We start from the raw sequence: 72,089 nt of genomic DNA, 5'->3' as shown, positions 1-72,089 counted from the left end.
AGATAACCAAAAGTAATAACAGATTACAGGAATCATGGGATCATACGTATTCTAACAGATCTCGTAGTTATCTTCAGGATATCTTCCTAGTGTCTTGCAGGAGGTGCCGAGCAGCATCATGCCCCGCAAGCTTCGTCTTATGGGCTGAGCCACCTTAGGGGGCATAGCTCATGTGGTTCTGCCAGTAGGTATCTAGGGTCGTATCCCCCACAGCTAGTCCCCGAGCACCTTGTATTCTGTTGTGCAACGTCGTCTTGAACTTGTCTAAGTAGGTGTGAATAAAGCCTGAGCAGCCAAACTTATGGTCCGACCACCGTGATGAGTTGTCGAGCAGTTGTGAGCCATCGCCGAGCAGCGTAAACCATCACCGAGTAGCATGAACCTGTTGCCAAGCAGTGTGAGCCATCACCGAGCGGTGTGAATCGTCGTTGAGCAGTGTGAACCATCGTCGAGCAGTGTGACCCAAGTTCGGCTTGCCATAAGGATGTAAGGAGCTCAAGTTCAAAATCTGAAAATTATTCGACTTAGGAGAAGTGTAGCCACTTAGACTCCGTCAATAAGGAGGGTAAATCAAGAAATAAGCACTACATTCATCACTAGGTGAAGTGTAGCCACTTAGTCCCTGAGCCTGTTGGAAGATGAAGATGAATCTTGTAGCAGGGTCAAAGAAAAGAAGTCTGAAAGCTTATCGACGTCATCTGACATGCGCGTCTCAAGACCCTCAGACATGTTGCCCAAGATCAGCACCCTAATTCGAACAGCATGGAGCAACTTGATAGCACACCGATGAGACAGTAGCAAGATCCAACCACCAAGGGAGTCTTCGGCATAGAGGGCGATGTCCGAGCACTGAGGAGTCCCTCGGCGTAGCTGGCGATGTCTGAGTCAGCAAGGAGTCCTCGGCATAGCTGGCGATGTCCGAACACCGAGGAGCCCCCAGTGTAGCTGGCGATGTCCGAGCACCGAGGAGTCCCCGGTGTAGCAGGTGATGTCCGAGCACCGATGAGTCCTTAGCGTAGCTAGCGATGATGAAGCACGAGCGACGAACAATCCGGTCAACTAGTCGACGATGAAGTGAGCATTGAGTAGAAGCGACTGATGAACAGTCCGATCAACTGGTCGATGACGAAGTCCATGAACCTAGCGATTCGACTAGTTGATCGATGGAGAAGTCCAAGCACCAGGTGGTCCGATCACCTGGACGATGATCCTGTAATACAAATATGTAGAACGGGTAGTACATGATGTAAGAATATATGAACTCTAGAGAAGAATCAGCAATGGTGATGAAATAGCGAATGCAACTCGGCGATTAGTTAGTGTGAACACTTAGTGTTATTATGAAGATGTATTTATATTTAATACAAACCGCCCGACCAGTTAGTGTGTAGATGAGTCTCCAGCCCTAGCTAGCTTGTTAACCATAACGCGGAGCCCGTGTACGTGTAGGAAGAACAAAGCGTCGTTAAGGAACCGCTAGTCGACCACCCATAACATAGAGGGTAGACGCCCGTGCACGTGTAGGGAGGAGCCAGAGATAGGGCCATCTCTGGGGACATCCAAGCATCAACATGACTATTCGGGGGTTCATAAAATCATTTGGAGAGCAAACATGGAGAAAACAGCTCGGAGAAACATTATGACAATATACGAAGATTAGAGAATATTTAGAAAAATATTAAAGCGTGACTTAGCTTTAGACAGAATGTCTGGTCAGCATGGCAGTAGGTGGTGAGTTGTTGGTGAAGACGACCTCGGAGGCGGTTCCAAGATCGGATCTGTAGTCATAGGTGTTGGGGTGATCGGCGTAGTATGGATCTACACTAGCTCGATGAGCTCTCCGACTTTGTTAGCGTTGATGATCCACGAGATCGATCCGACCATAAAGATATGGCCGAGCTATGGGAGGGACGAAGAGCCTGCAGAACATACCATCTTGTTCGATATAGAAACAACACGCACACTCTTACCTAGCGCGTCAACTATTGACAGAATATCATCGGTAGTCCTCCGAGGGGTATCCAACGAAGGTAGATTGATCGGTGGAGGTGCGTGTAATCAGGAACCGGATGGTGACACAAGGCGCAGAGACAACGATTTAGACAGGTTCAGGCCGTCTGATCGATGTAATACCCTACGTCCAGTGTCTTTGGTGTATTGTATGATATGTATATAGATCTGACGACTAGGGGACCCCTACCTCTCCTTATATACTCTGGAGGGGTAGGGTTACAAGGAAAACATCCTATTTGGTACTATACAATATCTTACGATACACGTCGACCACTGCCGTGCATGCCTTGATCTTGTGGGTTGGGCCACCTTTGATGGTGCGGCCCATATCTTGTCTTGTGGATACCGGGGGCCATACCCCCATAGCTAGTCCCCGAGCCTGATAGTAGGTGACGTAGTCACATGGTACTAGGGGTCAGAAAGTAGAAGAAAGGCAGAAGATCGGTCGAGCAGGCAACTAGTCCACAAGCGGAGTCCTAAATTGAAAAACACACATTCACCACAAGGTAAAGTGTGCCCACTTAGTCCCTGAGCCTGCTGGAAGATGAAGAATGAATCTTGTAGCAGGGTCAAAGAAAAAGAAGTCTAAAAGCTTGCCGACAGTCGTTTGACATGTGCGTATCAAGACCCTAGACATGTTGCCCAAGATCAGCACCCTGATCTGAACAGCATGGGGCAGCTTGATAGCACACCGATGAGGCATAGCAAGATTCAACCATCAAGGGAGTCCCCAGTGTAGCTAGCGACGTCCAAGCACCGAGGAGTCCCCGACAGTTGCTGGCGATGTCCGAGCACCAAGGAGTCCCCAGCGTAGCTGGCGACGTCTGAGCACCGAGGAGTCCTCGGCGTAGCTGGCGACGTCCGAGCACCGAGGAGTCCCCGGTGTAGCTATCGATGTCTGAGCACCAAGGAGTCACCGGCATAGCTGGCGATGTCCGAGCACCGAGGAGTCCCCAACGTAGCTAGCAATGTCTAAGCACCGAGGAGTCCCCGATATAGCTGGCGATGTCCGTAAGGTGAAGTGGGGTGAAGTGTGCCCACTTAGTCCTCGAGCATGAAGAATCCAAGCACCGAGGAGTAACCGACATAGCTAGTGATATCCGAGCACCGAGGAATCCCCGATGTATCTAGCGATGTCCGAGCACCAAAGTAGTCCTTGGCGTAGCTGGCGATGAAGTACGAGCGACGAACAGTCTGGTCAACTAGTCAGGCGACGAAGTGAGCATTGAGTAGAAGTGATCACGAACAGTCTGATCAACTGGTCAGGCGACGAAGTCCTTGAACCTAGTGGTCTAACTAGTTTATCGGTGGAGAAGTCCGAGCACCAGGTGGTCCGATCACCTAGACGATGATCATGCAATACAAATATGTAGAACAGGTAGTACATGATGTAAGAATATATGAACTCTAGAGAAAAATTAGCAATGACGATGAAATAGCGTATGCAACTCGGCGATCAGTTGGTGTAAAGATGTATTTATATTTAATATAAACCGCTCGACTAGTTAGTGTGTAGCTGAATCTCCAGCTCTAGCTAGCCCATTAACCATAATGCGGAGCGCGGAGCCTGTGTGCGTGTAGGAAGAACAAAGCGTCGCTAAGGAGCCACTGCCAACCACCCATAACGTGGAGGGTAGATGCTCATGCACGTGTATGGAGGAGCCAAAGATAGGGTCATCTCTGGGGACATCTGTGCATCAACATGACTGTTTAGGGGGTTCAGAAAATTATTTAGAGAGCAAACATAGAGAAAACAACTCAGAGAAACATTATGGCGATATACGAAGATTGGAGAATATTTAGAAGAATATTAAAGTGTGACTTCGCTTGTTCGGCAATTCGTTGTGGTAGTTGAACATGGCTAATGGTCCAGGAGTATGTCGACAGAATGGTTCTCTCGCCGGAGCTAGAGGACGTCGTGTAGACATGGCTGTGCCTATTCCTGTGCATCAACTGTTGCTTCTCAAGGTTGCCTGGTGTTGTAGTCAATAGTCAGCAGCAGCCGAAGCCAAGCTTGTGGGAGAAGATTCCCGTGCCGGCCCTGTGTTCGGGGCAGTCGTCGAGACCAAGAAACCAGCCCCTATCGAGCCGAACGGAGCGGATCCAATCTAGTTTATTTAGCTTGCATGGTGCTATTGGAGACCAAGGCATTGTGTACGCGGCCATACGTCAGTGCATGTCGATCTCTTTTTCCTCGCGTGTTCCTCCTTGGTCGATTAGATCATGTGGGGAAGGGTATCGGTCACCGTGGTGCTGTTGGTCATTACATGGATGTAGTGTCGTGTCGTGTTGGGATCACGTCGTGGTAGCATAGTTGGATGCACCGACGCTCGTAGATGATTGAAGAACGATGCCGCGATCTGCCAGGCTCTGATGTCCATTTATGTGAAGAAAATTCTCGTGCAAAAACTAAAGATGAAGGTTGATTTCGCTGAGAACGTTGTGTCGAGGTTGAGATCCATCCAGTTCGCTATGGGATCGGCACGCACAGGCCCCTACCTGGTGCACCAACTGTCGACAAAAGATGCTCGATAGTCCTCCAAGGGGTATCCCATGAAGGTAGATTGATCGGTGGAGGTGCGCGTAATCAGGAATCGGATGGTGACACAAGGTGCAGAGACAACGATTTAGACAGGTTTGGGGCGTCTAATCGACGTAATACCCTATGTCATATGTCTTTGGTGTATTGTATGATATGTATATAGATCTAACGACTAGGGGACTCCTTCCTCTCCTTATATACTCTAGAGGGGTAGGGTTACAAGGAAAGTATCCTATTTGATACTATATAATATCTTGCAGATACACGTCGACCAGTGCCGTGCACTGCCTTGATCTTAGTGGGCTAGGCCACCTCTGATGGTGCGGCTCATGTCTTGTCTTGTAGATACCTAGGGGGCCATACCCCCACAAAGGGGAAGGAGATGGGGTGAGTCATAAGTGGTCCTCATCATTGAGGATGTGATAGAAGTTGTAAAAGTCACTGATATGTGGATATTCCTAGAGTCACGGGTACCATGACCTTGTGAAGAAAAGAGGGTGTCACGTGGAACTGTGATTGTGCGGAGTTGAGAGGAGTGGAACAAAATTGGATAACATTAGAAGCAGAGTAGTTCGACATGAAGTAATGCTAAAAAATAGAATGTGAACTAATTATGGTCCATAAAAAGTTGACCCAAACAACACCTTAGTTGTAGTTGAAAGAGGTTGGATCATTTTTTTTGCATGTGCATACCACAAAGTCATTGTCACTTGCTACCATGACAATTGAGATCTTGTTTGCCCTATTGATGGAAACAACTTAAACTCTTAATGCGAGTATGGATTCGTTAACCCAACTGAGTGAAATGATTATTCAAATTCATTATTACTGAACCACAGTACAAATTGAACAAATAGCCACAATATACAAGTGAAAGCATTTGACTAACTAAATATATTTCATATGTAGAAACCCTACTAGCACTTGACTAGTCCAATAAACAAATTAGAACAAGAATTCCCATAACCCAATGCCATGTGCCCTCATGTACGTGTCAAAGAACATTAGTATCCTAAACCGCAGGAACAAGGTGAACACAGTGAGTGAGTTAGGACTAACATCATCATGGATAATGTGGTCCCAAGGTTGGCTAGAGTCTGACAAGTTAAGCTTGAAATGATACAACTACCTCCAATTGTGTGTATGTGAAAGCATCTAGGCCCCTAGTTGGGTTTCGGTGATTAATGACAATACATGATTACTGTGACTAACGTTTATTTTGTAGAGGCAATTAAGTTAGGTCATGGTAATGGAGATCGATTGGGCTATCATGGTGGTCATGGCCCTACGATGGAAATCGTTTCGGTTTTCAAAGGATGAACGACAAGGTTAAGGATGGACTAGTTCTAAGTGTCGATTAGAGTTGAAGAGACACTTAGAGTAGTTTAGGACTTTGTTTTTCCTTTGGCCATACTATTAAGGGGGGTATGGACGAGGTAGCTTGACCTAGGTGAGTCTAGTGGGTTAGGTGTGGTGCACACTTGCTAATCCTAGCACTAGGTAGCTCCTAAAAAGCCCTTAGATCCATTGGAGCAAACTTCATTCATGTACGTTTGAAAGTTGGAAGTGAATGGAGGGTCAAATACTGACCGGATGCTGGTTCCGGTGTGATTCGAACTGCTGGCTTAGGGTCCGGTCAGTTCATTTGACCAAGGTGTTTTCATCTGGTGCGACCGGACGCAGAGAGGTCAAGTGACCGGATGCTGAGGGTCAGCGTCCGGTCGACTCCAGTAAGGTTCTAGAGAGGGAAAATCTCGACCAGACGCATTCGATCAGTGCCGATCGGACGCTGGCCTACATCCGGTCACACTATAAACACTAGAGTTCAGGGTAAACTGACCGGCGCATCCTGGTCACCCCGCAGAGGCACATAATGGTTCATTTTTCGGCCCATATTATAAATACTTCCTCCATTCGTGTGTGGGGGATACTTTTGCTCATTCCAACAGCTAAGAAACACCTTTGAGAGTGCCAAGAAGAGCAAGGTCCTAGTGAGGTGATTGAGATTTGAGAATCCCAAAGAGAGCCCTCATTAGTGAGATTAAGAGTAGCAAAGTGTGCATCCACCCTTCTCATTAGGCTTGTCATGGTCAAGTGAGAGTCTGTGCTTGTTACTCTTGGTGATCGCCATCACCTAGACGGCTTGGTGATGATTGGGAGCTTGGTGATCATCCAGAGAGCTTGTGGATGACCCAACTCAAGTTGTGAGCGGTTGTGGGTGATTCACCATGATAGGAGTGTCGAAGAATCAACCCGTAGAGAGCACTTGATCCTTGCATGGATCAAGGGGGAGCTACACCCTTGTGCGGGTGCTCCTAACAAGGACTAGTGGGGAGTGGCGACTCTCTGATACCTTCAGCAAAACATTGTCGTGTTCCTCCTTCTCTCTTTAATTTGAGCATTTACTTTGAGCAATTCAATTCTTGTTCATTTACATTCCTAGTATTGCCTATGCTAGAGTAGGATTAGAACTTAGGGTGCTAAACTTTTGTGCGTTAGATCAATAGAAACACTTTCTAGGCACAAGGGGTTAATTGGGCTAACCGTAGAGTTTAATTATTGCAAAGAAATTTAGAATTAACCCAATGCACCCCCTCTTAGGCATCTTGATCATTTCAATTGGTATCGGAGCCTCATGCTCATGTATTTAGGCTTAATCGCCTAGAGAAAGATGTCTCATGGGGATGGACCTCCTCCTATCTTTGAGGGGAATGATTTTCCATATTGGAAAATTCACATGGAAGCGTACTTAGAAGCTCTAGATGTTGGAATACTTAGAGCCACCTCACAAGGCTTCCCAAAACCTCAGGATGCTACTAACCTACAAGGCGATGAGGTGAATTATGAGAAATGAAATGCAAAGGCTCGAAACACCATCTTTAGAGGTATTTGCAAAGATATGTTCAACCGGGTGAGGAACCACAAAGACACCCATGTACTATGGTCGGACGTTTGTGCGCTCCATGAGGGAAACAAAGAGTGAGTGTGAGGAATGCTATCATCTTATCATGAAAAACTTAACTTTTTTGAAATGCTTCCTAAAGAATGTGCTAATGAAATGTATTCATATTTGAATGTTCTTGTAGAGGAAGTCAATGGGCTTAGACTAACTCAAATACAACCATCCGATGTTGTAAGAAAGATCTTGAGTATCCTCCCCATTGACAAATATGGGCGTATTGTGATCGTGCTTCATCAAGGTGATCTTTCCACCGCTACACCAACACAAATCTTGGGAAAGATCAATGCTCATGAGATGTACATGCACATCACACCTCAAGATGGCTCATCCTCTAACAAGAAGAAAGAAAAGGACTTAGCATTCAAAGCTAGTCAAGAGAAGGGCAAAGCAAAACTTGAGTATGAGAGCTCAAGTGGTGATGAAGTTGATGATGCAAGCCTTGCTCTCATGGTGAAAAAACCCGCCAAGATGCTAAAGAAGCTCAATAAGAGTGGCATCAAGTTTGATGGCAAGAAGAAGAAGTTCTTCACTAGCTCTAGAAGGAAGCCAATCTCCAAGATGGATTGCTACAATTGTGGAGAACTTGGTCATCTAGCTCACCAATGTACAAAGCCCAAGAAAGACTAGTTCAAGAACAAGAACAAGGGCAAGAAAGATGACTCAAGTGATGAAGATGAGAAGAAGAAAGACAAGCCATACAAGAAGAGAGATGGCAAGAAAAAGGACTTCCACAAGAAGAAGAAGAGTGGGAAGACATACATCATCGGTGATTGACTCACGGACATTGATTTATCTAGTGGCTCATCCGATGATGATAGTGACAATGAGAAGGTGGCCACCATTGTTATTGACTCTTCATCATCTTCACCGCCACCATCGCCATCATCCTCTACACACCTATGCCTTATGGCCAAGGGTGAATGCAAGGTATCAAATGATGATGAGAGTAGTGGTGATAACATGCTAGTAATGATGATAGCGATAGTGATGATGGTGAATATGAATCACCTTCTTATGATGATCTTGTTAAATTGCTAAATAAATAATCCAAGATCATTATAAAGACTAGAGCTAAGAATGACTAGCTAGAAGCTAAAAATGATTCTCTTTTAGCTAAATGTGATATAGTCGAAAAGGCTAGTGTTGAGCTTAGAGAAGCAAATGAAGCTATGTCATCTAAACTCAAGGAGCTCAAATCTTCTAAGAAAGAGCTTAAAGATAAACATGATAAACTTGAGAGGATGCATAAAGAGCTCATCACTAGCCATAATATGCTAAAAGATGAATATACTACTCTTAAGATTAATCATGATAATCTTATTATTTCTTAAGAATTCTTATCCAATGAGCCACATGATGCTACTAACGATGTTGTTAAGATTGATATAGCTACATCATGTGATGATTTGATTATTGAGAGCATTGAGCAAAATTCTAGTAGCAAGGGCAAGCAAGTGGTTGAAGCCGACGATTATGATGAGTTTGTCAAGCTTAAGAATGACAATGAAAAGCTCAAGAAAGATCTTGAAGAACTCAAAACCACCAAGTCTATAGTGCTAGAAACTCTTGTTCATGATGATGGTTTGATCCTTGAGAATGAAAAGCTCAAAGAAGAGAACAAGAAGCTCAAGGAAGAGAAAAACAATGATGCCCTCAAGGAAGAAAACAAGAAGATTAAATTGGAGAAAGAGCATCTCAAGATTGGATTGAGCAAGTTCACTAGAGGCAAGTATCTTCAAAGTGAGCTACTAATGAACATCGTCATGAAGATGAATAGAAGTGGCATTAGGTACATGGCAAACAAAGAGAAGAAGGCTCAAGCTCAACAATAACAAAAGCCAAAGCCAAAGAAGTGTTTTGAGTGTGGACAAGAAGAGCACTTTGCTCATGAGTGCCAAACTCCACCACCACAACTCTTGCCCAAGCATGCTAGACCTTTTGCCTTCAATGCTCACTACATGCTTAGAAAGGATTCTAGTGGAAAGATGAAAGTTATGTTCTTAGGACCTCCCAATAAGAATAGGTCTAAGAAAATTTGGGTTGCTAAGTCACTTGTTGAGAAGGTGAAGGGCCCTCAACAAGTTTGGGTTCCTGAAGCTTGATCTCTTGTGTGTAGGTGAACTACAAGACCGATGGAAGTTATTGGGTTATTGATAGTGGTTGCACACAACATATGACCGGTGATCCTCATATGTTCACCTCACTAGATGAAGAAGTAGATGGACAAGAAAGAATCACATTTGGAGATAATTCAAAGGGCAAGGTTAAATGATTGGGCAAAGTGGCAATATCAAATGATCATTCTATCTCAAATGTGCTATATGTTGCTTCTTTGAGCTTCAACTTGCTATCCATTGGATAATTGTGTGATCTTGGCTTTCAATTCTTGTTCACCAAGAAGGAAGTTGTTGTATCTAAGAAGGATGATGATCAAGTGATATTCAAAGGATTTAGATACAACAACCTATATCTAGTGGATTTCACCTCCGAAGATGCAAATTTGAAGACTTGCCTATTCACCAAAACAATACTTGGGTGGCTATGGCATAGAAGACTTGCTCATGTAGGGATGAGCTCACTCAAGAAGCTAATGAAGAATGACTTTGTGAGAGGGTTGAAGGATGTGAAGTTTGAAAAGGACAAGCTTTGTAGTGCATGTCAAGCCGGTAAGCAAGTTGCAAATACTCATCCAACCAAAGCTTTCATGTTAACCACAAGAGTGCTAGAACTCCTTCACATAGACTTATTTTGGCCAACAACATACAAGAGTTTGGGAGGAAATCTTTATTGTCTTGTGATCGTTGATGACTATTTAAGATATACATGGGTATTCTTCCTTCATGACAAATCCAAAGTTGCATCATGCTTCAAGAAGTTTGCCAAGAGAGCACAAAATGAATTTGAAGTGAAGCTCAAGAATATAAGAAGTGACAATGGGAAGGAATTTGACAACACAAACATTGAAGCCTATTATGACGAAGTTGGAATCAAACATAAGGTCTCCGCAACATATACTCCTCAACAAAATGGTGTAGTTGAGAGAAAGAACCGGACATTGATCACTCTTGCAAGAATAATGCTTGATGAGTACAACACCCTCGAAGCTCTATGGGCAGAAGCTATCAATACCGTATGCTATGCATCCAATCGTCTATTCCTTCAAAAGTTCCTTAGGCAAGACACCTTATGAGTTGCTCAATGGGAAGAAGCTGGACGTCTCCTTCTTTAGGGTGTTTGGTTGCAAATGTTATATCTACAAGAAGCGACAACACCTAGGGAAGTTTCAAAGACGTTATGATATTGGTTTTCTTATTGGTTACTCATCAAAGTCTAAAGCATATAGAGTATTTAATCATGCCATCGGCTTGGTTGAAGAAAAATATGATGTGGAATTTGATGAATCTAACGGCTCCCAAGGAGCACATGAGAATCTTGATGATGTAGGAGATGAACCTTTGAGGGAGGTTATGAAGAATATTCCGGTTGGAGACATCAAGCCTAAGATGATGAAGATGATGTACAAGTAATTGATCCATCCTTCTTCATCAAGTGTGCCACAAGATGATGATAAAGATGGGAGAGTAGAAAATGAAGACACCCATGTCTCCCATGATCAAATGGTGGTACAAGCACAAGATGTTGATGCTCCACAACCTCCTCCTCAAGTGGACAATAGAAGAAATACACCTCTACTAGAAGATCATCCATAAGATCTCATCATAGAGAGTCCATCAAAGGGTGTAATGATTCACTCACAAAAACTTGCTTCATTTATTGCTCATCACTCTTTTGTCTCTTGCTATGAGCCTACCAAGGTAGAAGAAGCTCTTCAAGATCCAGATTGGATAAATATCATGCATGAAGAGTTGAACAACTTCACCCGTAATGAAGTTTGGACTCTTGAAGAGCGGTCAAAAGGAGCAAGAGTCATTGGAACAAAGTGGGTGTTCCGCAACAAGCAAGATGATCAAGGAGTAGTTATGAGGAACAAGGCAAGACTAGTTGCAAAGGGGTTCTCTCAAGTTGAAGGATTGGATTTTGGGGAGACCTTTGCACCGGTTGCAAGACTAGAAGCCATTCGTATCCTCCTTGCATATACATCACATCATGAAATGAAACTATATCAAATGGATGTGAAAAGTGCATTTTAAATGGCTTTATTAATGAACCAGTCTATGTTTATCAACCTCCTGGGTTTGAAGACCCTAGATATCCTAATCATGTTTATAGGTTGTCCAAGGTATTATATGGGCTTACACAAGCCCCAAGAGCTTGGTATGAGCGCCTTCAGGACTTCCTCATTGAGAAAGGCTTCACCATCGGGAAGGTCGACACCACACTATTCACCAAGAAGCTTGATGGACACATCTTCATTTGTCAAGTGTATGTTGATGATATCATCTTTGGATCATCAAATGAAGATTCTTGTAAAGAGTTTGGTGAATTGATGTCAAAGGAGTTCGAGATGTCAATGATTGGAGAGCTTACATTTTTCTTGGTTTTCAAATCAAACAAATGAGAGAAGGGATTTTCATCTCTTAAGAGAAATATACAAATGATCTTCTCAAGAGATTCAAGATGGATGAATGTAAGCCAATCAAGACACCAATACCAACTAATGGACATCTCGACCTAGATGAGAGAGGTAACACGGTTGATCAAACTATCTACCACTCTATGATTGGTAGCTTATTATATTTAACCGCATCTAGGCCCGACATCATGTTTAGTGTGTGTATGTGTAGAAGATTTCAAGCTAATCCTAAGGAAACTCATTTAATTGCCATAAAAAGAATCCTTAGGTATCTTAAGCACACACCAAGCATTGGCCTTTCGTATCCCAAAGGAGCTATATTTGAGTTAGTTGGTTATTCCAATTCGAATTATGTCGGTTGCAAAGTTGATAGAAAAAGCATATCTGGAGGGTGCCATTTGCTTGGTAGATCACTTGTGTCTTGGTGTCGACAAAATATGCTCGGTAGTCCACCAAGGGGTATCCCATGATGGTAGATTTGTCGGTGGGGGTACACGTAATCAGGAACCAGATGGTGACACAAGGCGCAGAGACAGCGATTTAGATAGGTTCGGGCCGTCTGATCAACGTAATACCCTACGTCCTGTGTCTTTGGTGTATTGTATTGATCTGGACGACCAAGTAGCCTTGATGTAGCCTATCCGCTAGGGGATCCCCTGCCTCTCCTTATATAGTCTGGAGAGACAGGGTTAAAAGTAAAGTATTCTATTTGGTACTATACAATATCTTACGGTGCACGCCGAGCAGCGCCGTGCATGCCTTGATCTTGTGGGCTAGACCACCTCCGATGGTGCTGGCCCATGTCTTGGGGGCCATACCCCCATAGCTAGTCCCCGAGCCTAACTAGTAGGTGACTGCAGTCACGTGGTGCTAGGGTCATAAAGTAGAAGACCAGCCGAGCAGGCAGCCAGTCCCCGGGCGTAGCCTCAAGATGAGAACAAGCACATTCACCGCAAGGTAAAGTGTGCCCACTTAGTCCCCGAGCCTGCTGTAAGATGAAGAATGAATCTTGTAGCAGGGTCAAAGAAGTCTGAAAGCTTGCTGACGTCATCTGACATGCGCGTATCAAGACCCAGACATGTTGCCCAAGATCAGCACCCTGATCCGAACAACATGGAGCAGCTTGATAGCACACTGACGAGACGTAGCAAGATCCAAGCAGCAAGGGAGCACCGAGGAGTCCCCAACGTCGCTGGCGATGACCTGAGCACTAAGGAGCGAGAAGTCCCTGGCATCGCTGGCGATGATCGAGCACCAAGGAGCGAGGAGTCCTCGGCGTCGCTGGTGATGTCCAAGCACCGAGGAACAAGGAGTCCCCGGCATCACTGGTGATGATCGAGCACCAAGGAGCGAGGAGTCCCTAGTGTCGCTGGCAATGACCAAGCACCGAGGAGCGAGGAGTCCCCAGCGTCGCTGGCGATGACCAAGCACCGAGGAGCAAGGAGTCCCCAACGTCGCTGACGATGACCGAGCACCAAGGAGCAGGGGAGTCCCCAGTGTTCGCTGGCGATGATCGAGCACCGAGGAGCGAGGAGTCCCCGGCATCGCTAGCGATGTTCAAGCACCGAGGAGCGAGTCCCCGGCGTCACTAGCGATGACCGAGCACCGAGGAGCAAGGAGTCCCTGATGTCGCTGGCGATGGCCAAGCACCGAGGAGCGAGGAGTCCCCAGTGTCGCTAGCGATGACCGAGCATCGAGGAGCGAGGAGTCCCTGACGTCACTAGCGATGACCGAGCATTAAGGAGCGAGGAGTCCTTGGCATCGCTGGTGATGACTGAGCATCGAGGAGAGAGGAGTCCCTGGTGTCACTGGCGATGTCCGAGCACCGAGGAGCGAGGAGTCCTCGGCGTCGCCGGTGATGACCGAGCACCGAGGAGCGAGGAGTCCCCGGCGTCGCTAGCAATGACCGAGCACTGAGGAGCGAGGAGTCCTCAGTGTCGCTGGCGATGTCCAAGCACCGAGGAGCGAGGAGTCCCCGGCGTCACTGGCGATGACCGAGCACCGAGGAGCGAGGAGTTCCTGGCATCGTTGGCGATGTCCGAGCACCGAGGAGTGAGGAGTTCCCGGCATCGCTGGCGAAGTCCAAGCACCGAGGAGCGAGGAGTCCCCGGCGTCGTTGGCGATGACCGAGCACCGAGGAGCATGGAGTCCTCGGTGTCGCTGGCGAATGTTCCGAGCACTGAGGAGCATGGAGTCCCCTAGCGTTGCTGGCGATATACAGAGATTGGAGAATATTTAGAAGAATATTAAAGCGTGACTTAGCTTTGGACGGAGAGTCTGGTCGGTGACATATGGCGTTATCTGGTCGGTGTTGACTGGCGAGCACCTAGCAGGTGGTGAGTTGTTGGTGAAGACGACCTCGGAGGTGGTTCCAAGATTGGATCTACTGTCGCAGGGGCTGGTGTAGTAGCAATGAATCGTGGTCTTGGACCGGTATGGATCTTCACAAGATTGACGATGAGAACGCATTGTTGATTTGAGGTCCATCTGGCTCAGCCATGGATCAAGCGCACACCCCTACCTGGCGCGCCAACTGTCGACAGAATATGCTCGGCAGTCCATCGAGGGGTATCCCGCGATGGTAGATTTGTCGGTGGGGGTACGCGTAATCAGGAACCGAATGGTGACACAAGGCGCAAAGATAGCGATTTAGATAGGTTCGGGCCGTCTGATCGATGTAATACCCTATGTCCTGTGTCTTTGGTGTATTGTATTAAGATGTAGTAGATTGATCTACATATATCTTGTCCTCTAGAGGACCCCTGCCTCTCCTTATATAGTCTGGAGAAGCAGGGTTACAAGGTAAGTATCCTATTTGGTACTATATAATGTCTTGCGGTGCACAGTCGAGCAGAGCCGTGCACACCTTGATCTTGTGGGCTAGGCCACCTCCGATGGTGCGGCCCATGTCTTGGGGGCCATACCCCCACACTTGGTCCTCCAAGAAGCAAAATAGTGTGGCTTTGTCCACCACCGAAGCGGAATACATTGCCACGGGTGCTTGTTGTGCACAAATACTTTACATGAAACAAACTTTGCTAGACTATGGTGTAGTTCTAGATAAAGTACATCTTTTGTGCGATAATGAAAGTGCGGTAAAACTTGCAAATAATCCGGTTCAACACTCTCGCACCAAGCACATAGATATCCGCCATCACTTTCTTAGAGATCATGTTGCTAAAAATGATATATCGTTAGAAGGTGTAAGGACCAAGGATCAATTGGCGGATATCTTCACTAAACTGCTAGATGAGATGACTTTTTGTTGATTGCGGAATGAGCTCAATGTTCTTGATTTTAGTAACTTCACTAAAAATGAGCTTGTGTTGTCCCTTGCAATGCATTGTAATATACAACATGTTTAATGTTTGGTAATGCATATAGGGCTTGTCTAACATGGTTAAGATAACCGTCATAAAGCGTGTGAAGAAGCTTAACCTTAGATCAAACTTGACAAGCAACTAGATTTACTTTCAAGTATTGCAATGCATATGCATGAATGTTGCTTTGTAGTTTATCTTCAATTGCCCTCTTATTGTCTATTTTCTTAAAAAGAATTATAGCCTAAAGCAAAATATTTTTGAAAAAACATGAGGGTTTGAGAGAGGTCACTCACATCAGTCCCAATTGGTGTTTATTTGGATCTTATTGGAGTTGGGACTTGATTGGGAATAGGAAGCACGAAGGACTTTGCAGAGTCGCTGGAAAAGGAGTGACCAGACGCTGTATCGGACTCTAAAGTCCAGCGTCTGGTTAGTTCACAGGAGGTGAACTGCTGCTGAGAAGGAGTGACCGGACTGCTAAAACAATGTTCTCCCAGTGTTCGGTCAGATGGTGGTTCAGCGTCCGGTCGATCGAAGACGAAGGAGACAGCTTGCACCAGACTCTAGCTACGTCCGGTCAGGTGTCCACCAGACATGTCCGATCGTGATTCTAGGGGTTTTGGACTATACTGGAATCGACCAGATGCTGGGTGGCAGTGTCCGGTCGCTGCCACCGGAGCGTCCGGTCAATAGGAATCGTGCATGATTCAATTTCTTTCCTGTCTCCTTTTCTATCATGGTTGGGGACCCATATAACCATGCCACGTAACCTGCCCCGCATCCATCGTCGCTTTGCTCCCATGCCCTAGCCTTCGCAGCGCCACCGCTCACCTCCACGCGCTGCCGCCCGCACTAGGGTCGCACCCACGTGTTTCAGCCGCACCAGCGCCGCTGCTGTGCCGTGCTAGTGCCGCCGCACAGTCGCAGAGCCGCCCGCGCGCCCATAGCTCTCCAGCGCCGTCGAGCAAGCCCGTGGCCTAGCATCGCCAAGTCCCTACCCTAATGCCGTCGATGCCCTAGCCACTGCTCACCGCGCCTCTTCATCATAGTGCATCACTGATCCACGCCACTGCAAAAGCCTAGCCGTCCTGATGGTTCCCTGATTTGTTCCTTGTTTGTCGTTTCGCCGGTTCGTCAGGTAGCAAGCCCCCATTTTAATTTCGTACCTAATTGCTTGCTTTCATAGGGTTTCGTATCTCCAGATGAATAATTAAAATTATTTGTATATCCTATCTATTCTATCGTGCAACGAGTCGGTGCCGTTGAGGTCTGTGGTAGAACCGCCTAATTTAATGCCTCACATGAGTGCTTGTCTTCCATTAGACACTAAGCACTCAAGGGAGAACACTAGATTACTCGGTTCCGTCGGGCACACCCCAGGGGAGAACTCAAAAATCCACATTTTTGCCATCAGGATCACAAATGAGAGAATAAAGCTTACATCATTCATAACCATTTCTTACATCACTTTTAATACAACATCAGAGTATAATATTTATTAATATAACAGCAGAATGAAATCATATTATCAGAGTTATAATATATTTAATTGAACAGCGGAATAGGAAATATGTGAACTAGAGTTACAGCGGAAATAAACATCTATTAATGACATGATGAAACATTGATATATAGACAACGACAACAGATTATGAAACTTTTGTTTATAAAAGTATTTAATGGTAGTTATAAATAACAACTACGATCGCAGCGTAAAGGAAATCCTCTCTGAGCCCACTAGGAGGTATCCACACACAAAGGTCAGCTCAAGCCTCCACCTATTACCTGCAACAGGGGGAATAAAACCCTGAGTACTCAATTGTACTCAGCAAGACTTACCCGACAGGAGAAAAGAAAAGACTCTAAGGATATGCAAGGCTATCTAGGCTTGTGGGTTTATTGCATTTGCAGGAAGCATTACTAAGCGTGCGTCCTTATATTCGATTTTTATTAATAGCCGTATTGGTTCATTAACTAACCATTCTATGTAAGCACAGGTGCTACTTTCAAGCAGGTGGTAAGCAATCAGATTTCTTTTTCCATCTTCCATTCTTCAGTTCTTACTACGATGCTAAACCGTAGACAAGCCGTACCGGATCGCCCGGCGATTCGCGAATCAATGCCCCTAGCTGGGTACCCAAAAAACACACGCCCCGCTTGTACCATAGGCACAAGAAGGACCAACCCATCACTCTCCTATTCCGGGTGTCCAGGTCCCCTGTCCAAACTGGGACTCCAAGCCCCCAGTCCCTGAGTTCCTAGACTCAGTGTGGTGCAAGGACCTCCTCCACCAAAAAGAAACCCTGATAGTTCGGTCCAGAAAGAGCTAGATCAACTGACAATGAGAGCAAAAAGTCTTCCAAGTGCCTATACACAAGTATGTGCTCAGGATAATAAGTCTGTGACCTGCCTAGAGTCATATGCAACGATCGGTCCTTAACCGACCAGACAGGGAAAAACGGTGTAACCAAGCTATGACCCGCCTCCGCGGTGACACAACTTCTTACACCCACCAATACCCAAACCATATCCCTGCCCGGTCACTATTTTCCTTTCCACCATTTTATATATTCTAGGTGATAATCATATAGTAACATATTTCCTATATCTCGCGAGTGACAGGCAATCACTCGACTTCTACCGGAGTCCTGTAGCATAGCAATCTACACGATCCTGTCATACTAGTAAGACTCATAGGGTAAAGATATATATGCAAGTGGGTTTCATTCAACTCCTTGAAACTCAATGCACAAATATAATTTAAACTACAGAAAGTAGGGGTTATGCACCGGGGCTTGCTTGGGTAAGTAACATTATAAAAGTTAGCATTTCCATCTTCAGGATCCGTTCACCAATACATCGTCTTCGGCTCCGCTCCAATGTCACATCCACAGTGCTTATCATCTAGCGCACCTAAATGAGATGCAATGATGCAAACGCATGAATGCAAAGAAAGCACACATAATGCATCACGTAAAGGCATCTCAAGATAAGCATCAGCTTTATAATCAATTATTAAGTTTTTATTGCAATAACACATGTGAGAGCAACATAAATCTATATATCGATATTTTATGTAAACACATAGCCATATTAAGCGTTCATTTGACACAACGACATCATGCGAATGCAGTGGAACCATATTTTCTATTTTTACATACTTTTATTATTTATAAACCATTTAACAAGCATCAAACAAGTTAAATCAATAACGCAGTCATAGCAGCTATTTAAAGACTACAAACATCACAGGAGATTCCTAACACATGTAAGAATTTACAGTAAAAAAATTCAGATTAAACGCATTTACCAATTAGCCATTAAAAATAGTACAACAATTATAGGAGCATATTTATTTATTTATTGCAGGCCTAAAAATAGTGAGCACCAGATGAATTAATCTACTCTAACACATAGTACAGATTACCAAGAGTCTAACCAAACAAGAATCATGATTTTAGGATTTTATTTCAAATTTAAACAGATTTTACAAAGTTGAACCGATTTGATCCACTTTTGGAAAAGAGAAGAAGCTAATAGACACAAATGCGTCGGGAACCCAAAGTCCTTTTAAAATCTTATTAGCCTTTTTACTATTCATGTCTCTCAAACATATTCACATACAACCCCCCTGGATTCCTCTCTTTTTCCATCCATACTCCTTCCCTCTAAATCTCACGTGCGAACAGAGGAGGAGCTCACGAACGCGATCCAAGCGGCGGCCGTGGCTCGACCGGCGAACGAGGGTCCCGAAGACGGAAACCAAAAGGCGAGGGAGAACCAGGGCCTTACCATGGACACAACTATGGTGATGGTTGAGTTGGAGGTGGCAGCACGTGGGACGCAGCTGGGCAAGGCCGCCTACGAGCAGAGCCACGGCGGCGAACAGTGCTGTCGCGTTCGAGGGCGCTCGCGGCGAACGGCAACGTCAGACCAAACTGTACAAGAGGAAACCCAGGAGGTATTAAGGCGATGCTAAGACTCGGCTTGAATAGGACAGAGAGGAAATGGAGCAGCGCAATTGTAGAGCTCCATCTCCGGTGACCATGGCGGGCCACGAGCACAGGATTCCAAAACTTGTCATGTACCGTTGATGGATGGCAACGAGGTCTCGCCCAGGGCTATATAACAACCGGGAGCACTCACGGCTATGAGGAATTGGAATGGAAGTCACTGGCGTAGATGAATTTCTAAAAGAGGCAGAGGCGGTCGCGGCGCTCGGTGGCTCGGATGGCTCCGGGACGACATGGGACACCAGCGGTGCGACGACGGTGCGTGCGCGGGGAAGGAGTGCGTGGACCGGTGGTGGCAGCCATAGCGCAGCAAGCTCCTTGGCACCGGCGGTAGGGAGATGTGCGGCCACGACCAGCCTAACTGGCGCGCTCACGCGTGCAGAGGCGGCGATGCGAACACTCGGGTGAAAGAGGAGGGCAGCACTGCGGGCACACAGACGCGGCAGCCGTCCAGAGTGGACCGCAGGGGCACGCACGGGGGGTGGCCGGCACCAGCGCTCCTAGGCTTCTGATGCGATGAGGAGGGCGCAGCACGGAGGGCAGTGGTCCAGCGTGGACCGGGGTGCAGAGCACAGATGCCGACAACGGCGTAGCAGCGGTGGGGCACTGAGGCCTTGCGCGTGCGAGGAAGGGAAAAGGGATGGGACGCGGGCACGCAAGGAAATGGGAGGAGCGGCACTACTGAGCAGCAGGCCTAGCGCGGTGTGAACGAGCGCATGTGCTCGCGCGTGGTGGGAAGGGGCTACGGTGGCCCAGAGTAGGAGGCAATGGAAGTGGAGTAGCTCGATCCTCGGCTTAAGGCGCCCGAGGCAGCAGACAAACGCACGAGGTAGGGCGTGGGATGCTAGGGCTTGCCTGTGCGGTGCAGCGAAATGACAGGGAGAAAAGAAAGTGCATAGGTAGGGCAGCATGCAGTGGCACTAGCAAGCTCGGTCCTCTCCTCTTGAACACAAACACAGAGCAGACAGTAGAGGTAGGCATGACAAGCAACGAAGACACGGAAGGCAGAGGGCAGGACAGCCACAAGTGCAGCCATGGCTAGAAGGACGAGAGCAGGGCTAATGAGGGAGCAAGCTCACGTGGCCAACTGCACGTCCAGTGCAGCGGCAGCAGTACCAAGTAGGAAACAGACACGTAGAGGCAAGCGGCAGACACCGAGAGAGTGAGATGGAGAAAAACAGGGCGACGGCATTTACACGGCTCGGTCATCCTTGCCCGCTCCTTGCCCACGAAGTACCATGACGAGACGTGGTGAAATTGACACGAGTTGACTCAGAAACAAGACCACATGCTTCTGACATAGGCACTCTTATATATATATATATATCGTCGTAACAGCACTTGGCTTTGGAGCACGTTCATTCGTCGTAACTTTTATAACGATTTACTAATTTACACAAACTTCGCTTATCGCTTCCCGTATATTTTAAATCAAAATTTTGATAAACTTGTTTTGAAAGCTTTACTTAGGCCTAAATCATGGTGCTAAAAGGAATCGTAACACCGGGGTGTTACAACCAACCCCCCTTAAAAAGAATCTCGTCCCAAGATTCGAAGCGAGGACCAGAAGGGGCAAACGCAATCACATTTCGTAGATCAGGGATTACACAAAAGGTTACACGACTTCGAACACTAAACCCACATAGGGATCTAGGGATACATGGTTAAGAGCAACTGGGTACAACCGAGATCTAATCCAGAAGTCAAGATAGACGAGGACAATGGAGAAACAACAAGATAATGATTATCCAAATCATGGCGTAGCACCAACAAATCCAGAAGCAGTCGACTGAGAAGTAAAACATCATGAATCCTAAGGCCAACTAACCAAGGGAACTTGAACTTCTTCGACGAACCGGATCCTTTCTTCTCCTTAGATTACACCAGCACCTCAGACTGATGAACCTAGTTTCACAGTCGATTGAATTTTGTAACTCTACTGTGAATGCGAGCGAAATAGGGATGAAGAAGAAGAAGAGCAAGGACCAAGGGGATTTATAGAGACAAATGGAGAGGGAAAAGCAACACACCAGAGGCGGATGCGGCGGGGATGGGATACATAGATGGTTCATGCTATGGAGATAAGATCGAAAACATGGTGTGCTTCCTGCGTGAGCGGCAGGGGGGAAATAAAGGAGAGTAGAGGAGGTCCGCTCGACGAGGCAGGCATGCGGGCGGTCGTGTCACCAAAAGAAGAAGGAAAAGAGAGGGAAGGGGGTCCGGTACGAGGGACGAGGCATGAGAGTCGAGAGCCAACCGGATGCTGGGAAAAGGAGCAATGCACAGTGCACAAAGACGGCGAGCACTGCACGATGCCACGGCCACACGAAAAGTAGGGTGCTACAGGTCCTGACACAGGTGGCGTTCGCTAGGGCATGTAGCGAAATAACCCAGCATGCATAGCGTGGTCAACTAAACATAGGGCTGGTGACATGATGTCCACACAGGCTTTTACAATTACTCCCGACTATCCACTGCTAACTTTCCTTACTACTCTTCTTTTTCTTTCCTTTACTCAACCACATCTGTCTTTCGTGTAGCCTGAGACCATGTCATACTTTCTTCCTCCAAAACCATCTCCTCTTGGTTACTAAAGAGAACACTCTTGCATCAACCCATTGTGAATTTCCTGTTTGAACACCTGAACATTTCTAAGGAGAAAATTTTTTAAAACAAAATAGTATGATGATGTAACTTGGTAAAGGTACTTGGTCAACAACCTCAATACCAGCGCGTGCTGAGTAGCATCACCATGTGGCAGCTGTTCCACAGGGAGCCCTCGGTTTTGTCGTGGCACCGCAAGCTTTTAACCAGGCAACTATCACCAACTTACACGCCATGAAGGCGGTGAGGTCATAGACCATAGAGCAAGGGGAGTATTACAAGGGAAAATTCAAACAACAAAGTTTTCCCTTCACAACAAGGGACAAGGAATTCAAATCCAACGATGGATTTATTAAAAAAAGATTCTAGTGTTCTGCATGGACATTCACAATTAGCCAATACAGTGTCCAATATCATCCTAATCGTGGCTGATCTGCTAGCATCTGAATGTCAACTTCTCTTATAATCCACCTAACATCAGCCCTTGAAAACTTTAAGCATGTCAAACGAACTGAGGGTAGATGCACGCAATAAACATAGCGAAATAATATAAAAATGCATGCTCCAACGATCTTATACGGGTACAACTGTGCAGGCATTCAGGCTCACATTCATGGCATAGCATTCACCTATGGTCGAACGATCTCAACAACTACGGAGGACAAACAACAGGCAAGAGTATAATACCGAGGGACAGCGACAAAAAACACTACTACTACAGGTACAGCGTACCAAGGCAACTAGTCTACATCCTCGCGGGACAACAGCTGAGTGAGAGGAATCAAGGGTTCTTCTTCTAACACTTCCGAGGGTGGAGGTGCGGGCAGGTGCTGCAACACTTGTTCTACCTCTTACTGGCGGGTGGATAGGGATCCCTTCCAAAATCAGGGCATCCTACCTTTAGTAGCCAGCATCCTCCGTTCGGCCCTAGTGACAAGATAGGCCACCCATAGCTGATGAACATGCCAATCTTCGATCTCCTTTAGAGCTTCCTCCATGGTAGCCTCTTGGCTCTCAACAGCTGCAGTGCTGGCATGCGCTTTGACGAGCTGCACCTGGAGCATCTGGTTGAAGACCTCGGCTTCCTTGGTGCGCCGAAGGCACGCCCTCAGCTCCAAGGCTTGATGGTCGTACTGCTTATCCTAGAGTGAGCAGGTATGTGGTCAAGTGCACCACTGGTGGGACTGTCCTCATGCACATCTCGTCCTTGCAAAGCCTCCATGCGAGCCCTCCATGCCTGCCGATTCTTGTCCAAAGGAGGAAAGAACCAGCATGGGGGTACAGCAATGGGCTCCTCATAGATCTAGCAGAGGTACTGCAAGGCTTTGCGGGACACAACCTAGTAGGTGTCGACGAAGCGAAACTCGGTTGCGGTCACACTCTAGGCTTCAGTGATGTCAGGGGAACTCTTCACTCTTCCCGATGTAGACAGTAACCTCACACCTGCTCGGTGCCATGCTTCTCATACTCATGGCCCTCATACTTGGGACGATCTCTAACTCTAAGCTTTTGCACAGTGGCATGTAGGATTCTGGGAAAACCCTCAATGTTCAGGCAGTAGGTACTAACCTAGGTTCCTGCCATCTCTGGTGGTGGTTGCAAGGAGGGCGGAGCGAAAAGCTGACTCAAGGAAAAGCTAAGCGAGCTAAAGTGAGCCGAGTGGTGGTACCAATGGCTAAGCCAGGCTCTACTTATAAAGGCAGAACGTTCAGTGGTCCTAGCGCATGGTCCACCAGGGTTCCCGCGCGAGATCACTACGGGACAATCGGCCAAATTCTACGCGTTCGAGGCAAGCAACGTGCGATGCCATTACTGACTAGTATGATTGTAGGGCAAGGGTCTGACAAGAGCGTAGCAAGGGGTATGGGGAGACATGGGTCATGACCGGCAGTGAACCACGGGCGAATGTGGAGCACGAAGCCATAGTGCGGACCTAACTCTAGAACAGAAACTGAGTCATTCGTGCATAATACGACGCGCATGACACCTATGGATGGTGTATCTACAAGTAATACGAGTACTATAATGCATAGGTAGGATATGCATGAATGCACAGTCCTATATGTCCTTTCACTGTTACCACATATAGGGCAACCGTTCTCAGAATTTTGGCACATCGTTCTCTCCCTGTAACTAGTCGATACTATCGAACTATGCTCGAGTCAGTGTACCTATAGAAAACTTAATCAAGCCTATCTAAGTCAGCAGAGTGCCATCTATCCTAGATACATAACCATAGTAATAGGGCTACTTATATAACTTTGCATATAAACGTCCTAACTTTTTGCAACAATGGGTTGTCACATTTTAGTTTAGAAAAGGTTTTCAAAGCTTTATTTCCTCATTTATGCTCTGATACCACCTGTGGCAGAACCACCTAATTTAATGCCTCATAGGAGTGCTTGTCTTCCATTAGACACTAAGCACTCAAGGGAGAACACTAGATTACTCGGTTCCGTCGGGCACACCCCAGGGGAGAACCTGAAAAATCCACATTTTTGCCATCAGGATCACAAATGAGAGAATAAAGCTTACATCATTCATAACCATTTCTTACATCACTTTTAATACAATATCATAGTATAATATTTATTAATATAATAGCGGAATGAAATCATATTATCAGAGTTATAAACAATTTAATTGAATAGCGGAATAGAAACATGTGAACAGAGTTACAGCGGAAATAAACATCTATTAATGACATGATGAAATGTTGATATATAGACTACGACAACAGATTATGAAACTTTTGTTTATAAAAGTATTTAATGGTAGTTATAAATAACAACTACGATCGCAACATAAAGGAAATCCTCTCTGAGCCCACCAGGAGGAATCCACACATAAAGGTCAGCTCAAGCCTCCACCTATTACCTACAACAGGGGGAATAAAACCCTAAGTACTCAATTGTACTCAGCAAGACTTACCCGACAGGAGAAAAGAAAAGACTCTAAGGATATGCAAGGCTATCTGGCTTATGGGTTTATTGCATTTGCAGGAAGCATTACTAAGTGTGCGTCCTTATATTCGATTTTTATTAATAGCCACATTGGTTCATTAACTAACCATTCTATGTAAGCACCTATGCTACTTTCAAGTAGGTGGTAAGCAATCAGATTTCTTTTTCCATCTTCCATTCTTCATGTTCTTACTATGATGCTAAACCATAGACAAGTCATATCGGATCAGCCCGACGATTCACGAATCAATGCCCCCAGCTGGGTACCCCGAAAACACACGCCCCGCTTGTACCCCAGGCACAAGCAGGACCAACCCATCACTCTCCTGTCTCGGGTGTCTAGGTCCCCGTCCAAACTAGGACTCCAAGCCCCTGCCCCTGAGTCCCGGACTCAGTGCGGTGCTAAGGACCTCCTCCACCAAAAAGGAAACCCTGAATAGTCGGTCCAGGAAAGAGCCAGATCCACGACAAGAGAGCAACAAGTCTTCCAAGCGCCCATACACAAGTATGTGCCCGAGATAATAAGTCTGTGACCTGCCTAGAGTCATATGCAACTGATCGGTCCTTAACCGACCAGACAGGGAAAAACGGTGTAACCAAGCTATGACCCACCTCTGCGGCGACACAACTTCTTACACCCACCAATACCCAAACCATATTCCCTGCCCGGTCACCATTTTCCTTTCCACCATTTTATATATTCTAGGTGATAATCATATAGTAACATATTTCCTATATCTCGCAAGTGACAGGCAATCACTCGACTTCTACCGGAGTCCTGTAGCATAGCAATCTACACGATCCTGTCATACTAAGTAAGACTCATAGGGTAAAGATATATATGCAAGTGGGTTTCATTCAACTCCTTGAAACTCAATGCACAAATATAATTTAAACTACAGAAAGTAGGGGTTATGCACCGGGGCTTGCCTGGGTAAGTAACATTATAAAAGTTAGCATTTCCATCTTTAGGATCCGTTCACCAATACATCCGTCTTCGGCTCGGCTCCAATGTCACATCCACGTGCTTATCATCTAGCGCACCTAAATGAGATGCAATGATGCAAATGCATGAATGCAAAGAAAGCACACATAATGTATCACATAAAGGCACTCAAGATAAGTATTAGGTTTATAATCAATTATTAAGTTTTTATTGCAATAACACGTGTGAGAGCAACATAAATTATTAAGTTTTTATTGCAATAAGGTGGGCAAGGCCGCCTACGAGCAGAGCCGTGGCAGGTGACAGTGCTGTCGCGTTTGAGGGTGCTCACGGCGAACTGGCAACGTCAGACCAAACTAGTACAAAAGGAAACCCAGGAGGTATTAAGGCGATGCTAAGACTCGGCTTGAACAGGACAGAGAGGAAACGAAGCAGCGCAATTGTAGAGCTCCATCTCCGGTGACCATGGTGGACCACAAGCATAGGATTCCAAAACTTGTCACATACTATTGATGGATGGCAACGAGGTCTTGCCCAGGGCTATATAACAACCGGGAGCACTCACAGCTACGAGGAATTGGAATGGAAGTCACTGGCATAGATGAATTTCTAAAATGAGGCAGAGGCGGTCGTGGCTGCTCGGTGGCTCAGATGGCTCCGGGACGGCGTGGGACACCGGTGGTGTGACGACGGCGTACGCGCGGGGAAGGAGTGCGTGGACCGGTGGTGGTAGCCACGGCGCAGCAAGCTCCTCGGCACCGGCGATAGGGAGATGTGTGGCCACGACAGGCCTGACTGGCGTGCTCGCGCGTGCAGAGGCGGCGATGCGAACGCTGGGGTGAAAGAGGAGGGTAGCACTGCAGGCATAGGGACGCGGTAGCCGTCTAGAGTGGACCGTGGGGGCACGCGCGGGGGGTGGCCGGCACCAGCGCTCCTAGGCTTCTAACGCAGCGAGGAGGGCGTAGCACGGAGGGTGGCGGTCCAGCACAGACGCCGACAACGGCGTAGCAACAGCGGGGCACTGAGGCCTTACGCGTGCGAGGAGGGGAAAAGGGATGTGATGCTGGCACGCAAGGAAATGGGAGGAGCGGCACTACTGAGCAGCAGGCCCAGCGCGGCGTGAACGAGCGTGTGCGCTCGCGCGTGGTGGGAAGGGGCTATGGTGGCCCAGAGTAGGAGGCGATGGAAGTGGAGTAGCTCGGTCCTTGGCTTAAGGCGCCCGAGGCAGCAGACAAGCACACGAGGCAGGGCATGGGATGCCAGGGCTTGCCTGTGTGGTGCAGCGAAATGATAGGGAGAAAAGAAAGTGCATAGGTAGGGCAGCATGCAATGGCACTAGCAAGCTCGGTCCTCTCCTCTTGAACATGAACACAGAGCAGACAGTAGAGGTAGGCATGACAAGCAATGGAGACATGGAAGGCAGAGGGTAGGACAGCCACAAGTGCAGCCATGGCCGGAAGGACAAGAGCAGGGCCAATGAGGGAGCAAGCTCACGTGGCCAACTGCACGTCTAGTGCAGTGGCAGTAGTACCAAGCAGGAAACAGACACGTAGAGGCAAGCGGCAGACACCGAGAGAGTGAGATGGAGAAAAATAGGGCGACGGCATTTACACGGCTCGGTCATCCTTGCCCTCTCCTTGCCCATGAAGTACCATGACGAGACGCGGTGAAATTGACACGAGTTGACTCAGAAACAAGACCACATGCTTCTAACACAGGCACTCTTATATATATATATCATCGTAACAGCACTTGGCTTTGGAGCACGTTCATTCGTCGTAACTTTTATAACGATTTACTAATTTACACAAACTTCGCTTATCGCTTCCCGTATATTTTAAATCAAAAATTTGATAAACTTGTTTCAAAAGCTTTACTTAGGCCTAAATCGCAGCGCTAAAAAGAATCGTAACACCGGGGTGTTACAAGGTCATACTTGCAGTTGTCAGTCAACTCGGGGCCAAGCTCACGAGTATGGATCGAGGCCAAGCCTCGAAAGTGAAAGTGGGCAGTTGTTTCTTGTCAGCAACAGTTGCTCTTTTTAGATCCAACCGATGGTTCGCTTCAAGAATGTTGGAGGTGGTCCCGGTGATGAGGATCTGAGACATCTGCCTTGCTTGCCTACAGATCCAAAAGGCAAGGCGATAGAGAAACTTGCAACAAAGAAGCAGAAGTATCCAGATGCAGACACAGCTAGAGCAGCCGCAGTTGCCTGAGGCTGCAGAGCGTGCTAAGAGAGGAGGTGCTCGCAGTGGTGTAGTTATTGCAGATCAGCTCTCTCCATCTACGAGGGCCGCACTAGAGCAGGTTGAGCATCGTCATGGTGGTCCAGCTGGGACCGTGGTTGCGAGACAATGAGTTGTCTTGGATGAGGGTCAGCCACAGGGGGAGTCACAGCAGGAGCCATAGGCAGCAGAGCAGACTCAGGAGGGACAGCAGGCCTAGGAGACAGAGTAGGCACCTCAGCCACAGCTTCGCCGCTCTAGTCATACCCATGTCCCAGTCACACTAAGGGCAGATACATAGCAGAGGGGTTCTCGTCCACCGCCCAAACCATAGGGTCTGTCTCTAGTGACTCATCTAGATCTGAGGGCCGCCACGGCCAAGCAGGTGCATTAGCTCAGATTTGTGGAGTTTGAGCAGTGGTTTCTGCCGAGGAGAGATGAGCGTGCATCAGAGGGCTTCTACACACCACTGTAGTAGGATTTCTATAATGCATATCTTAATAGTGGAGCTATTTTCAGATCTCAAAGGGTGTGCAACATAGAGTCTATTGTTGCAGCAGCTGGAGAGCACATTCGCCCCTACCTTTCTTACTTGCCTAGGCTGTCAGATTTACTTGGACAGACAGGATTGTATGTTCCATCTTGAGTCCGTCAGTTTTATGCTTCTCTCTGGATTGACCCATAGCATAGATTCATACACTTTGCATTCAGTGGCAGAGATTACAGGCTGACGAGCACTAGGGTCAGAGAGATACTCCAACTTTAGGAGCAGCCCATCTGGCTACATGAGGTTTGCTATCGACAGACAGCGCCCCCTAGACGTCCTCATGGCGGGATGGTGCCCCCTACAGATCTAGTCCGCCACTGCTTCACAGAGCCATTTGGCGAGGGGTCTAGCAGGACACCCAGTGATCTCACTCCCACTGCTAGAGTGCTTGATGCTATTATAAGAAGGACACTGCTTTCGAGGATAGGGTATCATAAGGGCTTGACTCGTATACAGTTGTGGCTACTGAACTATCTGATGCAGCAGACAGTGTTTGATATTTGGGATCTCCTTCTATCAGAGATGGAGGATACTATTGCTGAGGGGTTCAGAGGTCACCGATAGTTGCCCTATACCCACTGGATCACATTTCTTATTCACAGGGCAGTTACAGTGAGATTGCCTAAGATGCTAGCTGAGTACAGTGGTGCTATGACTGAGTTCCCTGCATATAACCTGACTCAGATGATCCACCATAGTACACCGACTGCACCTAGCTAGTCGCGCCATCGTCTAGAGGTGCCAGAGACTGCAGGCCAGTAGGATGCTACTATCAGGGGCATAGCAGCTATAGAGGAGGAGCAGTTGGATGCTCAGCAGAGGGGATGGTTGCAAGCGACCCCAGTGACAGCTTAGATGAGGACTACCACGAGATACCTCAGATGCCTCCTCAATGACATGACCATGAGGCCGGTAGCTCCAGTTCAGCTCCACCTACACGGCTGCATCGTAGACAGACCCCGCTCTACTTGCCATACTTGAGCAGATGAGGTAGGATCAGGTTCGCTAGGCTTAGGAGACCGCCACCACATTTGCATAATTCTAGACTCGACAGGATGAGTTTTAGTGGCAGCAGCAGGCCATGCATCAGCAACAGCTCCTCATGTAGCAGTAGCTCCTTGGATTTATGCAGCATGTAGTGACAGCTATTGGGGTTTCACCGCCATAGCCTTCACCCCAGCTTGGTCAGCCTGCCACCACTTCTATGACTCCAGCGTTATAGCCTAGTGGGCTTTAGAGTCAAGGATAGCCACCAGCATAGTTTGCTTCACCTATAGAGCAGGTGTCCCAGTGGTTTGCTTTGCCTGTGTTAGCCCCGCAGTTCACACCTCTCCAGATGGGCTTCACACTAGCTCAGACTTTCTCGCTGCTAGTGCCAGAGACTATAGTGTCCAGGAGCCTTGGTGCATCTTTCAGTGAGTTGATAGGGTAGCCTACTTCGCCATATTTGCATGTCCCAGGTCCTTCTATAGTTGCACCTATTACCGGGACTACAGAGACGCTCCCTTCCTCGGTGGCATCATTAGAGCCGGCAGCTCCAGTCATAGCTGCACAATCTACGACAGTTCTAGTTATTGATCCGACCCAGACCGCTTCAGCGTCGCTTCCAGCTATAGAGGATCAGATAGCTCAGAGCTCTAGTTCAGATGATGATGGCACTTAGTTCCAGCTTGCTTCTCGTACCTCAGTGCCTGACTCGTCCACTGCAGCCCCGCCGACCGACCCTTAGGTTTTGGTGTTTGACGCCAAAGGGGGAAAGGGATCGAGTATGCTAGACTTAGGGGGAGCTTAGTTTACTTTGACTATCTTTTATATTTGGTTTTTATGTGTGATACACTATTATGCATGTGTGTGTTTACTTTTATGCATCAAACTATATTTATGTGATAGTGATATCTACGTAATTGTGATATATGACAAGTGTGCTCTCTACTTTGAATTACTTATATGTCATATCACTTGTGCTATGCTCATTTGCTTTGCTTCCGCGTTTCACTCCGATGCGAATGAGCTTTATTACTTGTACTCATGCTTATTTCATATCTTTTGAGTACATCATATTGGCTTGGGTCATATAAGCTTGCCTAACATTTTTGTTCTTATTGCCAAAAGCTTATATAAACCAAGCATGTCAAAAACCTCAACTCTTTCACATACTCGAGGTAGTATTGTCATCAATCACCAAAAAGGGGAGATTGAAAGCATCTAGGCCCCTAGTTGGGTTTTGATGATTAATGACAATACATGATTACTATGACTAACGTATGTTTTGCAGAGGCAATTAAGTTAGGTCATAGTAATGGAGATCGATTGGGCTATCATGGTGGTCATGCCCCTACGATGGAAATCATTTCGGTTTTCAAAGGATGAACGACAAGGTTAAGGATAGACTAGTTCTAAGTGTCGATTGGAGTTGAAGAGACACTTAGAGTAGTTTAGGACTTTGTTTTTCCTTTGGCCGTACTATTAAGGGGGGTATGGACTGGTAGCTTGACCTAGGTGAGTCTAGTGGGTTAGGTGTGGTGCACACTTGCTAATCCTAGCACTAGGTAGCTCCTAAAAAGCCCTTAGATCTATTGGAGCAAACTTCATTCACGTACGTTCGAAAGTTGGAAGTGAATGGAGGGTCAAATACTGACTAGACGCTGGCTCAGGGTCCAGTCAGTTCATTTGACCAAGGTGTTTTCATCTGGTGCGACCGGACGCTGAGAGGTCAAGTGACCGGACGCCAGCATCCGGTCGACTTCAGTAAGGTTCCAGAGAAGGAAAATCTCGATCGGACGCGTCCGGTCAGTGCTGATCGGACGCTGGCCTATGTCCGGTCACACTGTAAACACTGGAGTTCGGGGTGAACTGACCGGCACGTTCGGTCAACATGACCGGAGCGTCCGGTCACCCCGTAGAGGCACATAACGGTTCGCTTTTTCAGCCCATGTTATAAATACTTCCTCCATTCGTGTGTGGGGGTACTTTTGCTCATTCCAACAGCTGAGAAACACCTTTAAGAATGCCAAGAAGAGCAAGGTCCTAGTGAAGTGATTGAGATTTGAGAATCCCAAAGAGAGCCCTCATTAGTGAAATCAAGAGTAGCAAAGTGTGCATCCACCCTTCTCATTAGGCTTGTCGTGGTTAAGTGAGAGTCCGTGCTTGTTACTCTTAGTGATCGTCATCACCTAGACGGCTTGGTGGCGATTGGGAGTTTGGTGATCATCCGGAGAGCTTGTGGATGACCCAACTCAAGTTATGAGCGGTTGTGGGTGATTCACCGCGACGAAGTGTCGAAGAATCAACCCGTAGAGAGCACTTGATCCTTGCGCGGATCAAGGGGGAGCTACACCCTTGCGCGGGTGCTCCAACGAGGACTAGTGGGGAGTGGCGACTCTCCGATACCTCGACAAAACATCGCCGCGTTCCTCCTTCTCTCTTTAATTTAAGCATTTACTTTGAGCAATTCAATTCTTGTCATTTACATTCCTAGTATTGCCATGCTAGAGTAAGATTGGAATTTAGGGTGCTAAACTTTTGTGCGTTAGATTAATAGAAACACTTTCTAGGCACAAGGGGTTAATTGGGCTAACCGTAGAGTTTAATTATTACAAAGAAATTTAGAATTAGCCCAATTCACCTCCTCGGGCATCTTAATCCTTTCAGTATGGAATTTGTGTTTGTTTGTCGTGGTGTGGGGGTGTGTGAGGCTGGGGGCATGTGCCCCCTTATTCTTCGTTTAGGCTAACTATAGTTGGTAAGATCTATGGATGATGGATTCTTTTTTTTGTGGCGTTCCTATTGAAATGTAGGTGTTAAGATTTACAACATGCATGTTGAATCTTGACGTGCTCGAGGACAGCTAGAGATAAAAGATAGCACCGCACACAGATGGGAGAGGTTATTTTTTATAACAGAAAATGTGCATACATGTCGTACTACAATTTGCAAGATACTCATTAGTTACTCCCTGTCATGAAATGGGATGATAGGGTCATGAGAAATAATTAAGATACTTTTCATCCCATCTATCAAACTTAATCAACTCTAATGAAAATGATGACTTGGCTGCTCCAAAGAATGGGATTGTTATTCACATCATTATGTATTACGAAACACGGTACGAATGAAATAAATAGCCACAATATACAAGTGAAAGCATTTCACTAACAACTAAACATATTTCATCTATATATAGAAACCCTTCATTCAGTAAACTCATAAATTAATTATCAGGCCCAACAAGCTCCACACAAACAAAAGAGAAACTAACGTATGCCACCTACATCGTGAAGAGCAATGTGATGAGCATCGTCACGGTCACGGGCAGAGCGGACCTCAGCTGGCTGGCAAGAGTCCGACGAGCAGTGGAGGAGCCCGAGGTGGTGGTAGCACTACCACCGCTCTGTTCGCCGTCGTCGTCGTCCGTGGCGCTGGGCGTGGTGACGTTCTTGGGGTGGCTGAAGTCGAGCGCGGCCGCTCCGTCGGCGGCGGGCCCTGCCCCTGCGGAGGAGGGCGCCGGCGCGTCGGCGGCGACGGGCGGCCTGAGGTCAGGCGGCAGTCCCTGGCCGTGGGCCACGTCGATGGCGAAGTGCTGGCCGCTCTCGCACTGCTCGCCATCGTAGTTGCCCGAGAAGAAGTAGGCGCGGCCTTCCTTGAGGAGCGGCACGGCGACGGTGACGGCGTCCTTGCTGAACTCCGGCGCCGCGGCGGACCACTCGACGGTGTCGTCGGGGCCCGAGTCGTTGTAGTCGCAGCTCTTGTACAGCGTCCCGTTCCGCGTCTGCACCACCGAGTGGTTCTTGTCCGTGTTGAAGACTGCAGTGAAGGTGCGTTGGTTAGTCAGGCAGCACTCAGGAGAGTAATTGACCAATTAATCATGTAGTTGGATGCAATGCCCGGCTATGTAACTAATTTTCTGTGTGATGTGGCGAGTGCAACCACCAGTTAGCTAGTCAGGTAGAGGAGCTTAAGAGCTGCTGCTGCGACGTTCCTGTCACTCTGAATGGGCTGGCTATCCAGTGACAGTCATGTTAGTTGCGTTATCCAGCCGAGCAGATCAGCAGAGTGCTGGTAGTTCGTATCCAGGTCCCAACAAAAGCATACTGATGCCTTACACTTTGGCCATGTTCTTCTAACGTGAAACGACAGCAAATAAAGTAGCAGCACGCACAGGCACAGCAAAGCTGAAAGCTGAAATCTTGGATGCCAATAGTACCGAAAATGAGCATACTACTAATTGTGATGGTGATTGACAATCGACCACCTGAAAACGGAGTGGCGTTCGAGCCTTTTCCCCCCACAGGCCATGTGCACCAGGAAATGGAGAAAGGGAACATATTCCCAGACGGATCCATGCATCGGGACGCAATGGCAAAGCAAAACTGGGCCTGAAAAGGCCATGGGTCATTGCGTGCTTGGGTCATCTTCATCTAGCTGCGGTGATACCTCTGCTACCTACTCTAGAATTACTCACATTCCATAAAGCCTGTTCGGTTGGCTGGTTCGTATCGTTGCTGGTTCGTGAAGAAGTACTGCTGGCTGATTTGTGTGAGAGAAAAATACTGTTCCGGCTGAAAATTTACGATCGTTTACGACAAGCCACAGCCAAACGAACAGGCTGATGCATGTTGTCTGGCATGTTAAAACACCTGACCAGCAGGTCAGTAACCCAGATGAAAGACAGTTGATGATGACAGTAACAATGATTAACTATACTGGATCGCTTGAAATAAATCAAGGTTACCATATAGGTGGAGTGGAGTCAGGGAGAGGGCCGAAGCATGCTAGTGCAAGCAGTAGTTCAGTACTTCTCTACTCACTGAGGAAATCCCCGAGGCTGAAGTTTTTGCCGTCAGCCCACGCCTGGTAGTCCACCCCCGGCAGGGTGAGGCCGTCATACCAGCCCTTGTCGTCGCCGACGGTGTAGTTCTTGTACGCGTCGGCGCCGCGTGGGGCGGTGACAACCAGCGCGGCCACCACCGCCGCCGCCGTGAGGCACGGCACGATCATCTGGCCGCGGCGGCCGCCGGAGGAGAGCAGCACCATTTCGGTAGTGCTGTATGGTAGGTTGCCTCTCGGGGAAGAGACGCACAGATGCTAGCTGCTCTCCTGATGGATGATGAGTGATGTTTGTATCATTGGGGGTTGGGGAGATGCATGGGGCCGGCTTAAAAGAGTGATGGAGCGAGCTCTACAGAAAGAGAGAGTTGCTTGGTATCGTATCTTTTCTTTCATAATAATGGAGTTGTATGACTCGACATGCGATTCTGCCGTATTGCAGGAATGCCACTATATACCGGGCCTGTTTGGTTACTGCAGTGTCACCTAAATTTTCTGTCATATCGAATGTTTGGACATATGCATGGAGTATTAAATATAGACTAATTATGAAACTAATTGCACAACTTGCGACTAATTTACGAAACAAATCTTTTAAGCTTAATTAGTTCATGATTTGACAACGTGGCGCTACAGTAACATGTGCTAATGATAGATTAATTAGGCTTAAAAAATCGTCTCGCAAATTAGCCTCCATCTATGTAATTGGTTTTATAATTAATCTATATTTAATAACCCTTATTAGTATCTAAACATTCGATGTGACATGAATTTTAAGAGCGACTAACCAACCAAACACACCGGAGTTGGCGACTTGGCGTGCCACGGTCACTAGTATATATGGAAAGCAACGGAGGGGTAAGCTGGGCACCAGAAAATGAGCAAGTGTGTCGCAGCGCCGGAGTTGAAGGGTGCCATTGCCTTGTTTCGTGTTGTGCTGTGTCACGGTAATGCAAGTGTGTCGGCAGGCAGTCAACTTGAGTTATAACTGGAGTTTATAATCTGTTCTGTTCTGTTATGTTGTAAACGAAAACGAAATCATGTGAGCAGGCTGCAGGCGGCGACGTGGTTCAGTTTCGGTTGCGGCGTCCCGTCATTGGATCTGCGTCCCGTCTTATCCCCTCCTTCACACTTTGACAGCTGCACCTAGTACGTACCTACTCCGTCTAAAAATACATACTCCGTCTAAAAATACTAGTATAATAACTTTATACAGTTTAGTTAACTAAACTTATTTAAAAATACTAATATTTGCTAATACTATTTTTTTAATATTTAGGCTCCGTTTGACACGTCTCTACTTCACCACTGAAGCTAGCTATTATTTTTGTCTTTAGCTTTATGAACAACTTTATCAGTGGAGCTGGAGCCTTTAATAATAAATCGTTTGGTAAAACAGCTTAACATATAGGGCTCCTTAAAACATGCATGCTCTTACAAAACCTCATACAAGATCCACTAGGACTACGTGAAGCCACTATTTTTGGCTCTACCCTCCACAGTGAGAGCACATTTTTAAAAGCTCATTGAGTAAAACTATTTGGACGTTTTACTCCATTTGGCACACTCATTTAAAATAGGATGATTATTCAAACCAAACACCCGTCTTAAGCTCAGGTCTTTGGTCAAAATGAGGATATGTACCCACGGGCGGAGCCAAGGCCCGGCCACCCTGGGCCGGTGCCCGGTCTCACCTGGTGAAGTGCACGTCAAGAATATTCAGAGTGTCCAGGCACCGAACAAGCGCAGTAGCGCAGTACAAAATTTCTTCTCGCACTACGTGAAAAACGCTTTACAGTAACGGGATAATTTTTTTTAGGGGTGACCGGTGATGGAGCCGCCGCTACAGTGACGTGTTCGGAATCCACGAGACCAACTGCCCCTACAAATGGAACAGTAGGGGCGACTGGTGATACGAGCCGTCTCTACAAATGGGTAGGATTTGTAGGGACGGCTCACTCACCAGCCACCTCTACAAATAGCAACAACAGGGGCGGCTGGTGATTGAGCCGCCCCTACAAATGCCGCTATGGAAACTTACGAGCAACTGGGCCTAGGGTTTGGCACCCGCACCCGCCGGCCTTTCTGCCCACCCAAAGGCGCTAGCACTTGCACGCGTATAAAACAGAGGGTGCACACTGGTTAGGGTTTGGCACCCGCACTTGCCGCCGCCGGCCTCCTTCCGCCCTCCGCCCTGCCGCAAAGCGTCTTCCCCAAGGACTCCCGCCCTCTCCCGTGCCTCCTCCTCACCTCCCTGCTACTGCTGCTGCTGCTGACCCTCCACCTCCTCTCCTCATCCTCCTCCCCCGCCCCTCGCTGTTCCCCTCCGCAGCCTCCGCGGGCCCCGCGCCGCCCTCGCTCGCGTTCCTCCTCACGGGATCCGCGGGCGACGTAGACCGCCTCCAACGGCTTCTCCTCGCCACCTACCAACCCCGCAATGTCTACCTCCTCCTTCTCGACCGCGCCGCCTCCGTGGACGACCGTGCACGGCTCGCTCGCAGTGCACGGGCTGCCCCCGGCTGCGCCAACGTCCATGTCGTCGGGGACCCTAGGTTCGCCAACCCGCGTGGGGCCTCCGCGCTCGCCGCCACGCTGCACGGCGCCGCGCTGCTGCTGAGGGTCGACCGGGGCTGGGACTGGTTCGTGCACCTCGACGCCGATGAGTACCCGCTCGTGACACCCGATGGTGATTCCTCTCTACACCTATCCTGCTACATTTTGGTGTATATATGCGGTAGAGTTCCTGAGATTTTTTTTATGTAGATTTAGGTATTTGGGTGATCAAAAGAGTATTTATCTATATCTATTTTGTTTTAATAGATTGTTAATGTTTGCATGAAATGTTCCGTAGTTTGTTTAACATTGATAGATCTGTCTGCAACTCTGGATTTGGCGTTATCAAGTAGGTGAATCAATTTATTGTACATGATAGTTCCCTTTCAGAAGATCATGCTAATGCATGAGAATGGATATAGAAAGGTTTGAAAGAATGGGGCTAGGATGGCTTTAAGGAATACAACTCGTTTTTTGGTAGGTCTCTAAAGGAACAGGTTGAAACTAAATAATCAGTTTGTTGTATCATCTTGTGCCGATTCACCAAGGAAAAAAATTCACTTCATCTATAAAAGTGATAGAGCTGGAGTGCCCGATCCTTCGGTGAGTGGAGGATAACTACGATTTGGTGGGTGTCGACCCTCGCGATTCGACTACGACGAACAAGTCCGTGGCGCCTTAGCAATCGCTGAACCAACTCCCGATGGTTATTGACCTTGCTGGTGCAAGATCAACCTGATCACGAAGATTAATTCCTGCTGGCAATCGAAGAACAAGCAAGAATTTGAGGCGAGCAACCTTGAATATTACTCGAAGGTGGGGTTCCGAATTACACGAAGACGAAGCTTCGGAAGCAGCAATGGCTAACTTAAGCAAAACAAAACCCACCTCTAGGAGGGGGTGCAGCCCCTGGCTAAATAGAGGAAGGAGGCATGGGAAAGGTAGGCGTCCGGTCTGCCCACAAGGAAGGGAATAGGCGCCCTTCCAGCCAACGCCATCCCCTTGATCCCCTTTCTTAATTTAGGTGGCGCAGCACCTATTTGGTTTATTACTTGACAAAAATAAAGATACATAGGTGGCGCATGCACCTAAACACAATATGAACTTTATGCTTCAAATCCATAGGTGGCACATGCACCTAGGTCTCCTTGGGTCCTTCGTTCTTTAACAGCATGATGAAGTTCAGCTCACGTGAACGGGCGCGATTAAGTGGTCCTGAAAACGCCTCCTCTCCTGGTGGCGCCTGTGCTGCGCCTGTGCTGGTCCTCCTCTCCTGGTAGTTCATCAAAATCAGCACGCGTAGCAAGTAAAATAGGAGCATGTAGCTTAATCTCTTTAGACGTGGCTAGTTGTTGTTGGCATTGTTTTAATGCTTTAGTAGCCCTAGCAATGTCATCTTTCACAATCTGTTCAGGGGTCATTGGATGAAGAATAATTTTCTTGCCCTTAAACAGTAATGAATAATGATTTGTGCAACCATGATGTAAACAATCAGTATCATATTGCCACGGCCTACCAAGCAACAACGAACATGCCTCCATAGGAACAACATCGCAATCAGTATAATCAGAATAAGAACCCATGGAGAAGTGAACACGTACTGAGCGTGTTGCCTTTAGTTTGCCACCCTGGTTGAGCCATTGAATGTGGTAGGGATGTGGATGTGGACGCGTTTGGAGAGACAACTTCTCCACCAGATCCATACTTGCCAAATTGTTGCAACTACCGCCGTCAATGATGATGCGAATGGATTATTCTTGCACAACGCCTTTGGTGTGGAACAAAGTGTGGCGCTGGTTCTGCTCAGGTTGTGCAACCTGTGTACTGAGGACTCGCTACACAACAAGACTCTCATACTTGTCGGCGTTAGTGGCAGCCACGTGTTCTTCCGCATGTCCTGAAACGTCAGCAGCAAGCATAGCATATATAGTTTCATCGGAATCACTAGCGGAAGAATACTCACCATCGTCACGTATAATCAACGTACGCTTGTTGGGGCAGTCCCGTATCACATGCCCATAAACTTTGCAATGATGGCATTGAATGTCCTTTGTGCGGCTAGTGGAAGAGGAGGCACCCTTATTAGCTGAAGGGGGCGCTGGAGGTGGAGCTGCTGCCTTGTCACGTGACGTACTGCTAGGTGTAGAGGGCGCCGTAGGGGCTGAATGGGACAAAGTAGTGCGACCTACAAAAGAGTTAGAATGGGTCCTTGCTCATCGTCCCTGCACTTCACGTTCAGCTTTGCAAGCATATTCAAACAAAGTAGTAATATCATCGTAGTGTTTATAATCAAGAATATCCTGAATTTCACGGTTCAAACCACCACGAAATCGTGCCATCGCAGCATCATTAGTCTCAACTAAACCACAACGAATCATGCCGGTTTGTAACTCCTGATAATACTCTTCTACAGATTTGGTTCCTTGCTGAAAACGCTGCATTTTATTAAGCAAGTCTCGTGCATAATAGGAAGGAACAAATCGGTGTCGCATGATAGTTTTTAATTGCTCCCAAGTTGTGGGACTGTTATTAGGGTGTTTGTTGCGATGCTCACGCCACCAAATTGATGCAAAATCTGTAAACTCACTAGTAGCAGCCCTAACTTGATATTGTGCAGGAACATCATGACAATGAAATTTCTGATCTACCGCAAGTTCCCAATCAAGATACGCACCTGGATCATATTTGCCATTAAATGAAGGAATCGTGAACTTAATCTTAGTAAATGAGTCATTTTGATTACGTACCACGCGCTCACCACGACGGTTGCGGTGGTGCCCTCCATGGCGGTCTTGGTCGTCGATCTTGGTATCGCCACCATAATCAAATTCCGCACGTTGAACAACAAGTTGTTGTGCCAACTCATCAAGGCGTGTAGTGAGTGTGGCAAGGCTGGTGGCGTGGGCAGCTTGTGCTTGCTGCATCTCCGTGAGCGTAGCATTTGTGGCCATTTGAGCGTCCTAAAATTGACCCACTTGCTCGTTGGCGATCCTAATCTCCTCTGCCAAGCCCTCCACGTGCTCGTTCATCTTGCGATTGAAGTGGTGAATGATGCCTTTAGTGCGTGGGGATTGAGGCATGGCGTCCTGATCAGCTGGCTCCCCTGACATTGTTAGTGGAAAAGCAACGAACACAAAAACAAGTATGTGCCCTAAAGCTAAAAGGATGTGGTGCTGATCAAGGCACTCAAACTAAAGCTGTTATCAAACTCTTACCCGTTCTTACCAAGCTCGCAGGGGTGACTTGCAACCAGCGGTACAACCTTCCAAAGATTGAATGGAGTGATTGCCAGAGGACACAGAGCTTGATCGCTGTAGAAAATTTGTGGAGTTTTGGGAAGGCTGCACTCAATTTCAAGGGTTAGCACAATCAAACAGCAATGCAAGGTTGAATAATAGTGCTAAACACGTCGCTATGCTGCTGGAAACAAGTGTAAACGTGCAAAGGAAGCAAAGGTGGGGCGCCCAAGGGGGAAGGCGCCCTAGTGTGTTCCTGTCCAGAGAGGAAGACCAGCGCCCAAATCAGGGTGGTGCACAACAGTCGGAATTCTTCTTTCCAAAACTTGACAATCTGAAATAAGGAAGAATATTGCACCAAATCACAAAACAGGGAAGGGGGGGTGGCACCCAACAGGGGAAAAGGCTTGCCTCCCAAATGTAATTCTATTGCCTTGTATGGTGCGGCTTTTCCTTTCCTTCTTTTTGCTTTCCTTGTTTGTTTTTTTAAATATATTGGCACCTTGCCTTTTTTTTTTGCCTGGATACTTTCCCTTTTGCGCACAAACAAAACTTGCCTTAACCGACCGAGGCAAACTTTCCAAAACATGGCAGGAGGGGGGCGCGCCAGGAAGGGAAACCGTGGTAGGGCGAGGGCGCGCACCAGGGAGGGGGAAGATGGTGAAGAGGGCGGCGTGGTGGTGGTGGACAGAAACGACGATGAAAACAACGACGACGAACACAAAGTGACTAGCAACTATTGACGCAAAGCACACAAATTCAACAACGTAAATTACTAAATGAAATGTGCAAGGCTCAAAAGGTGCTAGGACAAAGGTCGAACCTGATTGTTGTTTTGGTTTTGTGGACGATAGGACGATGAACAATCTGGAAACTAAAGGATAAACTCGATAAAACTCATCGATCAACCTGATCTTTGATACCACTTGATAGAGCTGGAGTGCCCGATCCTTCGGTGAGTGGAGGATAACTACGATTTGGTGGGTGTCTACCCTCGCGATCCGACTACGACGAACAAGTCCGTGGTGCCTTAGCAATCGCTGAACCAACTCCCGATGGTTATTGACCTTGCTGGTGCAAGATCAACCTGATCACGAAGATCAATTCCTGCTGGCAATCGAAGAACAAGCAAGAATTTGAGGCGAGCAACCCTGAATATTACTCGAAGGTGGGGTTCTGAATTACACGAAGACGAAGCTTCGGAAGCAGCAATGGCTAACTTAAGCAAAACAAAACCCACCTCTAGGAGGGGGCGCAGCCCCTGGCTAAATAGAGGAAGGAGGCATGGGAAAGGTAGGCGTCCGGTCTGCCCACAAGGAAGGGAATAGGCACCCTTCCAGCCAACGCCATCCCCTTGATCCCCTTTCTTAATTTAGGTGGCGCAGCACCTATTTGGTTTATTACTTGACAAAAATAAAGATACATAGGTGGCGCATGCACCTAAACACAATCTAAACTTTATGCTTCAAATCCATAGGTGGCACATGCACCTAGGTCTCCTTGGGTCCTTCGTTCTTTAACAGCATGACGAAGTTCAGCTCACGTGAACGGGCGCGAGTAAGTGGTCCTGAAAACGACTCCTCTCCTGGTGGCGCCTGTGCTGGTCCTGTTAGAGTAGCTGTTCCCGAGTCGGGGTTGATGTCCACGTCAAAAAGCATGCTCATGTTAGTATTTTAATTGAATTAACACTCCCAACGATTAATGGAAGTGTCACGTTAGAGTTTGTAAATAAGATTGTATTAGCTAGCTTTACTCCTGGCCACTATTTTTAAATTTCCTGCCCCTTTTTTTTAGTTTGGAAATAATGCAATTAGAATGGGGGACATAACTTGTCCCACAAAGAATATTGTAGTCTTAGGTCCCGTTTAGTTCCGGAATTTTTTTGCTTTTGACTACTGTAGCACTTTCGTTTTTATTTGGCAAAAATTGTCCAATTATGGACTATTTAGGCTTAAAAGATTCGTCTCACGATTTCTCGGCTAACTGTGTAATTAGTTTTTTTTCGTCTACATTTAGTACTTCATGCATGTGCCGCAAGATTCGATGTGACGGGTACTGCGCAAAAATTTTTGGTTTTTGGATGGAACTAAACGGGGCCTTAGTCAACCAATGCTTTCGATTGGTTTTCATTGAGCTTGGGCAGCAGATTTTTTTTCTTCTAAGGTTTATGCTATTACTGCCTACTTGAGTCCATGAATTTATGAATGGAGCTAGCATGCATTTATGAATGGAGCTTGAAGCCATGGGAACTTGCTACTTTAATCTTATCAGGGTTTACGATAGCTGTTTGTTACTTTTACTCATTTATGTCATAAATTGTTGACAGCTAGTGGAAAGGTATTAGATGGTAACTTGATTTCCAAATTGTTTGCAGACCTCTTGCATGCTTTTTCATACCTACCGAAGGATCTCAACTTCATTCAGCATACTAGCTATATTGGTTGGAAGGAGTAAGGGCACTTTATCATTTTTGGTTCTAGTCTCTCTCTCAATTTAGGGCTGGAAGTTATTTACATTGTCTGTCTGTCTCTGCATCCAGGGAAAGACAAATAAGGCCAATCATCGTTGATCCTGGTCTATATCTCTCATCCGGCAATGACATTTTTTATGCCACCCAAAAGCGTGATCTGCCAAATGCTTATAAACTGTTTACAGGTGAGGGAGTACTGTCTTTAATCTATCACTACCGCATGACTCACACAGTTGACCAAGAACAGTGGTGACACGGTCCAATTAGTCTGTTGTTGATGCCTGTTATATGATTACCAGAGCAAAGCATGCTTTTGTGAAAAACTACCTCTGTTGTGACCCAAAAAATGATTGCACTCACTTTTTTGAAACTTAGCTACAAATATACAAAAGGGATATTTAGATTTATAATCTGGAAATTCCATCATTAGATTTTTCACCAAGTAATGCCCGAGGTTTGTATCGTCCAAAATGGTAATTAAGTGAAGATATTTTGGGGTGGGCATGGGTTTGTTACCAGTTAACTTTCTTACGTTGATTATCATTCCTTTACCCAGGTGTGCATTTGTGCTACTGAACAGGGGAGGGGTGGTGATAGCAACAACTGTAGTGATAATGACTCCCACAAGCAAACTGAAAACATTTTCTCCGGAGGGTACTTAGATGAAGCTGATGATAGTTTTCCCTGTCTCACTCGGAGACATTGACATGTTGCTTCTTTATTTCAATTTGCTTGGTCCTCATTGTATTTTAAGCTTATTTTTTGATCAAATTTAGGATCTCTATTATCTAGTATTTTTTGGACACCGCAACTATTCCTATTTAAATCCGTGTCTGATTACTTAATTAGCAAAGTAATGGTGAATGACTCAAATCGATTTGCATATCTGGTCGAATTTGAATTGTAAATTTGAATTTTTTTTAGCCGAAAAATGTATTGTAGCGGCGGTTGGTACTGTAGCTGTCCCTACAAATCGATTTGTAAGAGCGGTTTGGGAACCGCCTCTACAAATACATGATTTGTAGAGACGGTATGGTAAGGGCGGCTGGCTGAGCCGCCTCTACAAACGATCTACAGCCGCCCCTACAAAGCGTTTTTCACGTAGTGTCGGTAGACTATGTAGGCGGTAGTTATCGATAGAATATGGGTTAGTTTAATAATTTGGTTATCTAATTTTACTTTCATATACAATGCTTTATATTATGCAGTAGTTTCCTATTGATAGGGCTCCGGCTCCAGCTTCTCACTTCTCCTTGCAATGAGCTCCGTTAAACGGGCATCTAAAAAGGGCTTAAAAAAGTCCGAAGAAGTTAGAGCTATTTTTTTATAGAGGAGCCGGAACCGTAAAAATATGGCTTATTTCAATTCCTCCTCACAAATCTAATACAAATTATTACAAACTATCACCAAAACTATTTTTCAATGTTTTTCAAAACAGCTCTAGCTCCATAAAAAAACTACTCCACCTAAGCAGCCAGATCCATCTTAGAAGTTGGAACCATGCCACACGGATCATTAGTAATAGGCTCCGCCACTGTATGTACCTACCTATTTTTAAGTGGCCGTACATCACCTGTCGCACTCAATCCAGGTCCGACTACAGGACGTCCAGCCATGAGGGGTAAGTGCTTGTTTAGTTGGGTGAAATTTGAGAATTTAGTTATAGTAGCACTTTCATTTTTATTTAGCAATTAGTATTTAATTATACACTAATTAGGCTCAAAATGTTCGTCTCGCGATTTCCAATTAAACTGTGCAATTAGTTTTTTTTTCATCTACACTTAATGCTACATATACGTATCGCAAGATTCAATACCATAGCTACTATATCACTTTTTGAGAAAACTTTTTGAACCAAACAAGGCCAACATGCACGGAAGGAACACAAGATAACGAAAGTTCACGTGTCCGTGATGTACTTCATCAGTACCTGCTCGGTGCTACTACGGGCAGTTGTAATAGGCTCAGCTTTGATTGTCTGCTTTAATTAAACAATGCAGCTAGGTGCTCGTGTTCGGTTGTTCTTATTTAACATGAACCAAATCATCGCAACTGCAAGAGTTCTTTGCTGATTCCACCGCACAGCTGCGCCTAATTGTTTATGCTTTTGCCACGAAAGAAATCGGACGACAAAGACGGCTTACCTACGGATTGAAGCTGAATTTTGACCTGTGATTTTCTCCGTTTCTTCAGCAGCTGCTTATCTGTATCATGTGTTTCTTCTACGTTCAGGCTCTAGTAGTTCCTGGAGTGGAGGACGCTAGAACTACAAGGACGTCCATGCCGTTGCCACGACGTGCCTTTGTATCAGCGACGTCGCTGCAGTGCAATGAGCTGTTCTGTCTCCAACGGTAAGAACGCAAACACGAGACATATTTCATGATTTAAGTCACGTACAGGGAAAGGGTCTCGCTCCAAAAAAAAACTTCCTTCTCCAACAGCGAAGACTCCCGTCCGGTGCCGCTTGCTCCTCCGTCTTCGTCTTCCCCGTGGCCGGCCACCGAGCTACGAGATCCGGCGCGAAGAACAGCGATGCCTCCACTGAAGAACAGCGATGCTGCAAAGAACGAACAGAAAAGACAACGCACGAACCGAAGAATAAACAGAGAACGACGGACACAAAATCAACAAAAAATCGGTCAAATCACAATGATTCGTTCCCAAACTTTGCACTGACCATCACAAGGAAGCTGTCGAGCTCCTCCTAGAAGATCATGGCTCAAACCAACCTCAATCTCTGGGAAAAACATATCATGGCCAAGATCACGAAAAAGTCCCCAAAAACGAAATTCAAAATTCAAGCTAAATTCGTGAGGGATTTGAAGGGGATCATATCAAAGATGCTCCCTAAGGTCCTAGCAACATTTCCACTCAACCAATTCCACGAGATTCGGGCTCAAACACGAAGAACAAAAAATCCCCAAAAAGGGCTCTGAAAATAGGAAAAAGAAAAACGCACGGGAATCAAAGATTTAGCATGAAATTAGACAACAAGCACAGCTAAATCACGAAGGCATCATCTTTACAAGATGAGGACTAGCCTCCTCCCTTCATCCACCCACTAAAAATGAAGAAATCAAGAGAAAAGAGCCCGGAGGTGGGCGACGGGAGCGAGAGTGCTCCCAGATCCGGCGAGGTAGCCAAGCCGGCGGCTCCGGAGGTGCTCCCACGGCGCCGCCCGACTCCCTCCCCGCCTCGCCGTCATCGTCGGGCCCCCTCGCCGGCGAGCTCCCTCCCTTGCGCGGTCGCGCCAGACTCCCGCTCCCGCCTTGCCTCCTTCACGCCGTCGCGCCACAGAGATATGGGTCGAGGAGAGAGAATGATGTTTTTTTACGTTTCCTTTGGGCTGGTAGCCAAAATGCGTCGTGTGGATGGGTCACCCGTTGAAGCCGGTATTTGATAGGCAAAGCACTGTGCGAGACTTATTTTTGGATTTGGCTACCTCTGCTGCAGTCCCAGTCGCCATGAGAGCCCATTGCATACGCCTGGCTGTGCTGCTTGTGCAGTCTTTCCAGGTGGGTGGTCAGTTTACATCATTCACGACGACTTCTGCACGGGAGTCGGGAGTATATGGATGGATCATATGAGATAGGATGGCGTACCCTTAACGTACTTATCAAGACTTCCTTTTGGCATGAACTCGAAGCATAGCAACCTTTGCCGTTCCTCTGCCATGACATGCTTCCCCTCACACTTGCACAGCTTCCCTTGTGTGTCAGCACAGTAGCCTAGGAATCGTACTATCAGTCTGTTCGTCTTGTGCTGATACCATCGTTTAAGATCGTGGATTATTACTGTTGACTGGTTTGGTGTGAGAGAAAAATACTGTTCTGACTGAAAATTTATGATCCTTTATGACAAAGTCAATAGGCTGTATATTTCTACGTTTCACCCTCATCAGACTGTCAAGCTCTTGGTAGAATTTCTTCTCATCGACCTCAAACGTTTGGGACAGCTTTTTCACACCCACTGTTCCTTTCTGAAGCAATCCCTGAGGTGAGTTGCCTTGTCAGCATGAACTTGAACCTTTCTGTGAAGAACATTTCAGAACAGTACAAACATATATAAGCAGTACTTTTTTCCAGTCAACGAACAATATTTTTCTCTCACACCAAATCAGTCAACAGTACTTTCAGCCATGGCTTATTGGCAAAACAAACCCATGCGAAAAGGGCATATATCCATAGTGGCAGTAACACGCTGATATCCATAGTCTCCCTGCAACCTGACAAAACCATGCATGTGGCATATATCCGTAGTGGCAGTAACACGCTGATAATTATCCTTCACAACGCATGCTTTTTACACGTTTACACATTGATGCTGTCAGCTTACATCATGCTGATGTCATATACATATTTTTGTTCTATCTTAAAAAATACCAACACAGTAATTCTACAAATCTTCGTACAGTATCTAGCCCCTACATTTTACCCTATCTACATTACTATTCTATTCTGTCTCACCTTAATTCCGTTCAGTCCATGACCTTGCATTTTTTAAAATCTAGTCCTTGAATTTTCTGATATTCACTTTTCTCCGTATTTATCTTTATTTAAAAAATGTCGGTTTTGCATTTAGCCTCTAAACTTTAAACGCTCATAATTTTTAAGCGTAGCTATATTTTTAGTGGTTTTTTTTTGCGCTCATGCGATCATTGAATTAAGGAGGCATACACGTTAGAAGCTTTTTAGGTGTATTTGTTATGATTCCTGTTGTTGCTATCTATCAAAGAAGAGCTGATCAAGGTTGAACGAGAAGGAAATATCAAGTGTCTGGAGGCAAGTATCCTTGACCATCTTGCACCTACTTCATTTTATTTTGAGTCAGTATAGTTGGACCATTAGTTGCATGCGGAGTCTAAATTTCAATCCCATGTTAGGGTTACTAGAAATTGACATATCATCTTTGAAACCTAGGTTGGTTGGGAATAGTTTGGCGCTTAGCTTTGCGGTCAAGGTTGGTTTGGGTAATTCAACTAAAACTTGTTAATTATGTTGATATGTGGCAAAGTTGGAAACTTTGCGAGATCATGGTTTGGGTTGGTGAATCCGAGCATGACAGATGGAATGATATGATGTATTTGTTGTGTTTGATCCGGTGTTTTTGGATCTACTTAAGGTCATAGGCACATTGTAAATTAGATGGTTAAGGCGAGACATAACTTTATTATGCCTTATTATGCATAAGTGTTTCTTGGATTACATACATGGTCATATACAATTGTGTGAAAAGTTGAACTACGGGAAAAAAATATCATCGTTTCGTTGTTTTTATGTGCATCCCTGAAATAAAGTCGTGGCGTTAGCACGTGCACTATACTAGTTTGGATATATTATTTTAGAACGTTCGTATTTAATGAGCTCCTAGCATATATTCGTCACTTTTACATTTTCCACCCAAACTATCATAAAATTCGAAGTTTTAGTTTAGCCCCTACGATTTATGTCATTCCCATGTAAAAGTGTATGCTACACATATTGTAAAATGCAACCTATGCAATATGATTCAACCACTTTCAACCTATGTGATTCCCACTGGCTCCCTCTCCGCGCAGCGGAGGACCCAAACTCGCCGTTCGGCTTCGCCTTCTCCTTCGACCCTGATGCAGTGGCGTTCCATCTCTTGCGTGGCCTTTTGGCGCCCGTCAGTTTCATCGGTACGCTGCTCGCTACGGCCGAATCCAAGATCGTCCCCTCCAACGAGCTTGACGAATACCTCATGGAGAATTTCTCCCGCCTCCTCGTGTAACCAAAACGAGTTCTACGACGACTTCTGCAAGGACTACCTGTGGACGCTGGTCCACTACTTGCTGCCGCTCTCTCTGGTCCACGACGGCGACCTAGCGCTTCGACGCCAGTACGTACCGAATGTTCCTCGCGGTGAACATGCAGTTCGCAGACTGCGTCATCAAGGTGGTCTCCCCGGACAACGGCGACCTCGTCATTGTCCACGACTACCACCTCTGGGTGCTCCCTGAAGGTTTTAGAACACACAAATCACAGCCCTGGCTAACCTAAAGAACAGGGAAAACTCAAGAACGAATGAAGAACACGCTGCAACGCGATATGACGAACGGCAACTGTTAAAGGACAGTGTTGTTTTCAACAGATTTAAGTGTTCAGTACATCCATGATTACAAGGTAGTTTTTCGACATAACACACACACTGAAGTCCAAGCTACTTATACCAGCAACTCTTACACACTCAACTGAGCTAAACAACTGCCTAAACACCGATACAAAGAGGTAAGATTGCAACTGCTCAGTCACGTCGCGTCGTGGGTGCGCTCACCGCGTGCACAGCAACTGCTTGATTCAAACCCGCTGCTTCCCGCCGCCAGCTTGGCCCAGCTCTGATCGTGCAGAATTACACTAACATCCCCACCTTCCTCTGCTGCAAGTGCCCGCGCGCCGGCGTTGGGTTCTTCCTCCACTCGCCGTTCCCCTCCCCTGAGATCTTCGGCGCCGTCCCCGTCCGTACGTGAAGATCTCCTCCGAGGCCTCCTCCTCCTCCCGTCCTCCGGCTGCGCTGCCTCGGTTCGTCGGCGTCCCCTGCCGTCTCCGCGCGCACACAGATCCACATGGTCGTGGGGGCCGAGCCCAACCCACGATACGTGTTCCAATTTGGTGGCGAGCCGAAGTGCGGGCCCATAGTGTACCAGGTGCCCGGAGGAGCCTCCAGCGGAGGGCAGGGGCAGCCGGTCTTCACCTGCCGGTTCAGCGCCGGCCGGAGGGCAACCAGGAGCAGGTTGGTAACTTGGTATAGTTTGGCGTGTAGTTTACGTGACACATATTTGTGTGTGCCACTTGCAACAGCTTCATCAATTTGCTTGCTCATTCAGTTATCCTTGTCTTCACGCTGTCAGTATTTTGTTTGATCGTTCATCGTTTGAATCTGATTTCATAGCTACTAAGTGCTTGTGTAGTTCATAGTTGCAGACACACACTGGACCAAGAATGCTAGGTAGACATCAGCGGGCAAGGGTGGAGCATTAACTGTTGGTCCAAACACAATTACGTGGCTTAATAGGCTGATATAAAAATCCAATGGTCAAAAATTTAAAGCTCAAGGATAAACAGATAACTCCAAATTAGCAAACCTGCACAAACAATATAAGTTTACAATAATGAAGTTTGGTCATCAGATAGCGGGTGGAGATTTATAAATAAGCCAGTTGCAGTTAACATGAGCTAATCAAATGAAGTGTGTCATCTACCTGTAAGTAGAAGCGTGCCGTTCTTTTGTTTTCCACGCGCGTATTTGCGTTGCGTTGATTTGCGAGGTTTTTGGATTGGCTTGGTTTACGCGGCGAGGGAACGGACTCTGTGGTCGTGATTTGCGAGCAGCAATTGCTTCTGCCTCGCAGTCTGGGCAAAGGGCAAGGGCACGGTGGCTGGCTGGCTGCAGAGGCCAGCTGGGCCACCGGCGCCGGAGGCGGGGTCTGGAGTCGGCGGCAGCTCCACGCTCAGGAGCACCTGCGCCTAGGGTTTGGGCGAAGGGCACGGCGGTGCTTAGGCCAGGGTTCGATGGTTCATATATAATAAGTGTGGGACGCATGTTTTTTCTTTTGCTGAATTTATTGAAATCCCGTTCAAGCTGTTAGATAATCTACTGCTACCTTGTGTGAACACAGTAAGGGAAGACGGCGCCGAAAAGACTCATGCTGTGATACTGTAGTCGCTACAGGTGCAGGCGCCGCACGGCTCACCTGCAGCACTGTAGGCACATGCAGTGGCCGGCGCAGAGTCAGCCCTGTATGTTATCTAGTCACCGTTGCAGTAGGGCAGCTGTAGTGGGACTAGATGGATATAGTTGTATAAATAGACTACAATGACAACTCAGTAAAGAGAGTTCAGATTTGTCATATCACAGACAGGGTTTCGGCCAACGCTGGTGTCTTGTATTATGTGTGCATGCTCTGTTCTCTCTTCTTTTTCTAGCTCCAGCCGTAGTGTGTGGGGATGGACAACGCTTGTTCGTGGTTGGCACGGCTAGTGGGTGCTCGGCAACACTAGCGGGTGCTCGGCAAGACTGGTGAGTGGTTCACTCACCTGAGCCGATGATCCTGTGAGCCAACAAATAACACTGCAGGTGTTATGACGAGAAGTCCATAAGAAGTGCCGAGCACTGGACCTAGGGTGCCGAGCACTTCAGGTACTGTACCGAGTACTCCGGTGGAACAAGGAACTCCATCGACGCCGATCGAGTTTGCCTCACCTCCAAATGACATAACTGAGTTCGTGGATGCCTTCCACGAAGGTGAGGAGGTGCGGTTCCGCAGGTTGGATGACATCGTTGGCGGCATCGGACCCTCAGGACTGGCTGGTCAACTGCTCAATGACGCAGAGCTGCTGCTAGTCAGTGCAGAGGAACCACCCACGTTCGCGCTGGCCGAGCGGGACGAAAACTGGCGACGGGCGATGCTGGAGGAGATGAAGGCGATCGAGGAAAACGAGACATGTCAGCTCGTCGATCCACCTCCAGGATGCCGTCCGATCAGCCTGAAGTGGGTATACAAGGTCAAGCGGGACGAGCTCGGTGCCATTGTCAAGTACAAGGCGCGCCTCGTCGCCCGAGGCTTTGTTTAGCGCGAGGGCATAGACTTCGAGGAGGTCTTTGCGCCAGTAGCGCGCATGGAGTCGGTCCGTTTGCTACTAGCCTTGGCAGCAGCAAAGGATTGGCACGTCCATGTGGACGTTAAATCGGCCTTCCTCAACGGTGAGCTGGCGGAGACGGTCTTCGTCAGACAACCTTTAGGTTTCGCCGTTAAGGAAGAGGAGCACAGGGTGCTCCGACTGCGCAAGGCGCTCTATGGGCTGCGGCAGGCCCCCCGCCCCCGGCCACGCTGGGTGAGCTTGGGTTTCAGAGGTGCGCAACCGAGCACGGGCTCTACACGCGGTGACGGGAGAAGGAGGAGCTCGTCGTCGGCATGTATGTGGATGACTTAATCGTCACCAGCGCGCGCACAGAGGACATCAACAGCTTCAAGCGCGAGATGGTGGCTCATTTTCAAATGAGCAATCTCAGCGCACTCTCCTACTACCTCGGCATCGTGGTGAGACAGGGGAAGGAGGAACTCACGCTCGGTCAGAGCGCGTATGCCTCCAAGCTGTTGGAGCGGAGCGGCATGGCTGAGTGCAAGCCATGCGTGACTTCGATGGAGGAGCGGCTGAAGCTAACGAAGGCCAGCACCGCGGCGAAGGTGGATGCGATACTCTACCGGAGCATCGTCGGCGGTCTGCGCTACCTAGTCCACACAAGGCCGGACATTGCGTTCATCGTGGGCTACGTCAGTCGCTTCATGGAGGATCCCAGAGAGGATTGCTGGACTGCGGTGAAGCGGCTACTGCGCTACGTCAAGGGAACGGTGGATCAAGGGATCATTTTCCCCAAGACCAGCGCGAGTAGGCTGCAGCTCACTGTGTTCAGCGATGCAGACATGGCGGGGGACATCGACGGGCGACGTAGCACCTCTGGCGTGCTCATCTTCCTCGGGTCGGCCCTAATTTCATGGCTGTCGCTGAAACAGAAGGTGATGGCGCTATCTACGTGCGAGGCAGAGTACGTAGTGGCGGCCACAGTGGCGTGCCAAGTTGTGTGGCTGCGTCGGCTACTGGGCGAGCTGACCGGCGTGGAAGCTCACCCATCAGCACTGATGGTGGACAACCAGCCCGCCATCGCCCTCGCGAAGAATCCGGTTCTGCACGACCGGAGTAAACACATCGACGTAAAGTTCAACTTCCTCAGGGACTGTATCGATGGAGGGCAGATCGTCATTGAGTTTGTTAAAACTGGTCGGCAACTCGTGGACGTCCTCACCAAGCCGCTCGGACGTCTTCGACTCACGGAGCTGAAGGAAATGATCGGCATGGAGGGGGTACAAGGGTTAGCAGTAGGATTAGGAGAAGATTGTTAGATAATCTACTGCTACCTTGTGTAAACACAGCAAGAGAAGGCGGCGCCGAAAAAGCCCCCTGATGTGATAGTGTAGCCGCTGTAGGTGCAGGCGTCGCACGGCTCACCTGCAGCACTGTAGGCACATGCAGTGACCGAGGCAGAATCAGCCATGTATATTATCTAGTCACTGTTGCAGGGCAGCTGTACTGGGACTAGATGGATAAAGTTGTATAAATAGACTACCACGGCAACTTAGTAAAGAGAGTTCATATTTATCATCTCACAGACAGGGCTTCGGCTAATGCTGTTGTCTTGTATTGTGTGTACATGCTTTGTTCTCCTTTCTTCTTCTAGCTCCAGCCATAGTGTGGGGGGACGGACAACTTTTGTTCGTGGTCGGCACGGCTAGTGGGTGTTTAGCAAAACTAGCGGATGCTCGGCAAGACTGATGAGTGATTCACTCACCTGAGCCGATGATCCTGTAGGCAACACAAGCTCGCCCGTGTCCTCCTCCCGGTGCTGATCGTGCAACATCTCTTCAAATTTTCTTATTCCATTTTGTCAATAGTTGTGTGGATAGAACAAATGTGAGCTGGCTTTCTTGTCAATGGCTTTTGATGGATTCAGAATCGAGAATTTCTTTGCCAGTTGACGTCTCCTAAAACATTGCAGGTGATCAATGATACTGCTCTAGCTACATGTGCATAAAAAATAGTAATTTTTTTTTCTTTTGCGCGATTAATTTCATTCCAGCAGTCTTAGATGTCACAACTTGGCCAACAACAAGCTGGGCAGTGAGCATTTCAACTTTTGATTTCACCTTTTGTAATGAGATACTATATGCATATTTAGCATGGAAGAAAGGGATTTGTTTTCATTTGTTCTTGTATCGCAATCTCTTGCTTTGTGCACCAACTGCCTTTTGAATTCTTTTTGTTGTTTGATCCAGGGAGCGGACCAATCAGGCTGTGGTGCAGGTATCTCCTGAATTTACTATCTGCAGTTTCGAATGGACTTACCCTGAATTTATTTGCACTAGGACTTATTGATGTTTGTTTCTTTACATTCTGTATGGATAAACCACAAGATCACTTTGAGCATTGCTTCCAATGGTCATTTAAATATTCTTATCTGAGAGATAATTTCCACACGAGAATAGTGATATTCTCCAAGTGACTACTAGGAAGAAGCCTGTGGTTTTCCTGAAATTTTTAGCTAATTCAACTCTGTTGGGGTCCCAAGTCTTTGCCAGAACTTGATTTAATGAAACTTGTTTACAACAGTTGACTGCCTTTCTAAGTGGATTTAGATATGCCCTTATTTAACAACTTTTGGAACACTTGAATCCCAGGCAATGTCAACCTCAACACCTTGATGAACATGTTCAGCGGGCTTGCTGCTGGTGGTGGCCTACGTGTTCCAAATGCTCCTAATGGTTAGTACATAGTCTGTTCTGTTAATGGAGAAATTAATCCTGCAGTTCCACTAAGTATTTATGATCTCTTGAAGCTTTTCTCTTTGGATGATTTTTTGAAGTCTTCTCATCAACAAAGTAATGTCAAAATTTGCACAATTAGCGAAACTCCAAGAAATGGGTTTCTTTGACACACAAGAAAACATCCGAGCCTTGGCCACTACTACTGGAAATGTTCATGCTGCAGTGGAGCGACTTCTTGGAAATATGGGCCAATAGAATATGATGATGATCATAACTGTACTCTGATCATGTGATTTGTAGTTGGCATTGTGAGATCATGTTTAGTTCATTGGTTTTACACATGAGATTGAGAGGCGACATCTAGATTCTGTGTTTAACGATGAATAAAGAGTGTACCGCCAATGGTGTTATTCATACATCCTCGAATAATACATATAAACCACGCATACGAGCTGCAGTAGCGTTTGTGTATATGCATTATATTGCAGGCGCAAGTAGGACGAGTAGCTAAGTGTCAAGTTACATTACAGTATAAAAGTTGGGGGGTTTTGGTCAAAATGAGGATACGTATACGTACATATACAAGTGGCCGTACATCACCTGTCGCACTGAATCCCAGGTCCGACTACAGCACGTCCAGCCATGAGGGGTAACATGCATGGAAGGAAGACAAGATAATGCAATTACAATATCCGTGATGTACTTCGTCAGGAGTACCTGCTCGGTGCTACGGCAGCTCAACTTTTGCAGGTCTGCTTTAAACAATGCGGCTAGGTGCTCGTTCGTTTGTTCTTAGCTCTGATTTAGTTGGGTGAAATTTAGAAATTTGGCTATTGTAGTATTTTCGTTTATATTTGATAATTAGTATTCAATCATGGACTAATTAGGCTTAAAATGTTCGTCTCGCAATTTTCAACCAAACTGTGTAATTAGTTTTTTTCGTCTACATTTAATGTTCCATGCACGTATCGCAAGATTCGATGTAATGGCTACTGTAGCACTTTTTGAGAAATTTTTTTGGAACTAAACAAGCCAACAAATCATTGAAAGTGTTCTGTGCTGATTCCACCGCACAGCTGCGCCTATGCTTTTGCCAAGAAAGAAACCGGACGACAAAAGCTGGCTTACCTATAGATTGAAGCTGAATTTCGACCTGTGATTCTCTCCGTTTCTTTAGCAGCTGCTTTATCTGTATGCAACACTGACAGCACAGGCGGGTCGATGCTGAATTGCTGACAGCCAGACCGACGCTCTCGCGTTCCAAATAAACGTGAAATGGGCAGGTCAGTGTTTAGCAAACTCATATAACTTCTAACACGTGCAGCTGCTCGGTTTGGGTATTTCCTTATGTTCTTCTTAATATAATGGCAAATTTTCTAACAGTTTACTCTGATTTTCCCCCCAATTGGATTATAGCATTTACTTACTATATATTAATTATTTTATTTCTCAAAGCATTCTTCTTCTTTTTTTCGAGAGCAAGCCTTGGCGATGCCTTCGCACGTGTTTTGTTAAGCGAAATTGAGTTACACGACGCAACAACGAGAGTCCATTGTTACAGATTATTACAACCATTCCGTGCTCTTCATTACTTACGACAAAGCAGAAGATGATCGCACTCGCACGGTTGATGTCTAAAGTTTACCAGCACGTTGGTTTATTTTAACGCTAATGCTGCAGTTAGGGCGTGCATCCGCTTGCTTCCTAGGCTTGTGGACCGGGCCCAACAAGCTTGCTGGACGACATCTACAACTTCTAAAAAACTAGACGCTTCGATGACTTCCCCACTCTGCCTTGTTGCGTTGTCTACCACGGCACCCACGCTGCCTACTCGCTGTGGCCACCTCCACTGCTCCCGCCGGGGTCTGGGCGCTCGCCTGTGCCGCTGGCTAGTCGGGCCAACCCAGCAGCAGCCGCGCAGGCACTTGGACGCCGCATGTGGTCAGGCGACCAGGAGAGGGGGCCATCGTTGACCAGGCCCAAGCCAGGCGCAGGCGTAGCTGGCCGCTGCCAGGCCGCGCCATCATCCTCGGCCGTTGGCCGGTCGGAATCAGCTGTTCCCCATTCTGCTCTGCGTCGTACGGAAGAAGAAGGTTGAAAAACGCATGTTGCAAGCGTATGTTCCAAGTGTTTCAAATGTTTCTGAGGTATGATGTAAGTGTTTCAGATGGATGTTGCAAAAGTAGATCGGGATGTTTCGTATGTTGCAATGGTTGTACACGTATGTTGCAAGAGTCTGTTCCCAATGTTTCATCTGTGTTTTCAGGCGTGCACACATATGTTGCAAATGTTTTGTTTGAATGTTGCGTGCGTTTGAAATGGTTTTCAAGTGTTTTTCTGGTGTTTTTTTGCATGTGTTTCAGAAGCATATTTCAAGTGTTTCATCTATCTTCAGACGTATATTGCAAGTGTTACATCTGAATGTTTTAAAAGTAGATCAGGTGTTGCACATGAGATGCGCGCCAGAAGTGGGATGGGGCACGAGCAGTCCCCGTGCGTAGTCTGGCGGCGGGGCGATGTTCAGGCGGTGGGACCCGCATGGGCGCACGGGTGGAGGCGTGCTCGCGTGAGCACGGGTGAGGAGTGCAGCGCGGGCGTCCGACGGACTTGTATTACTGATGGAAGGGCGCTACAACGGCTGGGACCGATATGTTTCTGCCTTACTAGCTACAACTACAAGGGCGTCCATGCCGTTGCCACGACGTGCCTTTGTATCAGCAGTGTCGCTGCAGTGAGTCGTTGAAAAAAAAACCTGTCGCCGTCGCTGCAGGGCAATGAGCTCCAACTCCTAGGCACAGAGGATCCAGATCGGGATATTATTCTTTGCAGTCCGGCCCGCTGGTCGCCAGGCCATCCCCAACGCACCAGGGTGTCAGAAGCTGTGTTCTCCTCGGCTGACAAAAGTTGAAGGCAGTAGATACAGCGAGCGTTGTGACAAGTAGACACACTACTCTGATATCATTTTTTTCAGGACCAGTTCAGCCTGAACTTGCCACTACCACGTTCAGTAGAAATTGTAGTCTGCGTTGAGGAATAAAAAAATTCTTAACTGCAGCCTGAACTTTTCGGTGAGGCTAATACTCATGACAGCCAGCGTTGGGGGCTTGGGACATGCCCTGAGAGCCCGTTGCATACGCTTACTGTGCTGTCTTTCCACTTTCCAGGTGGGTGGTCAGTTTACATCATTCATGACAACTTCTGCACGGGAGTACAGGCTGTTCCACTTCCACCAGCGTATGTGGAAAGCACGACTACTTATCTCCTATATCGATGATCGATCAAACATTCATGCTGGACGTCGGTGGTTTCAACTCCTACGGTTGAATTTGTAAAACGTCGACCAAATATCTATTGTCCATTTGGAAGGGGCACTAGGATCTCCCGATCAGTGTGAGTTTGGACTAACCTTTGAAATTTCATAGGTATACTCTCCATCTCCCAACATACTAAACCCATGATTTTTACTATGGCCTCCTTTTTTCAGGGTCTGTTCAAATAACAAACCACATCTAGAAATGTTTGTTTGCACTATAACTTCTGAATCTTTTGTGTGAATCGAATTTCAGGAGCAATTGACTTAATAAAACCACCGCTAAAAATCTATCTATTGTCAAAAGCGGTTGACATAAAACAACCGCCCTAAGAATTCCATTTTTAGGGAGATTTCTAGTGCCAACCATCCATGAAAATGAGTGTGGATCCCGCAGAGCATATAAATTCAAAATTTTCAAATCAAGTTAGAAGAAAACAAAGTTTGTATTAAAATTGTAGAGCTCAGTAGGATCTAGAGCCATCATGCCAGCCAAACACTCATCATATTGCTGCTAATAGCATTCATCATTTTAATATGTAGTCTACCATGCATATACAGGAAGTGACAAGAAAACCAGGTGCCTTCCACTCACCACGTACACGCTCGCTTAGTCACTTCCAAGCTATACTCGTGTCCATTATTTTCCTTCTTTCCTTATTTTTTTAAGATGTAGATCAATTATTGAAACTTTTTTTTGCTAGAATTGTTTGCCAAATAATTATCAAAATTTAAAAAAAAAACTGTTATCTTTTCCTTTTCCTCCATGGTTTTGTACAAGGATTATTTGGATCAACTGATGCTGACCTGGTGGTGTGTAGACGTGTTGTGTACGTAGTGCTAATCAGGGTGCTATCCGACGACAAGTGACAAAACAAAACCCAAGAGCCCTTTCCTCTCGCTACTGATTTTGTCGAGGACACGCAAAAGACAAATCAAGCATTACCACTCACTTCCATATTCTCCCTTCTTCACCATCTTTGTAACAAACGGTGCAAGTATTGACCAAATAAAATTAAAAAGATCTTTTACAAAAATATGGAAAGGTTTGAATAAAAAATTGTGGAGAAGTTTTGACAAATAAAAACCTGCCTAGATTGTTTGGAAACTTCCAAAAAAAAACTTGACTTGAAGCAACTCCAAGAGAATAGGTATCTCACTCACAATCTGTAAATTTGACAGAAACATAAAAATACACGGTTCAACATCTTGGTCATCTCCCTCTCTAAAATAGCTGGGTGCTGGTACGCTGTCCCACAAAAGTCGCTCGATCGACAAAATAGGCGAGACGGTCTCGCTCTCATCTAGGGTGGCCCAACGTTCCCGAATGAGTAAATAGTATTAGAGAGCCAATTTAGAGATGTAGGTTTACATATGTTCTTTGGAGTTGCTCTTATTTTGCATTTTGTTTTAATGACGAATTTGGACCACATTGATTTGGTGGCGTGTAGTGCCAATTAACATGCTCTCCAATAGTAAGCAACAAAACAAACCTAGTCAACTTAGACACACACAACTCACACACTTCACACTCACACACACACGCAAAGAAGAGATTGAGAGGCTCTCTAGCCTCTAGTGCGCGAGAAACACGCAGTACTAACGCGTACGTGTGCATGTACCCTAAATTTTCCAGAAAAATTTCAGGAAAAGGTGCGACACCAGGGTTTGAACTCATGATAGCTAGCGTCCCACTGGACAGTCCTACCATTGGACCACATGCCCATTCGCTGGTTGAGTGAAAAACTATATGACAAATCAAGATAGACGGTAATGATTGTTTATCTTTCATTAAGAGTACAACTCATCTAACTACCACCTCTCCCCAAGGGAGTTGATTAGTGTGAGTCCATCATGCTATTGTATGCAGTTCGCACACACATCATGTTGATCACCGATGCTAAATCTTTAGAATAAGTCATTCTAAAGTAAATATTTTGTTCGAATTTAAAGATTTATCATCGCCCTTGCTAGAACTGCTAGAATAATCTATTCGTTCCTGATCCTTGGTTTTTTAGCAAAGAATGGGTCCGAAGCACAAGACCATATCCAATTTCTTTAGATGACAATATAGAGATGGATCTTGATTGCTTCGACATGGCTATTCGGATGGCTACGTGCAAGGAAGCCTAGTTGTTGGAGGAAGACAAATACCACTTTATGGACCTCCAGTTCTGTGTAAGATGATACAATTGTTCCCTTATTGTGTATATAATTGTATAATTTGTATAATTAATCAAATAATTATAAATTTTGCAAAATGAATAGTCCATAACTCAGTTTGGACGAGATCCACGGTGCTGTGACAAGGTAGACTACAAAAAACTGGCAAAATTGCTTGAATGCTGGCCTGACATGGAGTACAATATTAAAGATTGCAGCACTATAAGATATGTTTTGTATACTCCTTTGAAATCTTATATTTTATTTTGCACTTACAGTCTGGGTGTTTGTTTTTAGGTTCTACTGCCATATTATCGAGATAGGCTCTACACTTTATTCATAATAGACTGGAGAAACAAAACTATGCACATTATGGATCCGCTTCATCCAGATCCAGGGTACAAGGGTAATGATCCAAGCATGCCATATATAGATACATTACACTATATTGCCAAAAAAATTCAATCCTGTCATGAAATTGGCCAATCCTGCATGGAACAACAATATTTATTACTGGAAACGTGAATTCCCAACATGTGTATCAAAAACCATTGACGGTTAATAACTTATAATATGTTTCGTCATTTGATTTGTGTACAACAAATAAACTCATGCTCTTCTCTAGAAAATTGGCAGGCTTCCTTGTATACCATTTTATGCGGTCGTGGGATGGTGTAAAATTGCCACTGATCAATCCTGTGAGCATATATACTCTCTATGTATATTTTGTACACTACATAGCAAATTAATAAGTTAACTTATTATCTGCCATGCACAACTATTGACTTCACTGAGGATAGAATTCTTGGTGGACATTTTGAAGAGCCGTACAAATGAATGTTTTGAAAAACTTCCCTAAAGATTTCCGAGGCATACTTAAGGTCTTAGGCACATTGTAAATTAGATGGTTAAGGCGAGACATAACTTTATTATGCCTTGTTATGCATAGTGTTTCTTTGATTATATACATGGTCATATACAATTGTGTGAAAGTTGAACTATGGAAAAAAATATCGTTGTTTCGTCGTTTTCTTGTGCATCCCTGAAATGAAGCCGTGGCGTTAGCACGAACACTATACTAGTTTGGATATATTTGTTTTGGAACGTTTGTATTTAATGAGGACCTAGCATATATCTGTAGCTTTTACATTCTCCACCCAAACTATTATAAAATTCAAAGTTTTAGTTTAGTCCCTATGATTTGTGTCATTCCCATATAAAAGTGTATGCTACACATATTGTAAAATTCAACCTATGCAATATGATTCAACCACTTTCTTCTAAGTGTACATTGTTTATAAGAAATGTGTAGCCTTATTCGACGAAAGAAACACACACAAACACGAGACCACTACCACTACTTTCAGAAACGCCAAAACACAACATAACGTCACAATGGTAAAAAAAAACCATGTCATTCACGACCGCATTGGTTGATAACATAACAAATACATTTAATCGCTACTAAATATGCTCAACCTAGCTGGCACTCTTCTTCGCCAGCTAAAAGAACTATTTCGACGTACGCCAAATTACGCCCAACTAACTCGGAGTACGTTACACCACATCGGATAATGAGCGTTACGCCACGTGCACGTGCGCGCAGCTGTACTGCCAGCTGGACATGTTCGCTGGCGAGATGACCACTTCAAACCACGAACCCCGCGTTACTCGTCGCGCCAAACCGTTACGCGGAAGCGCCCCTCTACATCCTCCATTTCTTGTCTGCACCAAATCATTTGTTCCACCTTTTAAGAAGGGCCATCCTTTGGAATAGTTCCAAACTTCAGGTACTAATGTGCACATTCAACGACAGCTGCAGCCCACCCACTGGTATATATACCCCACCACTCGCTCCCCCACAGTCCACAGAGCACACAACTCACTGACATCCAACACCACCACCAGAGGAGATCAAGCAACGGTTAACCCCTTGGTCCCCTCCATGGAGCTAGAGCTAGAGCTGGCGTCGACGTCGGCGTCGCCAGTCAACCGAGCCGGTGGCCCGAAGGCGCGCCGTATCGACCCTGACGCGGTGGCGTTCTAGCTCTCGCGCGGCCTTCTGGCGCTCGTCACTTTCATCGGTACGCTGCCCGCTTCGGCCGAATCTAAGGTCGTCCCCTCCAACGAGCTGGACGAATACCTCATGGAGAATTTCTCCTGCCTCGTGTACCTCGACGGCGCCAGCCATAGCGAGTTCTACGACGACTTCTGCAAGCACTATCTGTGGCCGCTGTTCCACTACTTGCTGCCGATCTCTCCGGCCCACGATGGCTACCTAGCGCTTCGACGCTGGTACGTACCGAACGTTCCTCGCGGTGACCATGCAGTGAGCAGCCGTTGTCTCAGCGGTAGTTAGCATGCCCCTTGAAATAATGTGTATGGAACATTTTTTTTTAGCTCACATAATTTAAAGGAGTGTATGGAACACAGAGGCAACATTTTTGATAAATTTGTTTTAGAAGATTGATTTGCGATTTCTGGTATACATAAGTACGGACCCTAAATTGGATGTGCTAGTTCCGTCCATTGAACTTCCTGTTCCCTTCTCGTTCTGGGCCGCGTGGACACGAAAGCTGTCAACGATGACTGGATGATAGTTGCTGCTCCAAGCTTACAAAGGCTAAAATGAACAGTGATTCATGTGAGATGGACCAGCCCAGATACAACAGCTCTAACGAAAGCGCATCGCTTCGACTCGTGTTGCCTCGGCTCATAGTCAATCACCAATTGTGATACTCTCCCCGTTTGTTTATGGAACAAATTTTCTTTAGGCACATGATTTAAATAGTGTATGGAACATAGAGGTAGTACTTGATAAGTTTACTTTAGAAGATTGATACAAGAATCCTATTAATCTGTGACGAAAAATTTTCGTCATAGATTACCAAAAAACCGTCACAATACACCATCTGTGATGATTTAGATATCGTCATGGATTAATCTCCGTGACGGTTTTTCGAAAACCATCACAGATTAACAGAATCTATGACGATATCAGACCGTCATAGTAAAAGCCCAAGGCCTAGTTAGAGCATCTCCAACCGAACCCTCAAATTTTGAACCCCTATCCTTGAAAGTAGGGCTCCCTCATCCAGATTCCATCCCCTACTTAGCTGTGAACTCCATCCGATCCCTCATATTTGCCTCCCTACTTTCTCCCACCTCTATTTTATGCATATCTTGTAACTAACAAATCAACCATTTTTAACAGCTATATTTTCAACGTTTATACTTTTGATTAATGGCTACATTCCAATGGCCATTTTTTGTAATGACAATTTTTTCAACGTCTCTTTTTTAGAAGCCCATATTCCAGCAAATTTGTTGCAACGTCTCTATTTCAAACGGCTCTATTTGAAACGAATCTATTTCCAACGGCTCTATTTCAAATGGCTCTACTCCAAACGGCTATATTCCAACGTCTCCTGATTTTATCTTTATATATGCTTGCACACTCACCTGGTTCATACACCAACTCATTCGTTTTTTGCTCCTTCTCTACTCTGTTGTTCCTTCTCCACCAGAAATGAGTCGTCTCTCTTGCTTAGATTCATCCTCATCTTCGCATGATGATGATGAGCCTGAGCTCATCCTTAGTGCATTACACCAAGCCCACACTCAATATCTAGCTTTGAACAGTCCACGTTGGGGAGGTTCTATACCTGGCCGGAACTATATTCATAGAGAAAGAGAAAGTGGCCATTTTAGACTCTACAATGACTATTTCTCGGAGCATCCAACCTATGGGGAATCTATATTCCGACGCAGGTTTGCAAATATCTTGGTCAATTCATTTGCCCTCTTTTCTCATGCTCTTTCTATGTGTAAGTTTTTTTATTCTCATTTCTTTGCTCAGGTTTAGAATAGCTCGTCCTCTGTTTCTTCGCATAATGCAAGCTATAGAACAACATGACAATTATTCTGTGCAAAAAAGAGATAGATGTGGACGACTTGGGTTATCATGTTTGCAGAAGGTTACTGCAGCATTGATGATGATCAGTTATGGAGTACCGGCAGATTTTATGGATCAATATATTCGCATTGGTGAAAAGTACAACCCTAGAGAGTCTTAAAAGGTTTGTTATAGCTGTAGTCGAAGTGTTTGGAGGTGAATACCTAAGATCTCCAAATGAGCATGATACTGCCAGATTACTTGCAATAGGTGAGCGCAGAGGTTTTACAGGAATGCTTGGTAGCATAGATTGTATGCATTGGCAATGGAAAAACTGCCTTGTGGCATGGCATGGTCAATATACCGATCATAAGCGTGAGCCCACTATCATTCTTGAAGCTATTGCTTCCAAAGATCTCTGGATTTGGCATGCTTTTTTTGGTTTGCCAGGGTCTCTCAATGATATCAATGTTCTTCACCGTTCACATCTTTCCTCAAGTTAATTTTACCATCAATGATCATAATTATACAATGGGGTATTATCTAGCAGATGGTATATATCCTAAGTGGGCAACATTTGTGAAGACCATAACTAATCCGCATGGCAATAAGAGGAAATACTTCGCCAAGGCACAAGAAGCAGTACGGAAGGATGTGGAACGAGCCTTTGGAGTTTTACAAGCTCGTTTTGCCATTGTTCGTGGGCCAGCTCGTAGCTGGGATAAAGAAACACTTAGAGAAATTATGACAGCTTGTGTCATTATGCATAACATGATAGTCGAAGATGAGCGAAATGAAGAAGTCGACTTCCACTATGAGGGTATTGGCCAGCTAGTGAGACCTACACAGCGTGAAGTTCGTAATCGCACACATGAGCTACATGAGTTCATGCAAGCTCATCACAATATTAGAAACATGGAAACCCACAACCAGCTTAAGGAGGACCTAATTGAGCATCTTTGGCAACGTCATGCAGACTTGTATTAATCATGTACCATGTACTTTATTGAGGCTTGTAGTCATCATTTTACTATATAATTTAGCACTATATAATTTATTCAGGCTTGTAATCATGTACTATGTAATTTATTATTGAGGCTTGTACTCATCGTTTTATTAAGCATGCACCATGTATCGTGCCTTCTATTTAAAGACACACATAGCTCATAGTCCACATATAGAGACAACAAGAATTAAACTTAGTGGTTCGGACATATCGTGCCTTGTACTGTTGGTGTTGGATCAAGAAACTTGTATAAGCTTGCCCTCAACTAGATCAAAAAACTGCAGCAGCCTGTATCAAGAAACTACAACCAAGATAGCACCAGGTTCAGATAACAACGATTAACTAAAACTGAGATAACACATGCATCAGATTTCAACAGCATATATTTGATACTACTTGACCAACAATTAATAAGTTTCAGATAAGGACCATAGTCTCAGGTTCACTACTTGACCAACCATTAGCTAAAGATAATTGACATTAACTAAAGGCCAAAGAATCTAGGAGCACACAAGCATCAGATTCACACCAAAAAATCTGTTTAAATTGCAAGTAGAAGCATATTGCAAGTTACTGTATTCAGATTTATATTGCAAGTTTTCTGAAATTTCTACTACATACAACACTGGTATCTGAATTTGCTACTAAAAATAGCATTGCTATCTGAATTTGAAGGATGTCCAGCATTACTCAAAACATGAGGATGCTGACAATATTTTAATCAAGTTCACATCTCAAACATAGAACTACAAGATTGTGCTACTGCAATTCATCAAACAGATCGTAGTAGCTAAGTAACATAAGCATGAGAAAACAATGAGAAATCATAAACAGTGAAAGCTTGGCACTGTCAACCAGAGAAGTGACGAGCAGGGATTTCTGTTCTACTCATATAGGAATTAATTCGAACAAGGCACGTGAGATTACCACATATTTGTTGGTCGATTTCCTTGCGGGGAGTTGCCTGCTCCGCTGCAAGAGGCAGATCTGGGCCAAAATCCATCAATTGGAAGCGGCGGCGGCTGCAGCGGGAAGGGAAATCCGACCTGCTTGAGGTTGCGCAGCTGACAGTGGCGCAACCGATGGTGGCGCAGTGGGCAGCAGCTGTGGAGCCCGCGCCGCTCGTGGTGGCCGACAGAGGCAGCCTCGCCCGCGCCGGAGGCGGACTCGCCCGCGTGCACTCGTGGTGGCCGGCAGAGGCTGCCTCGCCCACGCCGCTCGTGGTGGCCCTCCCCGCGCCGCGCCCGTGGCCGTTGGAGGCGGCCCTCCCCTCGCCGCGCCCACGCCGCTCGTGGTGATGAAACGAATCAACTCTCTCAACGCAGAGTAGGCACGAGCAGAGATGTCCGAGCGCGCGTAGGCTCACGGCGGTTGCTCCCGCCGTGGATGAGGGATCTCGTGCGGTCCCCTACATGTGGGATGGGAGGCGATGGATGAGGGTCTCTCATCGGGTGGGAGTCGGATGAGGGATCGGTTGGAGAGCTGTTTTTACGGTTTGACTCTCAAAAGATGAATAGGGGGTTGAGTGAGGGATCGGTTGGAGATGCTCTTAGCCCAACCCAAGCCCATTTTTCCTGACGAAAAATAACCATCACGGATGAATTGTCACATCACACATCACCATACCAGCTCATTTATTAAATTAGTGGGCCAAAATCAAAGATGTAATTTTGTAAACACAAATGAGACAAAACTTAATTAATCAAGCACATTATTACATACAATATCTTATGTTTTTGTCTAGCATCAAATCAGATACTAAGTCTCAAGTTACATACAAGTTTTCATCTAGCATCACATACAAGTTTTCATCCAGCATTATATAAAGTTTCTTTGAGCATCAGAAACAACAAAAGATAGGTTCCAACAAATAATAAATGCATTTGCCCTCTTCCCTACTTGTAGTCCTGCTTCCAGTTTCGTGTGCTCTAAGTTTGGTAGCCCTGAAAAATCAAAAAACCAAACACAGGATTTAGAAGCATGTTTATGGCGCTTAATAGACTTGAGCAGAATTCAGATAGCTTGCAACAGGTGCTGCATGAGGAAGAATACCCTACACAGGAAGCTTCTTTGTGATATGAACTGAAATTCAGATTATTTACTAAACTGAAACTCTAAATGTCTGCTCTCATGAACAACACACTAAACTGCATATTTAACACCAAGTTTTTGAAACTGAGTAACCTGACAGCTGAGGGAGAGAACAGATAGCAGCAACAGCAGCTATCACTGATGAATATTTACTGAAAATAGAAAACTGCAGTTCCTGGAGGCAGTACATACCTTTCGATTCTGTAGGCTGCATCTTGGATCTTCCTATGCAATGTCTCTTCTTTCTGTAAACTGCAGTTCCTGGACAACACAAATATCGATGGGCTCATTTTCTCTGTAATATAACCTTACTCTGCTTTCTATTTCATTTCTGACATTGCTGCCTCTATAACCAGCCATGGTAGCAAATACATTGAACCAGCAAAAGGGACATTTCACAAATACGAGGACTGGATGAGAACTGGACCTTTACTGAATGTTGATGTCGACCTGCTTGCTTGCCTACCTGCTGTTGGTGATGCCGACATGCAGCCACAGGTTCCACAGAACTGCTGCTGTGCTACAAACTGTCAATCAGCACTCAGAAAAAAACTGCAGTAAAATTGTCAAATGTCTTGCATTCAGAAAAAAACATTCGCAAGGACACTAGAACAGAATGTCATCTCTGCTTTACTTAACAACAGGCAAGAACAGTCATTTAACATGACAGAAGAAATGAGCTGTGGTGAGAGAAAGTTGCATCTCTGGACACAACTGAGTGTTACGAGTATTTCATTATAACATATTTGTTGCAATCACTTGTACTTTAAATTAGACCACAACAATACTCATAGGCATTTGAACCAACACACAGTATAAAATTTTATATAAGCCATGAGCCCATAGGTACAGAAATATAGAATTCTGGTGATATAGAAATCTTTACTGACCATTCTGCAATAATCCAGGGCGAACGATCATGTGTTCATACACATCTAGATAGATAGCTTGATACATATCTGCAATCCAGCGAGCTGATATCTGCAAGACAATCTATGTGTCATTATCAATCGAATAAGCTCAAGAAAAAAACAATAGTTAACCCTATCTAGGTAGTAATAATCTCCTCAAAATATAAAGCAATATGTGGCAAATTAAATCACCTAGTTCTGCATATAAGAATACGGCTGCACGAACAAATTACTAATTTGTCTTTATCAGTTACTGATTAACACGATTACTAATTTGTTCTCATAGCTCCCTTGCTTTAGCACTTTAGCTATTTTATTACTGCAGTTCCTCTGCATCAACAGCTTGTGACTAAAGGGTGAAGGTAAATCCAAATAGTGTAGCAGATGGACAAGGTAACTATAACTAGAGGGTTAAGCTATGCCAAGCCCTGGTTTCAACAATGAAATTTTCTGCATAATGAATTTCAGACATATACGAAACACAAATTAAATCACCTAGTACCGCATCACAGTCGCTATTGCATATCCACCTGCAGGTGGTGCTCGTTCACCTCTGTGCCGATCTCCTCCCCTGCTCGCCGCGTGCCATCCTTGTCTCGTTGGTCCTCCTCCAGCCGGCCTCCTCAGTGCGCCACCTGCTGTCCTTGGCCTCCTCCGCACCCTGCGTGCCGGCATCCTCTGCGTCGTGGGCCAGCTACGCCGTGCTGAGGTCGGGCGCCGCCCATCGGCCTTCTCCGCGCACCACCGCGAGCAGCATGCCGTTTCAGACCCATCGAGGGCCAGACCCATCGAGGGCTGGGGTTAGGGCGCATCTAGGGTTGAGGCGCTGCTCACTAGCCTCCTCCGCGCGCCGTGCGCCGTCCTCGGCCTTCTCCGTGCCGAGGGCCAAATGTGCCGATCTGGGGTAGGGTGACGACTAGTGCAGAGAGGCAGCCAGGAGGGGGAGCGGGCGGCGGCTGGTGGGAGAGGCGTTGGGTGAGTTAGGTTTTGCGGCTCGTTTATATACGCGAACGGATATTGGGCTTTGGGCTGGATATCACTGTAGCTTGTGTGTTGTTAGAGATGGGGCATTATTAGTGACGTTATGTGAATCCGTCATGGATAATCCGTCACGGATTAAAAGATTTGTTGTAGTGCGAGCAATACATCTGGCGGTCCATGGGAGGATGAGGTTCTCCCTCACCAATGGTGTTAGAGGGCAGATCTCATCTCCCTCTCCCTCACCGACGACGCCCAAGACGGATCTTGTAACACTCCAGTGTTAAGCATTGTATTTGACACTTGTATTTCATGAGCACAAGCATAATCCATTCATTCATGAGCATGAGCATATAAAAATTCATTTCATTCTTTATACATTATCACTTCTGATGTTGATTATATATATGCATATGCTTATAATCATGTATGACTAATGTATAAAATGGTTGTAAGGTCATGAAAACACCATAGACACATCTAGAATGGTAAATAGAATAATTTTTGTATTCATGACATAAACCAATTTTGCTTCTAAGTGTTGGTTTACTTTGAAATGTCATTTTCATGATGCTAGTTTGACTAAAGTTGAACATAGTTTAGAGAGCTTGCAAGATAGTGTGACCTAAATAAAAGTTGTAGTTCTTATCATGGGTAACAAACTTTATTTAAGGGTCATGAGCTGAATTAGTGTCTAACATGGTTAAATAGAGCTCACAAATATCAACAAAATGTTGTTTTGTGACTTAGATTTTTCTCAGTGTAGAATGCTGATTTCGGTTTCAAGGTACTTCACTTTAGAGCTTTGTAGTTTGAAAACCATTACGAATTAGAAAAAACTCCTTTAAGCAATCTTGTAGTACTCACGTAGCTCTACAATTTTTATTAACTTTTTACTAAATCACCACGGATTAGGAGGACTGATCCCTTTAACTTGCTTCGTCAATCGGGTTTAGTGGTGTTTGAACCGGCGCCGCGCGCGCGTCGTGGCCGACCAGCGTCAGGGATCGGCCGCCGCATGGAGGCCGTTCGTCGGTGTTGGGCCCGCGCGTCAGGCCGGGGTGGGCAGCAAAACCGCGCGATGTCGCTGCTCTCTCTCACTCGCGCTCACTCTCTCTGCCTCGCTCTTGCTCCCGTTCTCACCGCGCCAGAGTGAAACCAAGCGTCATCGCCATTGCCACCGAGCTTCGCCACACTCGCTCGTTGCCATCACCGCACCATTGTCCGATTGCTTGTGCGTACCACTCGACCATCACCTCCTCCACCTTCCCGACCAGTTAGTTGTGCCAATCAAGCCAAGGTAAATGCCTAAGGGCGAGTTCGCCATAGCCACGCCATCGCTAGATCATCACCGAGCTCGCGCTCACCGTGGCTGTGCTCCGCCGAGCCGTCTCGCTCACGCGTTCCTCTCGTTAGGGTTAGGTTAGAGCTAGGTTTAACTCAAAGCAAGAGCCTAAGGCCGATGCCGGCCTTATTGGAGCAGAACACTGCCATGCCGTTGTTGCGCTTGCCTCACCGTGCCGCCATGCACGTGGCCAAGCCTCACCGCCGCTTCGTAGTGACTCGATCTGTATTGTAGAGCTTTGCTAGGGTTAGTAGATATTGTAGCCGTGCTCACCTAGCCATGCCATCACCGGAGCGACAAGTCCACCACCGCGTGCCACCGCCGAGCTGCCATCGCTGTCGTCAAGCTAGCTCCAATGAGCCTCTAGGCCAACCAAGGGCACTAGTAGATGCGCGTGGGAATAGGGAACACAACGGCGGTGACCTCGTTGCCGGTGACCTCGCCGTTGGTGAGTTCTTGTCGGTCAAAGCGCGACCCTACCTTAGTCTCACTAACATGTGAGGTCGGTTGACTTCTAGGGCCCACGCGCCAGTCACAACGAGGTGTATGGATGGGTGTACCTAGCAACAGACCCCGAGTGAATTTGATTTTCTTTATTTGTTTTCATAGATTTTGTAGCAAACTTGTAAAAATTATATCTTAAGCTAGGAGTATCCAAATGGGGTGAACCAAATTTTGTTGGATTCATCTTAAAGTGTACTATTTGATAAAAATATAAAATCTACTATTTAGCATATTTTTCTAGGAGAATTAAATTGAGCAAGATAAGTGCTTTTAAAATAGTTTCTATCTTGTAAATTGTATAACTTGAGCTAGGAAGGTGATAAAACTATGATTCCAATTTTATTGGTCTTGTGTTGATATGCTCTAGCTAGGAAAAATAATAAATCTACAGTGGACATACTTGTAGTATCGTCTTCTTATTTAATCTTAATTAATTGCTAGTTTCTAGTAAAATTAAATGAGGGCAAAAATACATAACATATGATCATACAATTTTTTGCACAGTATTATCATGCTAGGAGAAAAGTAAAAAATATTAAATCTATTGCTTGACACTTTTTACTATGCTAAACTATTTTTGCTAAAATAAGCATATGTAACTTGTCATTTTTGTAGAGGTAGCTATACTTATCCAAATGGCATAAAATTTGTACAGTAGACTATTAGGGTCATGTGTAGCCTACTGTAAGTTTCTTAGAATTTATTGAGCACTGAAAATATTTACTCTATAAATCACCTTATTATCTAAGGAAATTAATAAATGAATATAAATAAATTAGTTAGGTTTAACCACGATATTTTCTGTAGTGTGTGTGATGCATATTATCAAGATATTGTTAGTGAGGCTTAGAAGTATTTGTTAATAGGCAAATAGTTAATTATTGCTTTATAATTCAACTAGAAGGTTGCATGTATAGTTTTTGTTGTGGTGATGATTTCATGATGATAATGATCTTTTCTATAAAACTTGTTAATAACAAAGTTATAGATAACTTACTTATCTATCAGGTATTAAATTTTCATAGTCATAGGTCTTATGGTTTAAGAATTATGGCTATTAGAAGTCTGCTGTCAGAAATACTGGCTTTCTAGATAGATATAAAAGATTGAATTGTTTGACCTAGATAACTGCTGAATCACATTAAGATGATTAAAAGAAAGTTGTAGGCAACTTCATAAGATTTTTAGAATATCCACAAGCATATTATTTTGATATATAAAACTCTAGTTATGGTCAAAATAAGTGGCTGATGTCTTGCAGCCTAGAAAATGTTTAAATATGTGTTTGTTTAATTACTAGAATGGAGATATGCTTCTACTCAGTAAAAGAAGTTAATCTTGTTATCACCCTAATACTTTGCTGTTAAGAACACTTATGATTATGTATTTCATCATATCATATCATCCATGTCATTACCTATGCATCCATGATATCTTATTCGTGCTCATGCATATAGGATCGCCCGAAGGAGTAACCCTACTAGAATTCAAAGAAGAGGCGGAGGACAATCAAGGGATACCCCAACCCATAGCTCCCAAAGGAGAGGAGCCAACCATTGATGAACTTCTAGAGTGCCTTGACCACTAACCTACTTTCTTTCTAAAAGGCAAGTCCAGAGCATTTTAAGCCTCCTATGTTTTATAAAATATCACTTGAGTCCTTTATATTTGATGCATTAGGTTATAAGAGTTGAATTAGAAATACTTGATGCATAGAACTACCTTATCTAGATAAATATACCTTTAACCCTGTGTAGGTCTAGGATCGAATATATGCTTAGCCATGCTTAG

The 72,089-nt window shown here is 45.9% G+C and overlaps 1 protein-coding gene and 2 pseudogenes across 1 annotated transcript; 2 read left to right on the top strand and 1 right to left on the bottom strand.

Annotated features, from left to right (window-relative positions):
- Positions 1–32,721: 32,721 nt before the first annotated feature.
- On the bottom strand, positions 32,722–34,828 carry LOC136458106 (early nodulin-like protein 18). The gene is made up of 2 exons (XM_066458103.1): positions 34,480–34,828; positions 32,722–33,475 (listed from the first exon to the last, which is right to left on the bottom strand). The coding sequence occupies exons 1-2, from the start codon at positions 34,703–34,705 to the stop codon at positions 32,940–32,942; spliced, it is 762 nt and encodes a 253-aa protein (XP_066314200.1). The 5' UTR covers positions 34,706–34,828; the 3' UTR covers positions 32,722–32,939.
- A 1,300-nt stretch (positions 34,829–36,128) lies between these two features.
- Positions 36,129–48,508, top strand: LOC136460509 (beta-glucuronosyltransferase GlcAT14A-like; annotated as a pseudogene).
- A 13,206-nt stretch (positions 48,509–61,714) lies between these two features.
- LOC136460508 (uncharacterized) lies at positions 61,715–65,767 on the top strand (annotated as a pseudogene).
- The last annotated feature ends 6,322 nt before the right edge of the window (positions 65,768–72,089 follow it).

This window comes from Miscanthus floridulus, chromosome 6 (genome assembly GCF_019320115.1).
Source record: "Miscanthus floridulus cultivar M001 chromosome 6, ASM1932011v1, whole genome shotgun sequence".
NCBI lineage: Eukaryota > Viridiplantae > Streptophyta > Magnoliopsida > Poales > Poaceae > Miscanthus > Miscanthus floridulus.
Note: the sequence above shows the minus strand (reverse complement) of the source record. Positions and strands in the feature narration are given on the sequence as shown.

Bases quoted from the DNA above. Each gene is read 5' to 3' on its own strand.
- LOC136458106 (XM_066458103.1), bottom strand. From the start codon at position 34,705: ATGGTGCTGCTCTCCTCCGGCGGCCGCCGCGGCCAGATGATCGTGCCG. The intron at 33,476-34,479 runs GTGAGTAGAGAA...CCTTCACTGCAG, and splicing joins CAGCCTCGGGGATTTCCTCA to TCTTCAACACGGACAAGAAC.